At 39.2% G+C, this 60927-nt stretch overlaps 2 protein-coding genes across 2 annotated transcripts; both read left to right on the forward strand.

The window, feature by feature from the left end:
* The first annotated feature begins 3752 nt into the window (after nucleotides 1-3752).
* On the forward strand, nucleotides 3753-35345 carry LOC127452557 (myelin basic protein-like). Its single transcript, XM_051718094.1, has 4 exons — nucleotides 3753-3945; nucleotides 14103-14151; nucleotides 24200-24266; nucleotides 35047-35345. The coding sequence occupies exons 2-4, from the start codon at nucleotides 14107-14109 to the stop codon at nucleotides 35343-35345; spliced, it is 411 nt and encodes a 136-aa protein (XP_051574054.1). The 5' UTR covers nucleotides 3753-3945; nucleotides 14103-14106.
* A 39-nt stretch (nucleotides 35346-35384) lies between these two features.
* Nucleotides 35385-60540, forward strand: LOC127452558 (myelin basic protein-like). The gene is made up of 5 exons (XM_051718095.1): nucleotides 35385-35525; nucleotides 51180-51281; nucleotides 52343-52369; nucleotides 59497-59580; nucleotides 59664-60540. The coding sequence occupies exons 1-5, from the start codon at nucleotides 35409-35411 to the stop codon at nucleotides 59697-59699; spliced, it is 366 nt and encodes a 121-aa protein (XP_051574055.1). The 5' UTR covers nucleotides 35385-35408; the 3' UTR covers nucleotides 59700-60540.
* The last annotated feature ends 387 nt before the right edge of the window (nucleotides 60541-60927 follow it).

The raw sequence follows: 60927 nt of genomic DNA on the forward strand, positions 1-60927 counted from the left end.
GCCACAGGGGGCAGAACCACAGTTGATTCAGGGAGTTGAGTCTCAGGAGGTGGAGCCGAATGTGGAGCGGGCGGAACTGCTGGAGGTTCAGGGATTTGAGATTCAGGAGGAGGAGCCGGAGGTGGAGCGGGCGGAGCCGTAGGAGGAGCAGAGGTTTGAGATTCAGGAGGAGGAGCCGCAGGGGGTGAAGCAGTAGGCGGCTCAGGAGAAAGTGCTGCAGGAGGCAACGTGGGTGGAGCTGCAGCAGGCTCAGAGAAGTGAGTCTTTGGAGGCAGAGCCGCAGGGATTGGAGCAGTAAGTGGCTCAAGAGACATTGGAGGAGAAGTATCAGAAGAAGCAGGCGAAGTCGTGGAAGACTCAGAGGGCAGAGTCCTGGTGGTCAGGAGCGCTGGCTGTGACTGGGATACGGCCTCCATGGCCGTGGGCACTGGCAGTGACAGGGAAACGACCTCTGTGGTCGTAAACACGTGCAGTGACGGAAACAGCCTCCATGGTTGTAAACACGGGCAGTGACAGGGGAACGGCCTCCGTGGCCTTGGGCACCGGCAGTGACAGGGGAACGGCCTCCGTGGCCTTGGGCACCGGCAGTGACAGGGGAACGGCCTCTGTGGCCTTGGGCACCGGCAGTGACAGGGGAACGGCCTCCGTGGCCTTGGGCACCGGCAGTGACAGGGGAACGGCCTCCGTGGCCTTGGGCACCAGCAGTGACAGGGGAACGGCCTCCGTGGCCTTGGGCACTGGCAGTGACAGGGGAACGGCCTCCGTGGCCTTGGGCACCGGCAGTGACAGGGGAACGGCCTCCGTGGCCTTGGGCACCGGCAGTGACAGGGGAACGGCCTCCGTGGTTGTGAGCAAAGGCAGTGATAGGGGAACAACCTCCGTGGTCATGAGCACAGGCAGTGATAGGGGAACAGCCTCCGTGGTTGTGAGCACTGGCAGTGACTGGGGAGTAGGAGCCCTTCTTCTCGTCCTCCTCTTCCGGATGGCTGTGAGCACAGCTGTGGGAGACTCAGAAGGCGGAGCCATGGAAGGCTCGATGAAGGAGATCCCCAGGACCACCAAGGCTGGGGAGAAAGTGGTCTTCATTGAAGGGACCTTGGAGACCACTGGAACCATAGTAGCCCCCCCCTGAAAATTCCTCTAGGGCTGGAGCTGGCATGAAAGCGGACAAGGCTTCAGACGCTGGCTCTGGGACGGACGAGGCTTCAGAAACTGGCTTGTTGACCGTGGCAGGCGTGGGCGTTGGCTCGTTGACCGTGGCAGGCATGGGCATTGGCTCGTAAAAACCCCTCCAAGGGAACTGCAGCATCATAATACCACATTGGTAGCTCGAAGACCTCCCGAAAGTGGGTGATGAAGGCATCAAAGGATTGAGTTACTTTACCTCCTCGCCACCAGATCGCAGACCCCCACTTCAAGGCATCTCCGATCAAACGGGATATGATATAAGCGATCATCGCTCGCTCTGTGGGAAAACTGTGTGGAGAACTCTGGAACAGGAGAAGACATTGGAGGAATCCATATCACTCCTCGGCGGAACCGGAAAAGTAAATCGGAGTGGCCAGTGGATTGCGAGGAGGTTGAACCAGAGGGTCAGGTGAGGAGTTAACAGAGTAGGCCGCTGTAATTCTGGTAGCACTGACTGATGATGGAGAAGTGATAACAGGAACTCTCACTATGGGATCCAGTGCGTGTTGAATCTGAAGAACGACAACCCCAAAAGGCTGCATAACTTGCTAGTGAGCTTAGTGGGGTTGTTGCAGGTAATTGGATCCTGCTGGGTTCATTTTTGCAGGTCTAGTCTTCTGTCAGCAATGAACAAGGAGAGAGATTTTAGTGAACCTAAATGCAGTATTTAATGAAGAAGACAAATATACAAATAGAAATGACATAAAGCTTGATAAACAAATGAATTACTTAGCTTAGTGCTACAATGGACGAGACTAGACAATGAGTGAGGAAACACGAGGGAATATATTCAGGCATGGGAATTAACAACACGAGGAACAGCTGTCAACACTGATGGAGAACAGGTGAAACTAATGATGATGGTGCTTGCTGGGAATTGTAGTGTGGGGAACAACTACAACATAAAAGGTCCATGAAGGGTTAAACTAAGAGTCCATGAACAGTGGTGACACGAAGGGATATGACAGCTATATTTCATCATGTTCATTACAATCACAAAATTCTGGCTTGTTAATAATTCCAATAAAATCAAAATCCACAAAAGGAGGTAGATCCTTTTCATACTTGGCTCCTAAACTATGGAATAGTCTCCCTAACACCGTTTGGGATGCAGACACACTCACTCAGTTTAAGTCTAGACTAAAGACTCATCTATTTAGCCAGGCATTCACCTAATTTATCCTTCAACTCACAATTAGGCTGCTTTAGTTAGGTCTGCTGGAACCAGAAATATCTATCATGATCTATAACTCTGCATAAAATTGAATGGCATCTATGCTAATATAAATTTGTTTGTTTCCATGTCTCAACCTTAGGATTCATATCCCAAGGTTACCAGAGCCAGCCTGATCCAGCTCCGTTCCTGCATGGTGTCAGACTCAACTGCTCAGATAGAAGCGATCGTTGGTTCGGTTTCAAGAAACTCAACTCAGATTCAACTGCTATGTGTCACTGAAAGATGACAACAAACTACAGCTGGTGCCAGCCAGACATCACTTCTGTCTTTTGACTTCAGAAGATGAATTTATGCCAACTCCAACTGTAAGACATGGGATACTTCATATGCCACTGCCTGAACCTTGGATTTAGGATGGATCCCAACGAACCTCACCAAAATGATCTGCCGGTTGAACTGCGATGCACCTCATTAATCTCTGCCTGCATCACCTTTGTCTATTGATGGACTACACTCTTGAAATGGAATACATAGAATATAATTTAATTGCCAACGAAAGCCTTCATCAGCCAACTAACAAAGGAGAACGCATCAATGTGAACTTCTGCAGTTAATCCAGGATGGACTTCAAAGATTTAGTCATTAATCTTAAAGTTAAATAAAAAAATAAATACAAATAAAAATAAATAAATAAATAAAATAAAACACACACACACACACACACACACACACACACACACACAATGGACCTTAACACTTGCTTAATTTACAAATTTAAAACCATGACTTGACTGCACATAAATAACTAATATTGGCATTATGTTCATGCTGGTTAGCCAGAGGGGAACTGGCCCCCACAGTGAGTCTGGTTTCTCCCAAGCTTATTTTTTTCTCTATTAACCAACATTTTATTGATGTATGTGTTTCTTGCCACAGTCGCCTTCAGCTTGCTCACAGGGGTTCTAAATACAATTATTATTTAATTTCTATACACAGTTTACAATCATATTTAATCAAACTACACAATGATGAATCTAAGACTTTATAGATATTACAGTTTCATTTTCTGTTAATGCATGATTTTCTGTAAAGCTGTGTTGTGAAAAGCGCAATACAAATAAAAATGACGACGTGGTGGTTCTAGTGAAAATGTTGGCAGGAACCTATCATTTCGAAAATACTAATCCTGTGTAATTTTGTGGGAAAAAGCTGGTAAATAAAAACACGTTTGGTTATTAGGGCCATATTACAGCCATGATATTATACGTGAAATTAATTATAGTCGCTAAAATGTAAAAGTTATAAACAACAATATAACAACAACACGTGAAAACTGCATGATAACGCGCGCGTGCGTGTGTCTTTTCATAGCCCCACCCCACTGAAACACATTTCCACTACTTAAAAGCAGGAAGTACACGACTAGATCATCCATCTAAACCACATGCAGCAGAAACGGAAAAACAAAAGCAACAAAACTCTTCGCATTCATGCAGATGTCCACTGTCTGATGTACCACTGAACCGAGTCGTGAGACCGGACATCTACACTCCGCGCAGTGGATGTATTTGGGCAGACAGGTACAGTGTGTGTGTGTGTGTGTGTGTGTGTGAGAGAGAGAGAGAGAGAGACAGAGAGAGAGCTCGTCAAATCACGACATCTTATTATATGCTCCCTTTCGTTGCATTTGCTCAGCATGAGCTCTTTCTCTCTCTGCGCTTTGTCATTGCTAGCTGAGCTGATGGTGGACTGCATTTGTTTCAGTCATGACTGAACTGTTAAATGATAACCTGTCATGGTTTGGTTGAATATTGCGTACAGCTTGCAAGGTCTCCTCCAGATGTGATGGATGGACGCATTAAACGCATGTTAGCGATGGCCTACTGTTTCACAATAAGAGATTGTACAATTCTTTCAGTGCAGCGTCAGACAGGTAGGTCAGTGCGTTTTAACCTTCGTCAAATGATCGCGGGCTGTTTGTTTTTCCATGTCGCTGAAGGCCCCGATTTATGGCTGGAAATATTTTGACGACGTCACGGGCTCACTTGCATATACTACAGTAATTTGAGCGCGCGAGGAGATAACGGACAACCGTCTGGCCGTGGCGATGCGTTCGTGTTTTTAAAGTTTTGTTGGCTGTCATTTTTTAAAAAAAATAATAGTTCAGGGCTGAAAGGTGGACAACTTGCAGATAACTAACGAGAAGCAGCGTTTCTGAGATGAAGGGATTTGGAAAAATGTTCTTTCATCTAGTGCCTCCTGCTTTCCCACCCTTGAACAATCTGATCAGAACCTCAAAAATACATAGAAATATATATTAAGTTTTAGTTGGAAAACTAATGCTGGCCTTCTTGTCAAACAGAAACTATAAGGTTACGACCATTGGCGCCTGCAGGATTTCATCTGAGGGTACGCACAGAAATCTGCCTTGTACAACCTTATTCCTAGGGGGGTCTGGGGATGCTCCCCCGGGATAATTTTTTTTGCAAAAACAACAAAGCATTCAATTCTGTTGACTTTTGAGAAAGCATTTTTTTCTCTCGTGTATGAGTAGTGTTCATGTAACTATTGGCTAAAGCATTTCTTCAGTAACCATTCAGAACAGACTTTTTCTCATGCTAAAAATGCAAAACACACCACAACGAATAGAGTAGAACACAGGTGTCTCGAGACGCGTTTTTATCAGTTGAAGTTCTTTTTAACTTAAAGCGGCTTCTAAAAATGCAGTGCTCCCGTGGGAGATCCCAAAAACAGTGAAACGTGACGCAGTTGTCAATAGGCATCCATCTAGCGAATGTTTACGTGGAAAACGATTGAAAAACGGCATGAGCAGAAGCAAAAACACGTTCAGTTTGAACAGCCCCTTGGTCACATGACACAGCACTGGCTGAAGTTACCTCTCAAAAAGACAAACTTTTGTCTCAGTTGATTGTAGGTAAATTTCCACTGTATTCAGCACTGTTTGTTCTCTGTATTCGTAAATATCCCGATGCTGTTTTACTGTGCGAGAAACCACTCCAAATGATTCCATTTGGCCAATTCACTGAAATAAACCAACTCAAAATAATTATGCATTCTCAAATTGGTCATTGCTAGTTCTTTTAAACTATGACGGGACACACTTCATGATTGATGAAATATTCTGAGAGTAAATATTTCTCAGGTCAGTCATGGTACACACAGTGCGTATGGCCGTACAGCTGCAGGCGCCACTGGTTACGACTAGGGCTGCAACTAACGATTATTTTTGATAATCGATTAATCTTCGATTATTTCTATGATTAATCGGATAAAATTTTCATTTTATTTCCTGTATTTTATTAAAATATGATATGATAAAGGGCGTAAGGATTTGGTTTGATTTACATTACTGAATTAATGATTCTTTACTCTCACAAAACTTTGAACAAAGCCTGAATCATCAGAAGTTAAGTTTAAATTTATTATTACTTTCAGGACATATGAGAAACAGTTCCTTTACTTGTCAAATTTAACGAAAAGTACTCATCATTAAAGAGTAAAATGATCCATCCGGGATGGAGTGGGACAAAAAAAATCAGCCCAGCAGAGGGCAATAGTGACATGAGAATAGAAATATTAATAATTCTGCCCAGCTGAAAAATACATAATTATGTTAGATGCAGTATGCTTGTACGCTGTCACTGATTATATACATTTAAGTATTATAATATTATAGTTTTTTAAATAGTATTTTCACTGATTACATGCTTCTATTCTTTAAAAAAAAATTGTCTATGTTTATCCAGTAAAATAATGTTTGCCATTGTATACATTTACTAGTGAAATCAGACATTACATGATGTGGCATTATCAGGACCCTTAGCATTATTATACATTATATTCAGAATTACATACAGTTTAATATAGTACAATCATCTGTAAACACTGTGCAAATTCACTCGCGCTGAAAAGACACATCCCGGTGCTCACTGTATTGCATGCGGTTACATGAGCAAGAGAAAACACTTCAAAAAACCTGCACTCCTTGACTGCTGAGACTTCAGTCTGATATCCATGAAAGCTGCACAATTGATTACATTGAAACTGAAATTGTATATTATAAATTATAAAACATAGAAAATAGCAGTAAAATGTAAGTTATGCGCTGGAGAGAACAGCACATGCACTCTGTAAACGCAACTGACGCAGCAACCGGTCCACATTAAACTGTGTGATTATTATCATCTTCTTTGAAGTGTTTATAAAGTGCTCACGTGCGCTGGACAACTTGGGTCATGTTTCTTCCGCTACAACTTGTCTCCGTTGTTTTTCAAACGAGTTTCATAATGCAACTCATTTTTAACTGGGCTGTGAAGCGACGTCACTGACGGGCTTCTCCGTGCTTACTACAAATATCCAACTAATCGATAATGAAATTTGTCGTTGATGATTTCCATTATTGAAAATTATCGATTGTATCGATTAGTTGTTGCAGCCGTAATTACGACTGAAACCATGGTTCCTTGAAATGAGGGAATGAATGCTGTGTCATAGCTGACACTATGGGGTTATCCCCGCAGGCATAGCCAATCATTGAAACTCTTTAAAATCTCGCCAATTTTAATTTGCAGATAGTGCTTTGTGCTCCGCCTCCCTCGCGCACGTAAAGGGCGTATATAGAGATGGTAGCGAAGATTCAGTAGTGCGGCCAGCTTATGCAGCATTCATTCCTTCATTTCAGGGAACCATGGTTACAGTCATAACCTTATTGTTCCCTATCAGTTCAGTCATGAATGCTGCGTCATAGCTGACACTATGGGGAACGTATACCATCATGCTGTGTTACTGATTCACATGTGTAACGATACCTACTAGCCAATGGGGTTGCAAAAAGCAACAACAGAGTCTCCTCTTTGCATCACAGTAAGAAGGGAGAAGTAGAATGGATGGATATACATGGGGATGATGCTAACCGGATTGTGTAGTGCAGTCATCGCAAGATGAATTAAATCACTACCATATGTGAATAAGTATAAATAAGGGACGAGCCAAATGATTAGTGAAAACTTGTATAAGTGACCGCTAACTGTGGATTATTATGGGATGACCATGTCTAAATAAGCTGGTAGTAAGCAGCAGGATACATAGTTTAACTCTCCTTCACAGTAGGTACCTGGGAAGAGAGAGAGGAGACATCCAGGTTGTAAAACCTGGCGAAAGTGCTAGGGGAAGCCCAACCTGCAGCTAGGCAGATGTCTTCAAGGGAAACACCGTTAGACAATGCCCATGATGATGCCATGCCTCTAGTGGAGTGAGCTTTTACTCCAATAGGTCACTGTATGCCTTGCGAGTTGTATGCGAGTGCAATGGCATCCATTATACAATGTGAAAGCCTTTGTTTGGAGACAGCCAGCCCTTTAAAACGACCTGTGACACAGACAAAGAGCTGATCCGAAAGCCGCATTTGCCTCATGCGATCGATATATGCACGCAGTGCTCTTACTGGACACTGTGCGTGTAGCCTCTCTGCTTCATCCAAAGCGAACCGGGGGGGGTTAGCCTGAAGGGTACTAACTGCGCCCTGAAGGGAGTGGTCAAAACTTTCAGCACGTAGCCTTTCCTGGGTTTAGGAACGGCTTTTGTTAAGCCTGGTCCAAACTCTAAGCAGGAGTCATTGACTGACAGCGCTTGAAGGTCTCCGACACGTTTTACTGAAGCCAAAGCGAGGAACACCGCAGTCTTTAGTGAGAGTACGTGTAAACTCACTGAATACAATGGCTTGAACGGCGGGCATGTGAGTGCTTTAAACACAAGCACCAAGTCCCAAACTGACATGGTGTTGGGGTAGGCCGGTCTCAACCGCCTCATGCCACGTAATAATTTCACAGTCAAAGGGTGTCTGCCTATTGATAGACCGCCCATTGGGATATGTCTGTTTGCTATGGCAGCGACATACACCTTGAGCATAGAGCCATTTCAATGTGTATAAATGTCTTGTTGATGGGGCTCTGGCTTGTAATATGGTGTCGAGCACTGGTTGCGAGACCCCGTGCGCATCAGTCGGGCACCGTTCAGTGGCCACACATTAAGTTTCCACAATTCTGCATGTGGATGCCAAATCATGCCCCCTGCCTGCATGAGCAGGGCAGTGAAATCCTCCATGTGGGGGCATTCAAGAGCTCTATTAATACTGGGAACCATGGGCGGTTGGGCCATTCCAGTGCGACCAACAGTACCTCTTCCTCTCAAATTTGCACAATACTTGAAGTAAGTGGACGGGAGGGAATGCATACTTAAGTCCCGCTGGCCAACTGTGGGCTAGAATGTCCAGGCCCAGTGGGGCATGAGTCAGGACGTACCACAGGCGACAGTGTGTTGTCTCCGGTGATGCAAATATATCTATTTTGGCTTCTCCGAATCAATCCCCTTGAGCACTTGTCCAGGTGCCAAAGGCTGGGCGTCCGTCGCACAGGGCTCCCCAGCCCGTGTTCGAAGCATCCGTTGTGACCACTTTGGATCTGGACACTTGACCGAGTGCAATGGCCATTTCATAGAATGTGGGCATTTTCCAAATGGTTAAAGATGTAAGAGACGTATGTCGTCCTACAGGGCCTGGATGGGTGAGTGGGCCTGGATTTCCACGGCGGGGTCGAGGAGGGACACAGGTGGGCCGCTACCGCCTATTCAACCATGGGAATCAACGTATATCCACGTTCCTCAGCATGATCCAGCGTTGTGAAGGCTGCGGCTCCCAAGACGAGCGTTCGTGCCAAGTATGGCAAACGTCATGTCTTTTGTGAGCTCTTCGTGTGGCTCCGATAGAAGTGATCGTCTAGTTGAGAACACTTAGGCGCACTAGGAGTGGGCCAATCCAATTTGAGGTTCTCGACCACCCCAGCGAGCACCTGAAACAGTTCGGTTTCAAGAAACTCTCCTCGAGAAGTCCCAGTGAGCTCATCCAACGACTGTGTCCAGGGCTCTCCTTCCGACACCATATCTTCTTTATCCTTGGAGTGAGTACCGAACATAATGGAGCCCTGCATCCCATTATCAAGGCGCAGGGCTCCATTATGTTTGACATTCACTCGTCATCACGGGCATACTCCACAGGTGAAAACGCTTGCGGATGAGGTGAGGAGAAATGCGAGGCTTGATTCGGAGAAATTTCCTCAAACTCATCCAGCTCATCCCGCCCTCACATGTCTCCCTCGTGTGGTCCCTCGGGAGCCACAGAAGGAGCAGGGTGGGAGGGGAAGGGACCGAAGTCATCCCTCAGAAAGAGGGAGAGCTGAGGGCGCAGTGTTTTGATTCTCATACGCTCGCTGTGAGCGCAGTCTGACCCACCAGGCGCCGTCTCTGCGTGAACCTGACCCAGGCTGAGGACACGGCACTCGTGTCCGTCGGATAAGGGGATGTACTGTTCACACGGCAGAAAACATTTACGAAACGGCATCTTTAAAAATATGTTGTTAAGTAAACAGCTCTTTTAGATTGTGTTTGTGTGTGATTTGTATACTGTGCACAATCAGGCTGTAGCGCTTATGTTACATGCTTACAGAAAACTGTCCAATACAATCCAGTAAGTGAATAATCCAAAGGATACTTTCCGTTGAGGCCCTCGGGCCGTAGAATAATCCCTGTGATGCGGTGAAAGTGGCGAAGATGTCTTGTCCGCCCGCTGTCCACAGGAGGAAATATTCCAACACTGCTGTTCAACGGTGAAGGTTAGTATCCACTATGCCAGAGCACCACAGGGGGTAGAAAACTCCGATCCACCCGCTGTGAGAGATGCAAATCGTGATAGCAATTCTTAGTAGGACAAAATCCAATTTTCCATACGAGAGAGATTATTGGCACCCTGAAGGAGAAAATTCTGAAGAGCTAGCGCTGTGCACCACCTCCATATACGCTCGCTACGTGTGCGAGGGAGGCGGCACACAAAGCTCTGTCTGCCAATTAAAATTGGTGAGATTTTAAAGAGTTTCAGAGATTGGCTACTCCTGAGGGGATAACCCCATAGTGTGAGCTATGACGCAGCAGTCATGACTGAATTGATAGGGAACTGTGCGTTGCTTATAAAAAGGGTGGCAGCAACAAACTGAACTGAGACATAATGTTATCGAAAACACTAATCCTATATATATACACCGGTCAAGTAAATGTCCTGGTCATATTTAACCTCTAATCAATATGACAACAACAACAATGAAAACCTTAAGTTGAATTTACTCAATTTAATTGAGTAATGGCCTCTTCAAAACTTGTGTAATTAGGTTCACTTAATTTGCACTATTCTAATTGTTTTCATTGATGATTCTCATTACAGTAAAAGTCTTTTTTTTTTTATTATTTTTTATTTTTTTAGTAAAAACGATGCCGTTGTACAATCATTTTTCAAATTAAAATCAGTGAAAATGAATTAATGGATGCGTTCCATTCAGAAGTGATCATCCCTAAGCCTTATTCCCTTCCAAGACTTTACCATTCAATGTGAGAGCTTTGGAGTGCTGAAAATAGTGGGGCTCATTTGGAACTCACTTTTAGGGAAATTTTATTGGACATTTGTTTGGAATAAACTTACAGTATGGAAATAATTATTGTAATCTACAAGAAGTGTCCTCTGAAGGCATCATTTTGGCCGTTTGGAATGGAGGGGAAGCACCAAGGGAGTTAGACTGCATACTATACAATTTAAATAATAGCATTTTTTATTTCACATTGCAGTAGTAAGAAACACACATCATCATAACCAGATTTTTTCATGAAAATGTCACATTGTAAAAAATCTTAATGTCCTTGCAAAATAGTCCTGGTCCTAAAGAGTAAATTAGTTTCATAAGAATCACATATTTATTTTCATATTAATCACAAGTCTTGTAAGAATCGCTTATTACACTATTATTTTAACTAAAATGTATAATGTCAGGAGACTTTTTGAGACATTTGAGCGACGTGTTAAACAAATTGCGGAAATGGCTTTTTGAACCTATTCAGAATGTTTTTAAAAGAACACCAAAAATATAGCAGCGTGGTAGACTAAATAAATAAATAATGAATACTGCTGCCGAGCAGTTATTGAAAGGTAAATCATTAGGGGAGGAAACTTGTCATTTATTTGAGAAAAGTGTATTGGATTCCTCACTTCACTGTTGCTTAGTGATCAAATTAATAAATAAAGAAATCAATAATGTACCGATTTGTTTTGTAATGTTCTGTGAAAACTGCATTTTTTTGTTAAAAATCATGATGTTCACTTTTACAAGACTAGTGGGCTACTACATTTAAATCATTAACTTCTCATAAAACATATTTCCAGATGATAGATTTCCCTAAATAGCCTTTTCATAATAATGGAAGATTTTCAATAGACAGAATGTTGGACTGGCAACACATTGTCTGAAAGTTAGAGATCTCACTCCCAGCCCTGTCCCCAAACTGCATAAGACCTGTTGACTCCCAATATGGAGTCCTGAGATCTGGCCTTGTGCAAAATGGACTAGACTGTGGAGTGCTTGATTCACTAACCTGACTATTTTGAAAAACGATCATTTTTCCTTGTCTTTATTAACTTACTACAATGATTTAGTATTTAAAGATATAATATTTAAACCTAGAATTTATTTCACCAGGCAGACTACAGGAGGATGAGTCTGCCTTTTAGAAATCTATTTGATAAGGCACTTAAGGGATCATTTCTGTTGATGAATCTTGATTACAGCTGGGAAAAATCATTATGAAAATTACAAAAGAATAATGTGTAATAATAACATAAAAAGTGTGTGCATGTCCCAGAGGGCACTGTTGGTTCAATCATCTACAAGTGGAAGCTACATCAAACCACCCAGATGCTGTGCAGAGAGCTTGGAGGAATGAGCCTTGTGAGAGAAGCCACCGCTCATTGAAGGGCTTCAGAGTTGAGAAACGGAGAACAGAGTAACAGTGCTGCAGTCAACCATATCAAGAACATCTCTTACTCTCGCCTGTATGGGAGGGTGGCACAAAAGACACTGTTTTTTTATTTTTTATTAATATCTTCTTAAAACAACATCACCTCAGCACTGTGGAATTTGGTTAGGAGGAAATGGTACACGAAACTTTCAGTTCAAATACAGTGTACCAGTGTTTCCTGCACTGCTATTCAGCACACATTTACTTAAGATGTTACAGATCTATAAACCTGTTCACACGACATGATAATGGCGTTGTACTGCCTCTCTCTGTAAGCGAGCGATGTGTTAACACTATTTGTTTGTAATCAACAAAGCTGTCAGCATTGCAAGCGCACAACGTTGGGGCGATCTAGTATTGCCGGTGTCCTGAAAATATATGCTACCTGTCAGGATGTGCTACCAATGCTATATTGGCATAGTTTTAGGGTTGGGGTTAGGATTTGGGGTAGGGTTGGGGCTTAGTACAGCCTCACACAAGGGCGTAGATTTGGCTTGAACATTGGGGGGTTGCAGCGTGAAGCATTTACATGGTATAAATAATGGGGGCGGGGGGGGGTACATGCTTGTTTTGATTATTGAGGGGTTTTGCCCCCCCCCCCCATATTTACGCCCCTGGCCTCACACCATATCACACTACTGTATCTGATAGTTATGCTGGTAGCACTTCCTAATCGGTATTATCTGCCTGACAATATGCGCTACCTAGGTTTTTAACCCATTTCATGCTGTTGTAGTACATACTGACAGGTTCTCCCGTGCCTCCCGACATGTGCTACCCATGTTTTAACTTTACATATCAATGTTTTTACTGCTGGTAGCACATCCTGAGCAGGTAGCACAGATTGTCAGAGCACCGGCTTTCATATCATGGTGCTCCATCATAAAAATACAGCATAAAGAATGACAGAAATAGTACAATAAATAAATAAAAGCCTGTACAAGTATTGACTTGTACTCTTAAAGTGATAGTTCACTCAAAAATGAAAATTGTGTCATCACTTACCTTCGTGTTGTTGCAAACCTGTATGACTTTATTCCATTGAACTTAAAAGGAGATGTTAGGTAGAATGTTAGTTTCAGTCACCATTCACTTTTATTGTATGGGAAGTAAGATGCAGGTACAGTAAATGTTGACTGAGACGTACAGCTAACATCTCCTTTTGTGTTCTACGGAAGAGGCAAATTCGTGCAGACTTGAGGGTGAATAATGACATAAATTTCATTTTTGGGTGAACTGCCCTAACTACCTGTTAAAGTATTTGTTAAAGGTATCTGCCAAGAACATAAATGTAAGTCAACACATGATGGCATTTCGTATTGATGGGAAACACGTGACTGAAGAATAGGGCCATAATGTAGACTGTAAAGTTAAAAGAATCATTCTATATGAATAAAAATAGAGGTAAAACTTCAGATGTTTTAGTATTACAAATTGTATTCCCTCCAAAGTGCTTTTCCCAGCTGCAAGAGCTGAATTCTGTAGGAAACACTGCAGTGTACGTAATCTTAGTTTTTTTTATCTGACTGGGAATCCCTAATGTGTGCACATTGAGGAATTTAAATTAGCTGTTGGTCCTGTTGTAATTCATTTGCTGCATTTGATTTTGTACATTTTAAAAAGGCTGCCTGATTTTATGAACAGAATTTATGTTCGTGTGTGAGTGGATGTGCAGGAGCTAAAGGTTTTCAGACACCTTTATACAGTTAAATGTACGAAAATGCAGTTGTATACAGCAATGTTGACTACCACACACTTAACTATAATTATAAGCTATAAATGTTTGGTTATATAATTCTTTGCCTTATTTTTTTCCATTCTTTCTTAGGAACATGGGGCAGCACCTTGGAAAACGTGAGCTGCTGTCTGTTTCCAAGGTAGGCTATGTTTTACAATGTTTTTGTGAACTAACTTTTATTTATACCAAATTATTTAAATTATATACAAGTTGTTTTTTGTTTATATAAATTTATCTGGAGAGTCAGATTTGCTCAAAGATTAAGGGTGCCTTGCAGGAGGGCTCCAGACTGCGACTAAAGGGTTGCAATATTTAAAAAAATGTTCTTGTCAGTGCAGCTCAGTTTTATAAGAGGTCACACTGGTGTGACTAAAAAGTTGCCCGACTCACTTGAGGCGCTGTCGTTTTCTGTTGTGTATGAGACATATCAAACGACAAACACTCCAATAGCTCAACAAAATGGTTACGCAATTCACAGATCAATTCTCTCTCGAAAAATCTAGAGTTCTGGCAAACTAGCCATAAACTTGGTGCAGACTTGCCAGAAGTTTGCAGCTCTTCACCGGTAGTGGTGAACCTGCAGCAAACCTTTGGCAACAATGGACAATTTTCTGCAAGTTTGCCACAAAGCTCATTTGCATGTGAAAATGATCAGTGGTGAATTTGTGGCAAGTTTGTGGCAAATTTGGAATGAACTCTTGATTTTTGTAAGAGTTGTCAGCTTGGCTCTATGGACAGAGTAGCTCGAGTGCAGAGCAGGTCTGTTTACTAGCGGAAAGGTCTCGAACTCTCAACCATGCAGCACAGATCATTAAAAACAGCGCTGTGAGAAGTGTGGAGTGGGTCGTGGAATTTAGAATTTAATTATTTGTTGAAAACCCAAATGTGTCTGTGATTAAACTAAACTAGTTTAAAATCACATTAAAAGAGCCCCGCCATTAGAAACAGCAATTACAATGAAAACAGGAAAAAACTGCACCATTAACAGACATCATTTGTAAGGCATTTTCAAACCACACATCACAACCCTTACAAAAATGTACCGTTAATTTACTGTAGTTACACTTACTGTATCAATTAAGGTTTAAGGGCAGAAATGGTCCATTTTCCTGTAAAATCTGTTTTAATGCTTCTTGCATTATGTTGTTATTTAGCCTACATCTTGGGTTAAGTAAGAACACCCCATGAATGTGTCATTTCAACAAGTTAGAACAGATAACTGCAGACATTCTCAAAGTCAAAGTATTCACCATCCTGAATACAAAACGTGCTTTCTGACACTTGCATTTTGGTGAGAAATCATAAATGCTCCTCTGGATATTCATGCTGGTACATGCCCTGTAGAAAAGTATTTCAAAAATGCATCGAAGGACAACCATTTGCAGTCGAGGACACACTGTTAGGGGAATGTCCATGCAGGCAAGTGAGAAGCACCTACAAAAATGTGGAGAGTAGGAGCTGCCAACCTCAAACTGAAACCAAACGAGTGTTTCTGAAACAAAAGACAAGATTGGACTGCCAGAAGCTATGTGCCACCCTGCTGTTGATAATCATGGCCTACAGCGACTCCCTGAGATGGCATGTGCAAGTTTATTCTGTTCGAGTGAGTTAGCTTCTCCCCCTACATGAGCTGAAAAGTCAGGATGGAGCATGATGTTGGGAGAAATCCAGTTCACTCATTGAACTTAGTCATGCTGAGCTTCTTTCATCAACCTATCCTAAATTCCACATGATCACCAGTGCCTCAGTACCTAACACACAAAAACACCAGAAGTAAATACTCTGGTCCTGGCAGTCATCAAAAGGCAGGGACAGACACAATGTCAAGTGGGCAGCTCTGATTCATAATACAGGTGTAAACAAACGTTTTCTGATCTGATCACTGAAACCAGATTCAGAGTTGGACAGGGACACACGTAATATGTGATCAGTTTTAAACTTGGCTGTCTAGGTACAGCTTTAAAAGAAAAAACAACCGTCCAATTGAAGAATTTTTAAAGGGCCATTTCACAGAACACATTCGGTATGCCTTACACAGTGTTGGGTAGTAACAGATTACGTAATCAGATTATCTCTTGAAGCAAAGGGTTTTATTATTATTTTCTGCTGGGTACCTGGACACTCAGGAATCTCCGGTAATGAACAAGCAGACAGAGCTGCCAGAGAAGCACTATCTACTGAACCAGTAAAATGCCCTATACCTTCCACAGATCTGAAACCAACTCTGAATGTATATATCAAAAACAAATGGCAGTCAGAGTGGGATCAATGTTTAATCAACAAATTACGAGAAATAAATCATGTTGTTGGAACAAGATATGTGTTCCCTTTTAATAATCGCTGGGATCAAGTCATTTATACACTATCCCGGATAGGACATACAAGACTCGCACACCAATTTTTACTATCTGGAGAAAATTCACCAAAGTGCTCATCTTGTCAGAACCCACTATCCATTAAACATATTTTACTGAACTGTCATACCTCTACACATCTGAGGAACCTGTATTATTCAGTTGATTCTTTTGAAAAGGTTTTTAATCAAGTGAATCCAAATTTAGTTTTAAGGTTTTTAGGAAAAATGAATCTTAAACACCTAATTTAACTTATTTAACTATTTTAAATAACTAAACCTGGTTCCCGCCATGAATATAGCCATAGCAGCTGGCATGGCGTAAAAAATGAAAGAAAGAAACAAACAAACGTAATCAGATTACAAAAACAAGTACTTGTAATTGGATTACATTTTAAAAATTATGCATAGTCAGATTACAGTTGCTTGTTATGATTACACAATTAGATTTTCATTACATTACCAGTTAGCCAATGGCAATAACTAGTGCTTAATTTACAGATTATGCTCCTTATTTTAAAAGTGCGGTCTAAGCCAGAGCCTGAAATACGTGTGATAGACCTAGCCAGACAACCCTATATACATTGCAAACAGTGCAGTCCTGGTCCTCATTTGACCTCACACAAATGTTGGGCCTCATGTATTCAGATAGAAGACAAAGGCAGGCCTAACACAGTCGTAAAAACATAACTTAAGCCCCCACCTTCTAAGTCGTAAATCTTACTGATAAAAATCGCGCCAAAATCAAACAAAGGGAGTCCAAAACAGACTACAAATCCATGAAGCCTTGCTCACTAAAGGATCAAGCACTCAACTCCTATTGGATGAGGCACACAACAGAACGTCCCTCAAACATGACATCATCAGGACTTCAAATAATTCTGAAATGCTTCCAAAGTGGCTTCCAGCGACTTAGTTCACCGAATACGGACGTAGCTTTTTGCTGCTCTCCGGTGCAGCCTCGTGGCATAAGGAAGTAATGTCCGACTTGAAACTGTAGCCATACAATCTCCATCTCGCTGGACGAATTGAGATTACTTTGTGTTCAACCGAACACTCGTAACGGATCCGAAGGAGACCGCCGAGCAATTCGCATCTTCATCCGTTGGCCTACAGAAGTGAAGAGATAAAAGATTTCTCTTCCATCTTCAATCAAGTCGACATTTCTGAGTTCTCCGCCAGCCCGCTGAGAATCAACAGCCGTACCGCCCGCTGAGAATCAACAGCCGTACCGCCCTCTGAGAATCAACAGCCGTACCGGCCGCCGACAATCAACAGCCGTACCGCCCGCCGACAGCGCGAGGAAACGACCTCTCGTCATCACACGAGCCTCAAGGAACCGGGTCAAAGTTAAAGGACGGAGGAAAACACATTCTACCTGTGTCCTCATGCGATTCAAGTAAGAGGTTACGTCTGGGCAGAGATAGAATATTATAGTGTGTTATTCTTGTGTTTCAAGGATTTTGCTTGTACAGTTTACGGACCGCCATGTCCGCTCATTATTAATACTCAGGGTATTAATTATCACGAATTTGTTTTGCTGTATTGTGGTCCAACCAAATTGGACTGTTGTGCATTTTCGCCATCGCGGGTGAGACAGCCACTGAGTTCATCCATTAAAGAGTCAAATAACTAGGGACTTTTACGAGCCCCGCTCGTAAAACCGCGTCTCTGAGTGATGAACACGGCTGCTTTATCTCCAGCTATCGCGAAATCAACTCTCGGGCTGTCACTTAATCATCTCTCTCTCTCTCTCTCTCTCTCTCTCTCTCTCTCTCTCTCTCTCACTAACCACACTGTCACACACAAACCTTATGTGTTATAGGATTATTTTTATTTCCATATCTAATCATATCACTGTTTAGTTTGTAGTTGTAAGTCGGAAGTTTATTGACTGCATTGTATTAATTATTAATTGATATTACTGCATAAATAAACTTTGTTATATTACAAAGAGAAGTGTTTTGGTTTGTTTTGCATACGCCTGTGTCATGCTGACGGGATGTCAGTGCTCGGATTCAAGCCTTCATTCATTGTTTTTTTTTCCCGAAAATCGATATTCTTCGGATGTCGATTTTCCTAAGAAAACAATCCAATATTGAGACTGTTTTAATATTCGGTTATTAGTCCCTGATTTCAGGGTGGTGCCCCGTCAATGTTAATCCTTATTAATATTCTATTGATTTTTGATAATTGATAATTATCTTTGATTGAATTTGAATGATCAATAAGCTTGTGTTAACTTTAATGTTTCATCGACGTTAACAATTAACGATTATCTTTGATAACTGTTGATTTAAAGGATTAAAAAAAAGCTAACATTGATTCTCATCAATGTTCTATTGATTTTAATAATTAATAATTATCTTTGATAATTATTAATTATTGCTAATAACCAAACTTGCTCCTAAACGTAGCACACTACATTTACTGGAGTCCCATATGAGGTTTTAATGAGTTAGATACAATTAATTAATTTAAATATTGATTAATAACTACAGAAATAATTATTAATTATTTCTGATAGTAACACTGATCTAAACAACCAGTAAAGCCCTACACAAATATAACTGGACTTTCTAAAAGACACTTGGGAAAAATAACTAAGCAATGCAATCTTTGCCTTAAAAAAATTTGAAATAATGCTGCATGTTGCAAATAACAATTTCAGAGGTGCATCTGAGGTCACATGCAACTTTGTTCTTTTGTACCACTTTGGCACCATACAAATGCACTTTATTCCATGCTTCAGCACCTGTCGTAGGTTAGGGCCACACCTTTTCATGAATAATTATGAGGTACAAATCGTATGTCTCAACAACATATCCAAAGACATTCACTCATTATTGATTTCAAAGCCAAACAGAAAAACAATCCAATCCCTATTCATAAACAACAACAATTCTCTTACAATTCTCTTACATGCATGTTATTATTGTCTTCCATTTTGGCTAACATAGTGTTCATTTTTCCCTTTTGTTTGACCTTTTCAAGTACCTTTTATTTTACTCAGCGACTGACAAATAGCAAGTTGCTATTAAGTGTAATAAAAGGAGTGTAATTGGTACTTAATATGCTTGCAATAACACATGCAATTAGTAATGTTAAAGTAATCAATTTAGATGACCTAAAAGTGTATTCTAAAATATTACATTACTGATTACAATTTTAGTCATGTAATTTGTAATCAGTACTGGATTACATTTCAGATGTAACACTGGCCTTATAGTAAATCAGTGGTTCTCCGTTTGTTTGGACACACACCCCTTTAAAGCAAGAAAAAACATTTGCCCCTGATAAAACGAGAGGATGGCATTCATTTTCAGTGAGAGCACAGCAACTTCCGGCAACACATGCGACAGTGACTGTTGGCAACAAGATGTGGGCGTGGCGAGCGACAAGACAAAGTTGATAAAAGTCTAACTTTATGCAAATGATGAGCGGCATTCGTGAGAGTCTACCAATGAGAGTGAAGATAGTGGAGCTCACGTTACCCGTCTGCTGCGAGTGTGAGATACTGGAGTCAAGTGCAGGCAGAATGGAGAAGTTAAAAGTTTCTGTAAGCGACTTCAATGTTCTATATCATTTGTCTGTAACCACATATATGGAAATGGGCTAATAAAAATGATGTGTGGAAAACAGTGTTGGCATTCTGAATGAGTTTGATTCATACATTGATAGATTGTTCATCTTGTTCATGATATGATTCATTGAGCACTGCTGTAGGTTATTTATTCATTTACTTTTAAGACATCCATTAAAAAAAACCTATACAAAAACTCTAGAGATCAAGCAAACTAGCAGAAAACTTGCCACAAATTTGCCACTCATTATTTTCACATGCAAATAAGCTTGTGATTCGCCACAAATGTTTGCCAGAAATTTGCAGTTCTTCACTGGTAGTGCTGAACCTCCGGCAAACCTTTGGCATCAATGGACAATTTGCTGCAAGTTTGCTACAAAGCTCATTTGCATGTGAAAATTATCTGTGGTGAATTTGCGGCAAATTTGCGGTGAACTCTCAATTTTTGTAAGGGAAGTGATACTGCTGCAAGAGCAATGTTAATATAGAATAGTTAGAGCGCTGAAAGGATTGTGATTGTGACTCTCAAGCTTTAAAAGCTCTTAAACTATAAAAGTCACGCATATCACTTGTGCACTACATTTCATTTCTTCTGATGCCATGTGATAGTGTTATGTGAGGAGCAGACTGAAATTTAACCCATATACAGTTGTGCTCAAAAGTTTGCATACCCTTGGAGAATTGGTAATATATGTACCATTTTTAAAGAAAACATGAGTGAGCAGGCAAAACACATTTCTTTTATTTCTTATGGGATTTGTAGGGCTTTACTGGTTGTTTAGATCAGTGTTACTATCAGAAATAATAATTATTTCTGTAGTTATTAATCAATATTTAAATTAATTAATTGGATCTAACTCATTAAAACCTCATATGGGACTCCAGTAAATGTAGTGTGCTACGTTTAGGAGCAAGTTTGGTTATTAGCAATAATTAATAATTATCAAAGATAATTATTAATTATAAAAATCAATAGAACATTGATGAGAATCAATGTTAGCTTTTTTTAATCGTTTAAAATCAACAGTTATCAAAGATAATCGTTAATTGTTAACATGGATGAAACATTAAAATTAACACTAGCTTATTGATCATTCAAATTCAATCAAAGATAATTATCAATTATCAAAAATCAATGGAATATTAATGAGGATTAACATTGACGGGGCACCACCCTGGAATCAGGGACTAATAACCGAATATTAAAACAGTCTCAATATTAGATTGTTTTCTTAGGAAAATCGACATCCGAAGAATATCGATTTTCGAATAAAAAAACAATGAATGAAGGTTTGAATCCGAGCACTGACATCCCGTCAGCATGACACAGGCGTATGCAAAACAAACCAAAACACTTCTCTTTGTAATATAAACAAAGTTTATTTATGCAGTAATATCAATTAATAATTAATACAATGCAGTCAATAAACTTCCGACTTACAACTACAAACTAAACAGTGATATGATTAGATATGCAAATAAAAATAATCCTATAACACATAAGGTGTGTGTGTGTCAGTGTGGTTAGTGAGAGAGAGAGAGAGAGATTATTAAGTGACAGCCCGAAAGCTGATTTCGCGATAGCTGGAGATAAAGCAGCCGTGTTCATCACTCAGAGACGTGGTTTTACGAGCGGGGCTCATAAAAGTCCCTTGTTATTTGACTCTTTAATGGATGAACTCAGTTGCTGTCTCACCCGCGATGGCGAAATGCACAACAATCCAATTTGGTTGGACCACAATACAGCAAAACAAATTCGTGATAATTAATACCCTGAGTATTAATAATGAGCGGACATGGCGGTCCGTAAACTGTACAAGCAAAATCCTTGAAACACAAGAATAACACACTATAATATTCTATCTCTGCCCAGATGTGAACCTCTTACTTGTATCGCATGAGGACACAGGTAGAATGTGTTTTCCTCCGTCCTCTGACCCGGTTCCTTGAGGCTCGGGTGATGACGGGAGGCCGTTTCCTGTCGGCGGGCGGTACGGCTGTTGATTCTCGGCGGGCTGGCGGAGAACTCGGTAAGATTGAAGATGGAAGAGAAATCTTTAATCTCTTCACTTCTGTAGGCCAACGGATGAAGATGCGAATTGCTCGGCGGTCTCCTTCGGATCCGTTAGAGTGTTCGGTTGAACACAGAGTAATCTCAACTCGTCCAGCGAGATGGAGATTGTATGGCTACAGTTTCAAGTTGGACATTACTTCCTTATGCCACGAGGCTGCACCGGAGAGCAGCAAAAAGCTATGTCCGTATGGAATGTTTTTATGACTGTTAGGCCTGCCTTTGTCTTCTATCTGAATACATGAGGCCCAACAGATTCATATTCAACTGTAGGTTATAACAGAATGGCACAATCATAAAACAAAACATGGCAACAAAGAAAAAAATGAAATGACCCCTGTTCAAAAGTCTGCATACCCTTAGTTCTTAATACTGTGTATTGCCCCCTTTAGCATCAATGACAGCGTGCAGCCTTTTGTAATAGTTGTCTATGAGGCCCCAAATTCTTGCAGGTGGTATAGCTGCCCATTCGTCTTGGCAAAATGCCTCCAGGTCATGCAAAGTCTTTGGTCGTCTTGCATGAACCGCATGTTTGAGATCTCCCCAGAATGGCTCGATGATATTAAGGTCAGGAGACTGTGATGGCCACTCCAGAACCTTCACCTTTTTCTGCTGTAACCACTGGAGGGTCAACTTGGCCTTGTGCTTAGGGTCATTGGCATGCTGGAAAGTCCAAGAGCGTCCCATGCACAGCTTTCGTGCAGAAGAGTGCAAATTGTCTGCAAGTATTTTCTGATAACATGCTGCATTCACCTTGCCATCAATTTTCACAAGATTCCCCGTGCCTTTAGAGCTCACACACCCCCAAAACATCAGTGAGCCACCACCATGCTTCACAGTGAGGATGGTATTCTTTTCACTATAGGCCTTGTTGACCCCTCTCCAAACATAGCACTTATGGTTGTGACCATAAAACTCTATTTTGGTCTCGTCACTCCAAATTACAGTGTGCCAGAAGCTGTGAGGCATGTCAAGGTGTTGTCGGGCATATTGTAACCGGGCTTTTTTGTGGCATTGGCGCAGTAAAGGCTTCTTTCTGGCAACTCGACCATGCAGCTCATTTTTGTTCAAGTATCGTCGTATTGTGCTCCTTGAAACAACCACACCGTCTTTTTCCAGAGCAGCCTGTATTTCTCCTGAGGTTACCTGTGGGTTTTTCTTTGTATCCCGAACAATTCTTCTTGCAGTTGTGGCTGAAATCTTTCTTGGTCTACCTGACCTTGGCTTTGTATCAAGAGATCCCCGAATTTTCCACTTATTAAGAAGTGATTGAACAGTACTGACTGGCATTTTCAAGGTTTTGGATATCTTTTTATATCCTTTTACATCTATATAAAGTTCCATTACCTTGTTACGCAGGTCTTTTGACAGTTCTTTTCTGCTCCCCATGGCTCAGTATCTAGCCTGCTCAGTGCATCCACGTGAGCGTTAACAAACTCATTGACTATTTATACACGGACACTAATTGCGATTTAAAAAGCCACAGGTGTGGGAAATTAACCTTTAATGATTTCTGGGTGATTTCTGTTATCATTATGATTTAAAAAGGAACAAAACAACTATGTGATAATAAATGGCTTCATATTATCACTATCCTTAAATAAAAGACTTATTTATTTATTTATTTATTTATTTTTTGCATGATCAGTCCTATTTTCAAAATGAATGCCAAAATTTCACAATTTCTGCCAGGGTATGCAAACGTTTGAGCACAAATGTATTTAGCAAGGAGACCCTGCCCATTTGTGGGGGAAAGCAAAGCCCTGTTTCCATAGTTACTCAATCATTCCTTTGAAGACAACGGGGAGAAATAGCCGACAGATTTGGCTATTTTAACAACAAAAAATAGGACGAAAAGCTAATGTGTATTTATTTTTTTTTTGCTCTTCAGACAAAGCCAAAAAGCCCAGAACAGAAAGCAGAAAAAAAGAATGTTTGTTTACATATGCACAGCGCACCTGATGCCATATAAACGCCTCGAGCTGTCGACAAGTGACAGGCGAAAGTTTTCTGCCAATGTACATTTTTTAATTGTTAAAAGTAGCTATTAATTCACCATTTCTAAAAACAATGCATTGATTATTTCTTCCAATGCAATTAATTTTTTTTCTTCTTTTTAAATAATATTGTTTGGCTAGGAAATGTAAATCTCTTGCTCGTACTTTTTTCTTTTTTTTAAGGGGTCTTCAACAGTATCTGAACACAGCTTGGTGGACGCTCCTGCAGAGTCACAAGATGAGGTGTTTGGTAAGAACAATTTGCCTGTTATTTATTTATTTACTTGCTTAATTGATGCCTGTGCATTTACTGATCTGTGATTACTGGTTAACCCACCATCCTACAGGAACTATTTTGTATAACTTGATCTTTAGGTATTTAATATCAGTGGGCTCACTCCAGTCAAGATGAGCTCATTAAAGCATAAACTGCATTCTAATTAATGTACTGTCAAATTATGAACTTGATTTGATGAAGAACTTCTTGGCTGTTAATAAACTATGTTCTTTAGGTATGCAGATGAGTAGTATAAATACATTCCAAGACATAATTCATCTGGGAACGTGGTCATTGTCCCGTGACCTGAATGTATGGCGTAGTAACACCAACTGCAAAATAATCGAATTTGATCAACAATTATAATAATTTAACCACATGGAACAACTTTCTTGGTATATACAGCATTTGCAGGTGTAAAGAGCTGCTTCACAGTTCTCCATTGTTTTTTTTTGTTTTTTATTGTTTTTTTTTATTCAGCATTTTGAATCTGATGTGGCATTATGGGATATTAAAGTGTTGCATAAAGTGATGCACACCTCAGAATCTCAGCAGATGCAGTAGATCATCAATTATATTTCAGCTGGTGTTTTATGAATAGGATTCGGACATTCTACTCATATGAGATACTACTTTTGGCGTGCTGCAGTACTTCTCTACAGAAGTAGGCATATTCAGACATAGGGAAAGTCTTTGTTCACCAGGGGCCTCATATATAAAATTTAGCGTAGATTTCATCCTTAAAGTGTTCATACACACGAAAGATGTTAAATAAAATAAAAATCCTAAAACTAAATATTTTAAATATTTAATTTTACTTTTATTTTTTTTTATAAAATTATATTAATTACAACAAAACTTGTGTATCTTAATACAGATTGTCATATGAACAGCCAGTCAGTAACCACATCGGTTGAATCTCACAAGCATTACAAAACACAAGAACAGTTCTTATTTCATTTAGAGCTGGACATGACAAAAGTCATAACTTCTGTGTAAGTAACATTAATTCAGTAACTCCTCTGACTGATGTATACAGCTCTGAAAAAATTAAGAGACAACTGCGAAATTACCAGTTTCTCTGGATTTACTATTTATAGGTATGTGTTTGAGTAAAATGAACATTTTTGTTTTATTCTATAAAGTACTGACCGCATTTCTCCCAAATTCCAAATAAAAATAGTAATTTAGAGCATTTATTTGCAGAAAATGCCAACTGGTAAAAATAACAAAAAAGATGCAGTGTTTTCAGACCTTGAATAATGCAAAGAAAACAGTTCATTTTTAATCAACACAATACTAATGTTTTAACTTGGGAAGAGTTCAGAAATCAATATTTGGTGGAATAACCCTGATTTTCAATCACAGCTTTCATGCATCTTGGCATGCTCTCTACCAGTCTTTCACATTGCTGTTGGGTGACTTTATGCCACTCCTGGCACAAAAATTCAAGCAGCTCAGCTTTATTTGATGGCTTGTGGTCATCCATCTTCCTCTTGATCACATTCCAGAGGTTTTCAATGGGGTTCAGTTCTGGAGATTAGGCTGGCCATGACAGGGTCTTGAACCAGTGGTCCTCCATCCACACCTTGATTGACCTGGCTGTGTGACATGGAGCATTGTCCTGCTGGAAAATCCAATCCTCAGAGTTGGGGAATATTAATATTGTCAGAGCAGAAGGAAGCAAGTTTTCTTCCCGGATAACCTTTTACGTGGCTTGATTCATGTGTCCTTCACAAAAATGAATCTGCCCAATTTCTGCCTTGCTGAAGCACCCCCAGATCATCACCGATCCTCCACCTGGTCGTCTAATGGTTAGACGGAGACTGGAGAGGCCTTCAAGCCACAGTGTCTCGCACCCACTGTGAAATTTGGTGGAGGATCGGTGATGATCTGGGGGTGTTTCAGCAAGGCGCAGATGCTCAGCGTTTGCATCTGACCAAAGTATACTTTGGGTTTAAGAGTAATTCATTCAGGAATTGTTCTACACTGGTAGCACTGTATGTTGCGCATTGGAGATTTAAAAGACCCGGCTCATTTGGGAATTAGACTACAATAGTCGTGCTGTGTGTTTCGCGCCGTAGCAGCGCTGCTGATTCGTGCTGCAGGAAACTCAGAGTATTTTAATACAGTATTCCGTCTGCATCAGCGGGAAATTGCACACTGGGGAACCGTGAGTGGAACCAAAAGTCATGAAAATGATACAGTATTTACAAAAAAAAAAAAAAAACAGAACCGTTCTGAGCAACCAGGTTGGTCTTCAAACATCTGAGGTATCCTGAGCGCTCCGATACTTTGTAAGAGTTCTGTAGGCGTGTTGATCATTGTGTGTGATCCACACGTCCTGATTTCTCCTGAAATCTCCAAGTTACATTGTGCTGCACAGTGGCCTTCTAATCTTCTGCACTAATGACATCTGCTTTTGTGTAGGTTACTTCAATAGTCATGCGGTGAGACAGATGCATTTTTTAAAAGTGCAAATATTCAGTGTTGTCCCTCCGAGCTAAATAAAACTGCTTGATAAAAACAATAGTGCTGTTTAAAATAGTTTTACATGAAGTATAAAATGTCACACGCACAAGTCCAATTCCCAAAAGTATTTAATATCAACCCACGAGCTACCCACCAACAAAGCTAAAAATAAATCCTTTAAAAGCACATTTAGACTGTAATAGCATCAATGAAATCATTCCACAGAGACAGAGAGAGAGAGAGAGAGAGAGAGAGAGCACGCGTTTGAGTGTGAGGCAGAACAATGACGACAGTGACATACCAGCGTACTGAACAATATGAGCTTTTGAATATGAACGCTGCGGCCTGCAGCAGTCAGTCTCTCTCTGTACCCACTGGTGTTCGCTCCAACAACCTACCCTAATATACACTTCTTCTGACTGAACACACAACACATCTGCTTACTCACACATATACACACACAAACATGAAATCCTTTGTGCAAGTGAAGCTGCAGACACGCATAAACATACAGTTGGTACTGTATGTTCTATGATTGTAATCAGCACAAACACCTCATTTATTTGCACCACAATATTTCAAAGCTTTATATGGGAGCTATTATGCAATTCTTTGAGAGTGAGCAGAACGCAGTTGATGAAACACAAATTAGTGAATGGAATAAAATGATTAAAAATGCTATTTTCCCTGAATTTATCATTCATGACCAAAAGGTGATTATTTGTTTATTTTTTTATGATTGCTGGATTTACAAATGTACAGGCTTTAGTGAAGATTTAATTGCACGGCTCTGCCTTGTTTCAGACTTTTTTCGAATTGTAACCATGTTAGTGATGAACACGGTATCCTTATTGAGATGAGTATCCAATTTATAGTTCATAGTGATTTGCAAAAATAGCCCTATTCGGACGGGATTAATTTTATATGGAGACGTGGGGTGATGTAATAACTACCAGAGCTTCTCCGTGATTTTAGTCCCTGTTCCTACATCGCACCGGAGATTAAAGTGTCCTTTACCTACTCTAAAATGCCTGGTAAAAAATAACCCCTGATTATACTAATCCCTTCTGAATTTACATGTTGATAAAGAGCCAGTAAATCTGCTCTGTCCAGCCTGTGAGCCCTTTACTATAGTTATTTTTCAAGTGCCTGAAGTGGATGCTGGTCAATGAGAAGATGCCAGAAAATATAAGACGCATTTCACAACTACAGATAGCCCTGGCTGTTGCGTTTGAACTGATTCATGTTTTTCTCAAGCATTTTATGCTGTCGAATATTTATTTACCCATAAAAAATAAAAAGAAACTTTTTTTTGGGGGGGGGGGGGTTGGAAAATTAGAAAGCATGTAATTTTGTGATTTGAGCAGAGTGAATGGGGTAAATTGTGTTGATGTTTGTATGTTCTTGAGACACTGCATCCCTGTGTTTCGAAACATATTTTTGGAGGGACAAATAAAAGTACATAATGTGATTGCCCATTTTCATTTCAAGAGTGTTGCAAATGTCACCAGTTCTATTATATTTTGCCAGATATTCCAATCAGTTTCTTCTAATAATTCCAGATACAATAAATGCTCATATTTAATATTTTATTAATATTTAAAACTTTGCGATATCCGATTACATTGTCAACCCCCACTGCTCCCACTGCCGAGGGGGTATGTAATAATTTTGCTTTAGAAATTAAATTCATTTATTGAACCACAGAAATTGAAAAACCAAAGATATTTCTAAATTGAAATTGCACTTCAAAGACATTAAGGCATGATTTACAATGAAGCTGTTCAGGGGGGCATTTAAGATATTACAGTATGATTTTCTGTAAAGCCACTTCGAAACGATGTGTATTGTGAAAAGCGCTATATAAATAAAAATAACTTTACTCGACTGTCAATAATGGATGGAAAACCCCAGGTCTAATATTCCTGGGGTTTTCCATCCATTATCATTCGTCTCAGGCTGTTGTTCAGCTGGCGCATGCAGCCCCAGAATTACATGTCCTGGTTGCTGCCATCTTTGCTGATGGGGAAACATTTTTCTCAGAGGTGATGTCATCAATGCTGATGGCACCACATGAACACACACAGTCCCAAACTTCTGACGGGGACTATCATATGAAGCTAAAGGCAGCAAACGGAAAAAGTTCAATTTTAAGAACCCTCGAAAAAATCTAAACTTGAATGCTTATTTGCAATTTATATGTAATAATGATAGTGTAGTAATAATGTAGGCTGATGATGAACTCTGCCATGTGCTGCTGGAGATCAACATCAGTACATTAGAGAAGATGCTGGTTGTTTTTGTGAATCTTTTTATTGAACTATAGTTTGTTAGCTGTAATATGCATTTCCTTTAGTATGTAATTTTTCTAGTATAAAAAGACAAACAAAAGGATAAATCGAAACAAAACCTGGATCCAGAGGCCCTTTTTTCCGCTGCCAGACCAGCATGTACAGTATATGTAATTGGTAAATACGAGACTATGACTTGTGAAGAGCACTGAGTGAACGCTTGGCCTCAGCTGCATGAGGGGAGTAAGCCTTGTTGAAGGCTGGTGAATGTTCAATGAGGACAGTGAAACAGACAAGTGACTGTCTTCAGGGCCTGTGGGGGCCCACGGACCCTGATGAATGCCACCATACAGAGCGTTTCATGCAGGAGTGGGAGACCGAATGCCTGCAGCTCCTCTCAGAGACATGCTTCCCGTGCCTCAGTCCCACTGCTGCATACTGTGTGCCTCTGTTTGAGCTGGAGGGCTTAGCATTGTCTCAGAAATCTCATTCAACTGTTCAGTTAATTTGTGTAGTTTGCTTTAGGTTAGAGATATGAACAAATCCCAAATCCTAAGTATTAGGGTGTAACTTTACCTGCACCATCTAAGCTGATTTATATTAATGCGTTGAACCTGTGCCGTACACAGCTTGAGGCTGTCTACACTGGATGTGTAGAAGCAAACATTGTAAAAAGAGAGTGTGCACGGACAATCAGCTGTGAGTTATAGCGCCTAGCATGTCCAGTGCATCAGAAATAGAACGGAGTGTCCCTAAACTGTTGGCAGGACATGATTGCAACGTGATGGTCGCATTCAGTTAAAACAGAATTAATGATTACAAATGGGAGCGATTTTTGCTTTTGACGCAATGTGTTACGCTGCTGGCATGCAGTGAATAAAGAGTGTTAGGTAGTTTGCTGTTTTCGCATCTGTGCAGACCGCAACAGCTGTGGATGGTCTGCTATGTAACCAGGATGTCCTAGGATGATAAAAACACATCTGAGGTAGCCTCATATTTTGTCCAAGTTTGTCTCCAGATCATTGGATCGGCATAGTATCACATTAAGTTCGGGCAATTTTTTTTTTTTATCCCCTTTTCTCCCAATTTGGAATGCCCAATTCCCACTATTTAGTAGATCCCCGTGGTGGTGCGGTTACTCACCTCAATTCGGGTGGTGGAGGACAAGACTCAGTTGCCTCCACTTCCGAGACCGTCAATCCACGCATCTTATCACATGGCTCGTTGTGCATGACACCGCGGAGACTCCGCATGTGGAGGCTCATGCTACTCTCCGCGATCCACGCACAACTTACCACACACCCCATTGAGAGCGCGAACCACTAATCGCGACCACGAGGAGGTTACCCCATGTGACTCTACGCTCCCTAGCAACCGGGCCAATTTGGTTGCTTAGGAGACCTGGCTGGAGTCACTCAGCACACCCTGGATTTGAACTCATGACTCCAGGGGTGGTAATCAGTGTCAATACTCGCTGAGATACCCAGGCTCCCCAGTTTGGGCTAATTTTTAATCGGTAGCATCTGCTGCATTATATTCTGTTTATGTTGTATGAAGTTACAAGCAAAAATGTGACAAAAAGCCACACCTGTTTACAACATGATATACAGCTAACTCTGTATTTTCACAGCTTTTTCTCAGTATATATTTGGTCGATAGTGAAAGTTTTTTTGTCATATTCTCTTTGTAGAGACCTTTCAGGTAGTATTTTTTGACAGTATTGTATACATTAATGATATTTCATTTGTAATTTGACAAAAATATTTATTTATCATTATTTAAGACTGAAGGGCAAGCATACAGTTTATGTGTTTTTTTTCTCTCTCTGCATAGCAGGCAACATGTGCGACACAATAAATAATACGTTCCTAAACCTCAACAAATTCACATTCTTAGATGAACTCGGCGTAGATTTGGCATAGAAGTATAATTTGGTCTTAATGGACATGAGTGATATCATTAATCGTGCTACTTCTTTCAGGAGAGGTATGTTATTATTTTTCTTAGCAGTCAGACTTACAGTTTTCCCCTAGCAGAAGATAAAGCAGGTAAAAAAAATCCTATAAACTTGAGCCAAATCTAGAGACCAGAATATCATAAAGACTTGAAGACTTAAGACTTAAAGTAGTAGTTATGGGGCCCAGCTAAGTATTATTTGTTTTACTTGATCTCTAAATTAAAAATTCTTGTACCCTAAAAAGGAATGGTGATAAGGGTGTCAGTATAGTAGAGGTACCTGCCATAAAGACGTTTGGTGCGGTCGCACCTTACATGATGGAGTTCACATATTAGATGAGTGTCACTTTGCAAATTCCAGCCTGGGGAAGTTATTACAGTCACACTGTTTCCATTGTGCTTCTACAATAACTGTGTGGCTGGACAAAGAGTCTCTTGTCAGAGACACTAGAATGCAGATTCTCTTGTGTTGTGCAGTACAGTTATGGCTTTGTGCTGTTGCACTGCCTTCAAACCTGATGACCTCCTGAGGAAGCTCCACTCTGTAACTGATCTAACTTCAGAGATGTTAACAGGGTCCAGAATTCCAGTCACTGATGGGTAAATTGAGAAAATTTGCCAGCCAAATTATGACATAAACTAGGCGTCCTAGATAAACTTATGATGGTAAAGTTATCTCAACGTGCAGGTCAAGTATTCTTGAGTAGATGGTTTGAATGTTCATAGATAAAATCACATGCAGCACTTATATCAGCAATGGTCAGACTATCTACTAGAGGTCGACCTGTTTATCCGTTTTCCTGCTTAATTTGTGCCGATAGTTGCTTTTGGACCTCTGTTATTGGCAAAACCCAACAAAGATAGTTTGTTTATTTTTTTTCTTCTATCAGTGAACCGTGATAGTTTATAGAAAAGTAATCCCTGATACCTCGTGGGGATTTGATTTGTCTATATCCATCGTAATTGACAATATTCATCCATATTTTGTTATCTTGATTAGATAATAATCATCAAACTGTTCTAAATTGAAGTGACGACATGCAAAGTGGGATGCAAAGAAAATGCAAGTATATGAAAATGTTTACCTTTTAGTGTTCGTAATAGATTGTGATTGATTTAAAAAAAAAAAAAAAATATATATATATATATATATATATATATATATATATATATATATATATATATATATATATATATATATATATTATATTTCAGACTTCTTTATAGTTAAAAGTCCTACATTATGCACCAAATCTTCCCAGATTATTGGGGATTTGGTTGCACAAGAAACTGTATCTGGGATTTCATTTCTTTTGAACTCTTTTGCCTCTATATCTGGGCCGACCTGTCACAGTAAAAATTACGCTCCGCGTAGTTGCCAACGCGTTGGTTTGCATTTATAGTTCTTCATTGGTGTGTTTGCGTTGTTGTTTGAGTACACAGCCAAAATGCTAACTATATGTTTCACAAATTAACAAAATCAATGCAAGCAATTTAAAAGTATTAATAAATTATTATAGCATCAAAAATGAGTTCAAAGTATGTGAACATGTTGAAATGTAGGTACATATGATCTATTATAAATGTTGACTCCATTGCAGGCAGAAAATAAATGAGGAAATTACTGTAAGCTTGCTCTTGAGTCGCTTAAAGAATAATACATAAATATTTTGGCATACTTTTGAAGTTCCGTGCTGAAAAGAAAAATCGTCAAATTGATTAATTAACGCCTGAATAACACAATGTAAAGTAATTTAAAAAAACTTTACAATGCATGCAGGTAATATAACCAACTCTTACCAGGTGTTTTTTAATTTGCTGACAAATTAGAAATATTCCGTTTCCATAACTAAGAAATATGATTATGTATTGAACATCAAATATACAATCAAATCATCATTCCAAAGATCGCAAATAGAATGCAAAACTTGTTATTTCATTTACATATCAAATTAATATCAAGTAAAATCCGGGAGCAAAAAGCTTTGAGTTTATTAGCTGTAAACGGATATCTTTTGTCGCGTTTCATTTGGAACTTCATGAAACACAAACGGAATTAAAAAAAACAGCTGATGCTCCCAATTGAGAAAATTGCTTTAATGGTCACGAGTCCAAATAAAATTTGATATGATGCACAGATATTAAAATAATCTGGAATAAAATGCGACACTACCTCAGATATCCTTATCCTGGGGGGCGGTCTTTGGTTAAAGTGGACAAATCGCAGCTGTTGTGGTCCGCGTCGATGCGATAAGCAGTCACATTTTTGAAGAGTTGCACATCAGGCTATGGCGTAGGCTACGCCATAACTGCCGTATCTATGTGTAGCCTGTGCAGTAGGTTCGATGTAGAAGGTATAAATCGGTCTTAAGAATTTTTTTTTCACTTATTCAATATATTGATTCTAAAAACTGTCGGCTGATCAACTGGTTAACGGCTTTCTTCCAACACCTTAAGCATCATTCACACATGCAGCGGCTTAAAGTCAAGAAAAGTGTAACTTCATGCAAATGAGGAGTGACTTTTGACAGCGAGTACCAATAGAATTGAAGACGTGTCAGTGGAGCTTACATCATCCGTCTCCTGTAAGATAATGGCATTGAGTGCAGGCAAGATGAAGTTAAAGTTTCTGTGAGCAATTTCACAGTTCTGTGGCAGTTTTTTACACTTGGCCACTTCATGCATTTTTACTGATCGGATAGCTATTCGATTGTAAAAGCACATTCCATTTACACTTGACCATATCAATGTGTCTCCACCAAACGGATATAAATCCGATCTTCAATTCTCATGCAACTAAATATTCCGTGATTATGCTAATGCCGGGCAGTGAATTTAAAAGATGTGATTTATTATTTGATTCCAAGTGACTTTGCCCCCCATGCAAGCACATGTGTGCGCACTGTATTTTTGCCCTCAGGGCTTGTCGTAGATAAGATGCGTCACATGCGTCAGCTGCACTCATTGTCAGTGTTTAGTTTGTTTCATCAGCGATCTGCATCAAATAAATAAATAAAAGTCTCTCCTACAACGTGCATCCGTTTCTTACTTGGTTATTATTTATTGCATGACGTGAGCCCTATGCAAATAATTTATAACATCTGTTATTTTTCACATTTTCCCAATGCTGACGTAGCGCTGTTTAGGTGGAGTAAAGTTTACATTTGTGGCTTGAACAGCCAGATGCGTTTACACTTGACCGAGTTCTGTTTGGATTGCACCTCAAAACACCTCCGGAGGTGGTTGAGTTGATCGGATTTATATCCGTCTCGGATCCATCTTGGAGTGCATTTACACCAATCCGATCAGCAAAAACACATGAAGTGACCAAGTGTAAATGCCCCCTGTGATTTGTCTATAACCATGTACATGGATATAATAAAAATGATGCATGGAAAAGAAACTGTCGGCAGTCTTGATAGATCGTTTATCTTGTTAATAATATGATGCAATGAGCACTGCTGCAGTTCATGTAAAAAAAACACTCGCATGCAGAATGTTCCATTTTAGGGAAAAGAACACTAATTCCTTGTCAAATTGGAAATGGCCAGACGTGCAGTCAACCAATAACGTTTAAGCGACAGCAGTAGGAACGACCATTAGCGACTTCACAGTACAGGGACAAGCGATATCAAGCAATAAAGTCTCTGCTTGTGTGAATGAGGCATTAGTTATCGGTATCAGCAAAATCCAATATCGGTCGACCTCTAATATCAACGTTACAATTTGCTTTAAACCATGAATTCTGTTGCAGTTTCTTATAAAGTGAAATGCCAAAATTAATGAATTAGTTTTGGACCCTGTCTGTTTACATAATGGAAACTGAACCCACTCACCTCTAAATTTACAACTGACACTGAAGGTTTCTTGGTATGTTTTCATGTTTATTATGGGGATTTTGGATCATCCTTTCTCAAAGAGCATTGATAATGTATGCAGAGGTTTGTTTGCAGATCTTGTTGACAGCTGGGGGATGGTGGTGGTGACAATGATGTTACTGTAAGTGCAGAGATAACTCAAGCAATTGTGTGTAGGACTGGGCGAGGCGGACATGAACCAGAACAATGATTGCTCCAGCAAGTGTGCAGTGGTGACTGACTCCATGAATGCTGAAGTACATCACAGCAGCTGGAAGCAGCCGAGCCCGGACGACCCGAATGCCTTGGGGCCCCGCCCACACTTGGTCCGCCTCTTCTCTCGAGATGCTCCGGGTCGCGAGGACAACACCTTCAAAGACCGCCCCTCGGAGTCCGACGAGCTGCAGACCATCCAGGAGCACGGAGGAGCGGGCTCAGAGTGTGGCTCTGACTGTGCTGAGCAGGACCCCGAGTAGAATTTCTCCTCTCTTACTCTTCCCTCGCTCCGATTCCTCTTGAGAACAAAGAAAACACTCAGCATGGCATCCGCAAGCTCCTCGCAGTCCACATTCAGACTGGGCCGCAGCAAGAAGAACCCGACCGTTATGGATCAGATCGGAAAGTTCTTTGGAGGAGACAAGAAGAGGAAGGGAAAGGTGAGGATAAAGTGGGCTTCATTAGACAAAATCATTCAGACCTCTCCACATGAGTCTGTACTACTGCTTTATTGTGCTTTATTTCTGGAGTATTTGTTTGTGTGATTATGATATTTATATGTTCACGTTTGTCTTTTCAACAACGTTTATTAGAACTGATTTCCAGTAAAGTTATTGAAGATATAAAGCTGCATTTTTGTTTTTCAATGGATTTACTGTGGTACAGGGATTTGACATACAGATATTGTGTGAGAATTGTTTATAAACAAAATTACTTTTATAAAATGTATTAAGTATTTTAAATGCCTGTAAAATCTAGTATTTTTATCACTTTTTCACTGACAGTAAATTAGATTTTGAAATGTTGTACGGTACTTGATGTGTGTGGTACCATGTCTTAGCGAGGACGTTTATGTGGGAAGAGGGAATTTCACATATCTATAATATTCCCTTATTATCTATGATCAACTTTGTGTATCAGAATTTTATAGGGATTTCAGAATCCAAGATGTTATTTTTCTCAGTCTGTCTTTGTGGTACTGAGTTGTGGTGATGGCAGTGCCATTTTTTTTTTTTTAACTCCCCAAGAGTGATCAAAACTGTTAAAGAGAGAGACATGTTCAAATTTCTATGTCGTTTTTGACAGGAAACTATAGATTCCAGCCTTTCCAGCTTGTTTTTATAATGAAAGATTGGGTCCTCTGGGTTTTTCATGGTACATGTGGAGGCTGTGCCCAATCTACTTGGTTCCTAAACTGGAAATTTTCTTGGAAATTATCCTTATGGTTTGTCATCATTGTATGTATTTCTCTAATTATGCAATTTTCAGAGCCTTAACTTTTCAAGATAAAAAAGTAGAGATAAAGAGGCTTTTAGAAGATTTAGCCATTATGTGACAAAAATCAAAGTTGGGAAATTAGGAAATTGCATTTGAGTCACTCCTTGCATATGCATGTCAATGAAAAGATAGTATTTTTGGCTTGTGTGGAAATGTGAAATGAAATTGCCAAAAAGCTTCTCAATGAGGTATTTTTGTTTGTTCATATTTTTAAAGCGACATGTCATTGTTAAAAGGTAATGTTGCAGAACTACTGACCTGTGCACAGTGTCTGAAATTAAGATGTTTCAATATACATTTTGTGTGGACAAAAACTAAGCAGGTGAAGATGGTAAGATGAAATCAGAAGACTTTTATATGTGTTCTTTAATAATGTGGCAGAAATGGAGATATTTTGTCCTCTTTCCAGCACCAGCTGTATTATAGTTTGTGTTTGTCTCGGAGCTACATGCTGCTTCTTTCTCAAACATGCCTCAGGTTTTCCAGTCTCTCTCACATAACAATGTGAACTGTAAGTGTTAATGTCTCACTAGTATTTCCTATTGATTGTTGCCCTTTTGTAATACTTTGCAAAACAAGAGTTTGTGATAAACTATGTATCCTGTCAACCCTCAGTGTATCCCCTAACCTGATCCTTAGCTGAGCTTTTTTTTGTCTGCTTTATTAAAATCTATGTAAAAATATGAACCCTGGCTTTATTTTTTGTTTGTTTGTTTAGCTTTTTAGGATTTCTGTATGATCCTCAGAATAAGGCTTAGCACAAATTTAGCAAACATTTGTATGTTTTTGTGGTATGCTGTTGAAATTTACTGGTCACAATATAAATGCTAAGTTGTCAAGATAAAAAAAATATATATATATTTTTAATGTCTTACGAGTTTACGAATTACAACCCCAATTCTGAAAAAGTTGGCACAGGATCAAAAATGTTTATTACTGTGTAACATAATTTCTTTAAATAACACTTAATAGTTTTATTAAGAAACAAGTTTGTAAATTATAGCAAGCAGAATTTCCCCCCCTTGCTGCACAATTGTACGGGACCTTCGCTGCCGTATTTTGCGCTTCATAATGTGCCACACATTCTCAGTTGGAGATAGGTCAGGACTGCAGTCAGGCCAATCTAGCACCACAATTTCTGCTAACACAGAAATGCACTTGTAATCTGGGCAGTATGTGGTTTGGCATTGTCCTGCTGGAAAACCACTTCTGAATGCGTTTGAACTCCGGTCCATCAGATGTCACTGTCTTACAAACTGTAAAGTGTCTGTAATGGATATCATGACATGGGCTTGGGATTACTTTAGTAAACCTTTTGTTAGTCGATACCACTCACCACAAGTTAAGACTTTACTAGGCAAACAGAAGCCATACATCAACACTGTCCAGAAGCGCTGCAGACTTCTCTGGGCTCGGTCTCATCTGAGATGGAAAGTAGAACAGTGGAATTGTGTTTTGTGCTCTGGCGAGTCCACATTTCAAATAGTTTTTGGAAAAAACATCTGTCACTTAACACCGGCCAAAGAGGAAAAGGACCATCAAACCTGTTATGAGTGTCAGGTCAAAAAGCCAGTGTCTGTCATGGTATGGAGGTGTGACCGTGCCCATGGCATGGGTAACTTGCAAGTCTGTGAGGGCACCATTAATGCAGAAAGACATGTATAAATTTTGAAGCAACAAATACTGCCATCCAAAGAAATTGAAAACTGTGAAGACTGTGAATCAGAATCAAGGCACACAATTAGTACAGTCACTTGAAAAGAGAAAAGCATCTTTAAATGCCAATTACACACCTGATAACATTATTTTAAGTGAACAGAACTGCTTATAACATCTCAACACACTCACTATAAAGCTGTGAACTCATTATTTGCTATCTCCTTTACTAATATTTGAATCAATACAGAAATGAATTAATGTTCAGTTATCAGCTTTAATTTATCTTGGAGCAAATGTTGGTGTCCTCACTGATATATGTTTGGGAACGTTTGAGAATGAGGGCTGACACAGTTTAACCAATAACATGCTCTTATCCAGAATCATTTAAAGAATTGGTTTTTTTTTTTTTTTTAAAAAAAGAAGAAAGAAAACATCCTCTCCGCCAGTGGTGTAGTAGTGTCTGAAGAGGTGGGCATACTGTGAATTTATGAAAAATAAATAAATGCACCCACTCTTTAAAATTCATTTATTTACATTTATATACAGTACATATGTCAAATGTGTTAGAAATATATTTTTCCATTAAAAAAGACAATTATAGTCCCACATGAGCTTACAAAATGTATATCAGGGTAAGTTTCTTATTGGCATGGTGTAGAGCAGAGGTTTTCAATTGGTGGGGGGCGCCAGAGAGCCCCAGGGGAGGGGCAGCGCAGGGGAGGGGCAGGGGAGGGGCAGCGCAGGGGGAAAAACATAACGGTTGACGTCTGTACACATCTGTCATGCTAGCTTGAGTGTTGCAAAATTGATCGCTTTGTAGTGTCTACAATACAAAAGTCTACAGGAGAGGAGGCAGATTCCCTTCACCTCCACATTCTTATGTGAGTGCGGGTTTTCCGCTTTGACCATGCTTAAAAGCAAATACTGATCAATGCTGCAGGTGGAGGACGTTTTACGTTTATTCCTTTCTACCGTGCAGCCCCGCATCGATCACCTGTGCGCATCAAAAAGTCGGACTCATTGTTCCCACTGATGTAGGGGCGATGAAAACGAAGAGGCAAAATCGGCGATCGGATTTTTATTTTTTATTTTTTATTTTTTGCTTCGCTTAACGTAAGCCTATATGGAAGTGATTTTTACGCATTTGATACTGTGACAAAACAGCGCTGTCCATCTTGCTGATGTTGTTTGATGTCTGATGTTGATGTTGTAGCCTAAAATCTCCAATATAGCTCTTATTCAATTGAGATAACGTTAGTATCCTGTGGCTGTTAATGAACATGTTTCCAGTTTAGTTATTTGACCGTCGAGGGTTATCTGTTCAGTGATCAGAAAATACAGCTGTCCATCCTGCTGATTTTGTTGGCTCTTTGATTATAGTTTTGTTGAGAATACTCTGTTTTTTGACTGTGGAGGATTCTGTTTAGAAGACTAATTTTAACAGTTTCCCAATTGCTTGAATGTGGTAAAAATGTGTTGCAATGTATGTGTTCACAATATGTTTTAAAAAGAAAGACAAACGTGTTTGAAATGTTTTGAAAAAATATAACCTATTTCAAAATGAAACTGAATTTAAAATGGAATGTTGATAGCTTAATAAAAAAGTTTATCTTAATAAAAAAAATAAAAAAAATAATATTGATGAACATAGCCTAAAAGCAATACTAATAATAGTATTACTACTAATAGTAGTAGCCTAGTAGTACCAATAATAATAGCCTAATTAGTGGTTATTGTCAAATTCACCCAATTTGAAAACCCCTGGTGTAGAGTACACTGCTAAGAATCATGGTATGGAAACTTGATGTTAAATATGTATTTAAATTAATAGGTGTCATTAATGTTCCTTTTATTATGCTACTATGAAAATTGTTAATACTTTATTATTACTCTAATTAATAAACGTATACATATATAATACGCAATAAACTGTTAAGCATTGTATAATATCAGTGTAGTAATGTTCTTGTATTACCATATAACCTACATAAATTAATGGTTATTTGTTTCATTTGTGTATTATTGTGTGCTTTTCTGTGTATAGTGAAATTGTTTTCCTACTTAGAAATATACATTTAAATGATTTGATATCACGAGAAAAAGGCATCACCGACAGCAGTAAAAGGCAAAAAAAAAAAAAAAAAAAAAAAAAAAACATTTGATGGAATAATTACAGGACACAGTTTTCCAGCATCTTCGAAGAGTATCAAAAACTAGTACGGGTGCAATAACATGCAGATTAATTGCATAAGTAAAATTTAAATATAGGCTATATATTTATATTTATATATATTTACGTTTAGCAGGGAAATACATTTTCATGGTTACTCCAGGGATGCTTGTGCATCAGCATTAGATGCTAGAGATTATTGAAAAATATGATTGGTTAGCAAATATCCAATCGCGTCTGAAATGAATGTTCTGATTGGTGTATCAGCTTAGTCCGTCTGTCTGTCTTGCCCGTGCTATCAGTTGCGCTCCCGCCTCCCGCAGCTCCGTGCACATTTTAAAATAAAATCACAATTCACTCAACGGTGCTGCGGCATCGCGTTAAGCCCAAATTATACTTCGGTCAAACGCTGAGCTGAGTGCTCGAGCGCTGAAAGCGCGCAGTCCGATTTTTCTAATTGCGCGTCTTTGAACACGCAGAATGCGCATGCTCCTGGAATTATTTGCACTAATTAATGGGTGAAAAAGGTGGCAGGTGGCTCACATATGAGCCATTGTTGTCACGAAGGTGCACTAGAAGAAGATGTAATCGCGGGTAAACAACAGGATATGCAGGTAAAACGTCAACAGTGGATGTGTACGTCAAGAGCGCGTGTGTGATGAGATTTGGATATACCTGTAATTTTATTACTCAAGTCTGAAGGACTATAAAGACTTCTTCATGGGTTTAAACTCCTGAAGAAGAGAAATAGTAAGGTGTTTCATTCAGTCGTAGTGCGCATGCGCCAACCACCTGTATAGGGGCGCACCGTCAAATGCAGTATACTTTGACAGGCTCGTGTTCGCCTGTACACAGACCCTGAGTGTTCGTGTCAAAATAGAAGTATATTTGGGCTTTAGTAGATTGAAAAAATTCCGGGTCAAAAGCCTACTCGTTGTTCTGGTGGCCATACGCATCATCACTTATTTTAGGTGGGCATACGGCGTATGCCTGCGTATGCCCTAGACTACACTACTGCTCTCTCCGTACCTTGTGCCACTATTACAAGTGACCCATCAACAAAGTTTTTTTTTATCTTTACATTTTTTGGATAATTTCTATAAATTTACACTTAAAACTACTCAAACACACATTACTACTGTAGACTCTCGATGGAAAAAAGCAATAGCAAGCGTTTCTCAGAGAAATGGTGGATGACAACAGATGCTAAGATAAGATTGGTCAAAAATGCTTTTAAGGTGGAGCTTAGCGAAGGGTCAGTTGTGCAGCTGAAGATATACATAATGGATGAATGGAGGAACATTTTGCTTTAAACTTAAACTCTTTCTTCTGTCTTCAGCTCCCAAACACTTAATAAGTGTTATTAGAAGAAATACCTTCCAAACTAATTGAACATTGATCATTGTAGACACGCTCAGTATTGACAACATATCTGGATAAGCCACTTCAGGTAAACATTTGATGTTCTTTGAGAAAATGTGTTGATTTGTTTATTTTCAGTTTTTCACATATCTTATTTGTTCTGTTTTAGCTAGACTCAATATGTGCTAGTTATTTGATGTTACACAGTGGTAAACACTCAACTGCCCCAACTTCTGGAGCATGTTGAAATCGTGATTTGAAATGAGCGTATACTTAAAAACAAAATTGAAATTTACAATTAAAGCAAAACATCAAATAATGTGTTCTTGTAATGTTTTCAATATAGCACAGAGTGAATAGAATTTACAAATCACTCCTTTTTGTTTTATTAGCATTTTCCATACTATCCTAACTTTTGGGTTTGTAGGAAGTTTTCATTATACAATATGTTTAACAGTAACAACAATATTGTACAAAGAGGGAAAGCTTTGAAATGCATTAAGCACATGCTGATTGATACAAATATTTATGTCAATTTTCAGTTTAGGGTTAAAGTACAAAAGGTAATGTACACAAATAAGATTTTTATGTCAGTGGGCTATTCCATGAATGAGATGAGATTACATTTTCAGTCCTTATATAGTCTCTGATAGCTGATACTTATGCACATGGCCATGGAAAACCAAGAAATATCAAGGAATTTTAAAATTGTGTTTTTCAGGCCAGGAAAAGTAATGGAAATTTTATATTTTAATTTCTATAGTGAGTGAAAGTTAATCTCGGCTAGATATTGCTCGTGTAGAGTAAGTGGCCGTTCAGACCTCACATACTTTTGCACCAAAAAAGGTTAGCACAACAAATATTACAGAGCACAGGTGTCTCGGTTCTTTTTATCCTGACATGGCATCTTAAAAAAACACGGTGCCCTTTCGCAAATGGCTGAAAAAATAAATAAAAGTGAGATGTGGTGCAACAGTCAAAGACGTCCATGCATAGTGCATATTTACATTGAAAAACAGCGAAAATGCATGGAAAAAACACATTAGGTATTAACGGCCCCTAAACCTTGCTAGCAAGCTGTAGTAATGCTGACTTGTCAGACAATCATTCTTTTGGGTCAGTGATGGGTAAAACATCTCACAAACCAGTCTGAATGATTCATTAGCAAACTAGTCTGAATAGAAAGGATTTTTAAAATGGTGCATCCAGTCATTGGTATAACTACAGGGAGGGCAGTGTGGGCAACTGTTCTAGGGCCCAAGGTAAGAGGGGGCCCATGACAGCCGACCAAAAGTGACCTACAGGCGATGATAAGCACCCCTCCGGAATGCAAAAGCGACCACCCCATCCACAATATTGTCATAAAATTTTATTATTTAAATGTGGACCATGATTTTCGGTGGCTGGATGCTCCCTGGATGCCTGGAGCTAACAGAAATAACAGGGTTTAGATGGCCGAAAGAGCAAACACAAATGGGCACATGAACTGCAGCATTAAACGAGAAGGCTGTGTACGTCCAGTACTAAAAACAGTTGCACACATCTTCTCTCTGGAAGGTGAACAACATTTTTGCCAGCTAATAGTAAGTTTGATAGCTAGAGTTTAGCTGGCTAGTTAAGTAAGCTCTAAAAATAACTTTAGATATTCGCCCCTATTATTATATCAGTCATCATATTTATTTGAATAGCGCTTTTCAAAACACACTTTTTTCAAAGCAGCTTTACAAAAAATTATGCTGTGACATAAAGTCAAGCTGTAATGTCTTACAGTCTTCATTCTGCAGATTGATAAAAAACATGATTATAGATTATGCCAAAGGCGACTGTGGCAAGGACTGTGGCAGTTGTGAAGCTGCGCAAGTCATTTACATTTAGTAATATAGCAGACAATTTTATCCAAATCGACTTACAAATGAGGAACATAAACAATTTGTCACACAAAAGTCAACAATATCTCAGTAGCAGACTGCCAAGATGTCAGAGGAGCTGGAGTAGTACTGAAACAACCGCAGAAGAAAGAGACAGACAATGAAAGTTTTATAGACAGTCATCAACATCATGTCTGGATAAGTCACTTCATGTAAACGTTTGATGTTTTTTGAGAAACTTTTCAGTTTTTGCACTATTTTGTTTGTTCTGTTTTAGCTAGACTCTAAAAGTACATGCTAGTTATTTCATTTTGACAGTTCTGGGTTATAAAAATGCTGCTACCGGAAATGCTTCAGGACCAGACGTGCAGTAACGTTATAGTTTCTTTGTTATTGCTTGCGTCCTTGAAATGGTCAGCGGAATAAAATAATGATTTATCAGGTCTGCAGAGCACAATTACAAACAGGACAACCTCACAGACAAACTTACATTCTTAAGTAAAGTAAACTGACTGTGAAAGATCTATTATTCAGCACTCTGCCGAGATGTCCAATAGCAAGTTTGAAACGGGATAGTACAATATGGGGTTTGTTTGCAAGGGTGCGTTCCATTCAGAAGTGATCATCCCTAAGCCCTATTCCTTTTAAAGGTTTTACCCTCTGCTGCGAGAGCTTTGGTGGGCTGAAAAGAGTGGGGCTCAAAATTAACGGAATGTGGAACAAACTTTTCAAGTTATTTGCATTAGTAATTTAGTTCAAAGTGATCTTACAGCATGACTATCATAATTGTTCTCCAAACACTCTTCCCTCATCCAGGAATCATCCTGGATATTTATGTTCTAGAGTAAACATACTGAAAAATTATTAAGATGAAGTGGTATTAATAACAGCTTGTAGAAACTATTAAATGTAAAAAGACTGTTGACTGTATTAACACTTAAGTATACCTCAAGAATAGCTTACTGACAGTTGACTCCGCATACTAAATATACAAATGACATCACATTTAATTAGTTGATTCCAGCCATCCGTCTTATCTTTTTGATATCAAACGGTCTTGTGAGAGAACTGTTATTAATTAGGCAGATTAGACAGGTGTGTACTAATACATGGAGGTTTCAAACTGGGGTCTGGGGAACTCCAGGGGGACACAAGGGGGTGCTAAGGTGTCTGAAGAAAATTTCACAGAAGTGTAAAAAAAAAAAAAAAAAAAGGATGTAAAAACTGTTTGCCAAATTTGAAATTATTACTGTTTCATTCTGCTTTCTGAAGACTACAAAGTACATTTTAACTGAATGAAAATGTTCTCTTCAGGTTTATACACCAAACATTACTCTATGGCAGTGGCGATTTCTCCGAGTAGGCAAAGGAGGCAATGTCTCCTCAATAATTCGGGTGAGCAAAATAAACAACTGTACATAAATAAAACAAATAAAATGTTACAAAATGTGAACTCAAACAATGTGTGTAGCAGTCATATTCACTCTGTTAAACAGCGACACCCAGCGGATACATTTCAGTGGGAGGCAGCGTCTCTCAAGCCTCCCTTCAGCTCATTGCAATATCACTGCTCATAAAGAGTGTGGTGATTGTGACGTGGAAAATAGGCGAAAAGTCACGTGAGGGGAGACATTGGCTCAGATTAGCGCTGATTCGTTCAATACGCTGTCAATCAATCAATGCGATAGTGCCCCCCTCATGCTGTCATCCTCACAGCAGGTCACAGCAGATCACTAATGAAACTGATGGAAGTGCAGAAACTATTTACTCATAAAACAGCTAACTGACACAGACAACAACACTTTTGGTCATCCAAATAAAATAAAAAAAAGACTTGAAATCTGAAATGGTATGTGAGTGACACGTTTTTTAGTGAACATTCGCTCTTAAAGGTACAGATACGGGCCATCACGAAGCCTGTGTTGTTTACCAAGGAGTAGATGATGGATGTTCCAAAAATAAGATGACTAGAAAAACAATAGGCAAACTTGTTGCTGTATTCTTGTAGGTATTGTTTTTGAGGCAATGACAAATTAATAATTATAAACAATGCATATACACTTGATGAGTCTTTGATTTGACTTGATTTAATAAACTGTGTTAATATCAACTTACAAAAATAAGTATTTCATGCTTATTTAAGGTGTAAGTTAAAAGGTATTTCATATGGCTTCCTGTACAGAAATCTGATATATGGCAATTAACATAAATAATGTTAATTTTTTGGGGGGCTTATACATGTACATACCCTGTACAAATTTGATAATAATAAACTGATTTAAGGAAAATATATGTTACATATAGAAAAACGGCCATTATTTTGCTATTATGTTGTTTCATTTATTAGCAAAATATGTTACTTTTTATATTATGTATTTTTATGCAGGCCTACATTTTCATAACATATGTTGTGATAAATCAGACTTCAGATTTGTATGGGTTTAACCTGAAAGCTATTTAAATGTCAACTGGAACTGAAATAGGAATTTATATTGAATAAAAAAGCGAATGCTGAGATCATTTCAAAAGTCCAGCACATGCCACTGGTCTATGGGTATTGACTTACTGTATTACACAAAGTAAATATTTTTCAATATAATATTTGAATTATTTAGTTTGGCTTTAGGACAATGAAAATTTGTAACATTTATAAAATGACAAATATATACATGTCTTTATAAGGTAACACTTATATTTTCATTTACATATATACAAAAATGTAAAGCTGTCTTAATATTTTAGGAGGGGGGTCCCTCGCAAAGGAGATTATTATATTTGGGGGTTTACTGATAAACACAAACGATCATATTGACCCCAACAGGTGTGAGATCAGTGGAAACCACACATTACCTTTCTTATTCTCAGGGAGTTTTTCCTAGTGTCTGCTCATTTGCTCACTCAACTCATGAAGGTACATCTTGACACATGACATATTTTAAATGCATCATAGTGTTGAAGCCAGTGCAAAGAAAAGAAAAATAATCATCTTCAAATTGTTTGACACCACCCACACAAACAGCTGGGAAATCATAATAAAAAGCCTTAGTGAGGCAGTTATTTCATCTCAATACTGCCAGTAAGAGCATTAAAGGGGGAAGTTGTGTTGATGGATGGATGGAAAACCGGACATGGTGCCGTGAGATCCATGTAGGGATGCAATGGAAGAAAGATGCCGTAGGTTGTTCCTGGCAGGGTACTCTGCTTTACAGGCTCCTATGTTTAGGATTAGGGTGAGGGTGGGGGTGGGGTTAGGGTAACTGCTGTCTGACAGGAACAAACCGAGGCTCCTTTGAACAATCGGCATGCAGGGAAAAATCCATTCACAGGAAAGTTTCTTTGGAGCAGTCTTATCTATAGACATGAATGTACAGCTCATAAACTTTTGAGCTTCTGGAATATGACCATGGAATTTGCAGCAATTTATGAGGAAGTGATAAAGTAATGCAGAAGTTGTATAGAATGTGAGAAGTGAGATATTTCAGGTGTCAGGTGATGCTTTGTTTACTACTGGTCACACATTGTCTGGAGTTTCTAAGAACTGGCCTTTCATACCTCAAGCAGCTGGAAGGAGGAAGTTTCTCTATTTGGTAAATATCTGAAAGTTGCATATGATTTTAAAATAAAGCTATCAAAGATTTTGGATTACCAGGTCATTGCTAAAGGTGAGGCATAACTAATTTGTTTGCAATTATTTTCCATTACTTGAACAGACCATTTTCACAAACATAGGCGTAAACTATAGCAGGGTAACAGCACCACTGGCATATAAAAGTCAACGTTTCTTTCCAAAAGAGGAAAAATGAAGAGAAAGACGGATTATGGCAGTCATAATTACTGTAACTAATGAATCAATTATGAGAGAGAGAGAGAGAGAGAGATTATTTCAAGGTATTTACGCAACTAAATTGGAGCAAAAATACAGTACTGTGCAAAAGTTTAAGGCATGTTAGATGTTTCACAAAAACATTTAGTGTGTCAATAGTAAATATGAATTTTAGATTTCAAACATTCCTTTTGTAAATAGAATAGAAGTGGAAGGAGTCGTGCAACAGAAGGAATAAATCTCAACATCACTGAGTCAGTCTGGGATTACATGAAGAGACAGAAGCAACTGAAACAGCCGAAATACATAGAACTGTGTTCTGCAAGTTTTTCAAGAAGCTTGGAACATCCTATCTGCCAACAACCAAGAAAACGGTGTCCAGGTGTACCTTGGAGAATTGGGGCTGTTTTAAAGGCAAAGTGCTGTCTCACCAAATCGTTTGGATGGATTTTTCATGGATTTTTTTTTTTTTTAAACATCCTCACTACAACATTTCTCACAGCTGCCTAAAAATTTCACACACTACTGTACGTCTTCAAACGATCAGTGAGATGATGGGAATATTCCCAGCATTTAACCATTTCACATCATCACACAGCATGTGAATTGTTCAGGGTGTTGCCTCAGTAAAGATGTGATGCTGAGGGAGTTTCAGAAGTCTTCCTATGTGAAAAAGTGAAAGTGTGAAATAACAACATGTTAAGTAGCTCCACTGGAAAGTTTCAGATGGATAACCAAAGACCAAGACAGGAAATACAAGTGTTCGTAAAACACACAGAGGATGGCTCCATTAATTTTCCTTGCAAAGACACACTGACTTTACTGCTCATAGTCGTTTGCTCTTCTGTTGAGCACTTCTCTTGTATTGCATATGTTTTCCAACATCCAAGTTCAGGCATTTTTCATTGCATTGTATTGAACTGTCCTGGTGTCCAGTCCTTCATTGTATTTTGAAGATGCATTAATTTTACATTCTGTTATTATGATCTTAGAGGAATTTATTTATTTATTTTCCTCAAGGCATACATTTTGGTCTGTTTCTTACCCAGAACTATAGCATCGCTTCAGAAGAATTAGAATATACCACTCAAGGCATATGGATTACGTTTATGCTGTCTTTATGTGCTTTTTGGAGCTTGAAAGTTTAGGTTTAGACTCTTTTCACAGACTGTGATGACACGTTTCTGCTTTATTTAGCAGCGTAAATCTAGCAAAAAAATTATTTGCAATTTTTCAATTATTTTGTGTACATTTTTAACATATTTTGTATTATATTACCCTGGAATTAGTGTAAGATGAGGTTTGTAACACAGCTGTGAGAGAGTGACATTAAATTTGCCGTCTTTCTTCTGACTGTTGTAATCCATTGCTTTCAAATGTTTGTGCCAATGTAATAGTGCCATTTTTCTTTTGATGTTGGAGCAAATGGGTAAGCAAAAATGATATTTGGCATGGTCTCCCATTCTATCGAGGTTTACCCTGCAATAACTTACTTCTGCGTTCCAAAACCGAGTGTGAAAAGGGTCCAAAAAAGCAAATAAGACATCACACATTCTTCAAGATATCTTCTTTTGCGTTCCTCAGAAGAAAGAAAGTCATTTTGGTTGAGAATTTGGGATAGCAAAAGGGTGAGTAAATGAATTTTGAGGTTAACTGTTCCTTCAAAGGATGCTAGACACCAGTTTTCATACATATGAAAGTAACAGAAATAACAACGTTTAATGACAGAAACAGTTCTCTGTATACTGTATCGCATGTTCTGTTACTTCTCTTGTAAAGCAACTTTAGTCTTTTGAATGTTATGTAAGTAAAGCATGCAGTTTCTCTGTAAGTTACCATCGTCTCAATGTTAACTTTTGTGTTTGTATCTAGAAATGCTGCAGTCATTCTGCTGGCTATGAAATTATGAATCCTTGGCTGCCTTTGTGCCAAAGTATTCATATTTTTTTTTTTTTTCTGATTTTTTTCCCCTTTCCCACCCAATTTGGAATGCCCAATTCCCAGTGCGCTTTTAAGTCCTTGTGGTCGCGTAGTGATTTGCCTCAATCTGGGTGACGGAGGATGAATCCCAGTTGCCTCCGCGTCTGAGACCATCAACCCACGCATCTTATCACGTGGTTTGTTGAGCGCGTTGCCACGGAGACATAGCGCGTGTGGAGGCTTCATGCCATCCTCAGCGGCATCTGCGCTCAACTCACCACAAGCCCCACCGAGAACGAACCACATTATAGCGACCACGAAGAGGTTACCTCATGTGACTCTACCCTCCCTAGCAACTGGGCCAATTTGGTTGCTTAGGAGACCTGGCTGGAGTCACTCAGCACACCCTGGGTTTGGAACTAGTGAACTCCAGCTACCCAGGCCCCAGGCCCCCCTCCCCCGGCTGATCAAAGCAAACCTGAAGCTATTTTAGCAGTCTACTTGACATCTGAGTTCAGATTATTTGGATGGTGTGAATGTAGTTTAATGAAATGTGGTGCGTACCAGTAAACCACACCCGAGCCCACTTAAAAAGGTGGTCTGGGGTTCATGTGAACTCTACGCTACGGTATAATTTGTGTCTTTGAATGTTCCGGGTTGCAATTATTCTATAATAATGCATTTCTCATAGCTGTTGGTCTCCAGATAAATCGTCTACAGAGAGCAACTCACATTCTTCACATCTCTTGCACGGCATCCACATCAGAAAATGCAAGTGCCGCTCTGAGCATGTAAAGTTTTTGTGGTAAATAAAAGGGACAAATACTTCATTAACACTGTGGCTGTTTCCCAAATGACACTGTGCACTTGACCATCTGGTGTATGAATTTTTTGTATCATCTGAAATGTAACAAATATTTATTTATTTTATTTTTTACAACACAGAACATTCACCATTTTTCAGCTGACAGTAGTGATGCTTCAAACGTACACGATGTGTTGCCGCTAGCTTTAGCACGTTCCAACATTAGATCTCAAATGATAAAAAAAATTTGCTTGTTGCCACATTCACAATTAATTACAAATGTTTTGTCAGGCCAGCATCCCAGTCAGGTAACTCCACCATTTTGCTACGTAGGACAAGCCACTACCGTTTAGTGCATAAAATTTCCAACATTCCACACTCTCTGGCTGAAGAAGTATGATGTGTCATCTGGGTAAACGGCTGCCGCTATGGAATGGAACACATTTTGACTCCAGTAATACAATGTGAACAGAAACCTGTAAGGGCAAGATGAGGGGGAGGGATTGAAACCAATCAACCCAGGTGTGAAAACAACCTTAACGTATGAATCTCAAAGTTAAGTAACAAATTTCAGGTTAATGAAATTAGCTAAATGCTAACATTGGCAATATGTATGCAACAAAGAGGTCTGTGTATCAAAACTTTATTTGATCATTTGGTAGTATTTCTAATGCTAAAAACTAAGTATATAAAGCATCGAATTGGGATGCTTTATGGATAGTGTTGGGATTTGGGTGGTGTGCGATTGCTCTGACTGTATAATTTTTTATTTTACTTAGGTTTACTTTACATAAACCACAATAATGGTCTCCCTTACCAAAAATCTAGACTTCTGGCATAACTTGCCACAATTTGCTGCAAATTTGCCACTCGTTATTTTCACGTGGAAATGAGCTTGTGATACACTGCAAATGTTTGCCGGAAGTTTGCATTTCTTCATCTGTACTGGTGAACCAGCACCTAACCTTTGGCAACAATGGAAAATTTGCAGCAAGTTTGATGCAAACATTTGCAGTGTATCACAAGCTCATTTGCTTGTGAAAACGTTTAGTGGCAAATTTGCAATGAACTCCCGGTTTTTGCAAAGGCTGTTCTGCCCACCCAGTGAGTTTACAGTCCATTACTGTAAAAGTCTGGATTGAAGACTTTATTGTGGATTTACAGGATGTGCTGTGAATGTTTCATGATCAGATATGTTCTCTTCATCAGGCATCTTTCCGTGGTGCTCTGTCTGCCTCACCTCAGAGATCGAGTGCATCACCTCGACGCCGCGCTGATGAGAACGCTGTCGTGCATTTTTTCAGAAACATTGTACGTATCTCTCTCCTCTGTCTATATTTCTATTGAATCTGTTAAAAATGTAGTCTCTTAATACGATTTATTTGAGAATCAACATAGTTGTTTAACATTTAACTGATGTTGAAGGAATGTTCCGGGTTCAATACTTAAGTTACAAAAGTATAATATTTAAGTTCAAATGACAGCATTTGTTGCAAAATATTTGTTACCACAAAAAAAAATTCTACTCGGCCCTCATCCCTACTCTTTTCCAGGGGCGTTGTGAGGGGGAGGCTTAGGGGGCTTAAGCCCTTGATGTATTGTCCCAAGCCCCTGATCTTTTTTGAAGATTCACACGTTTCACTTTCCAAATAAAATAAGTTTTATGAATTTGTCTTTGTTCAACCAGTAGTCCATCTGTCCTTAATAAAAGCAATGGGCGCTGGCCGTGGTGTTTTACCGCTTGAGCTTTCATTCAAGTTCACTGCAGAAATGACCGTCAGCTGGGCTTTAACAGAGACTATTTAGCAGAGACGGGCCACTTCTATTAAAATGAATGTGAGAAATTGGAAATCACCTTTTAGATACAGACATTGCCTGTCAATCATTTAGAGAACATGCAAGCTTTACAAGCCGGGAAATTAATTTGTTTAGCATGAACTGAGGTAAAGAAGCTCAATTTATGATATCAGTATTGTCAGATTTTACTGCTGATTTGAAATACAGGTATGTGCGTTGATCGTAATCTTGACCAACCGCTATGGAGATTTGGGTCTTCCCCCATTCAAGTACAGGAGCTGCACTGGCATGCAGCTTGTTTACATAGAAAAATAGCTGCCCGGAAGCTCCTTTCTTTAAAAAAAAAAAAAAAAATGAGGGTTAGAGTCCATTCCTGGTCCATCATCAATATACTCTTTCTGTTCCATGGAAATAAGCAAGTCACATCACCTCCCTTCTTGGAATCTTTTTGCGAACATTGTGCAAAAGTTACTAGGACTACAGGGTTTACTACTGTTTCATTGACATGACATAGAGCTTAACTTGTGTTGAACCTGGAAACATTCTTTTACATTGTAGTTTTTTTTTCCAATCAGGTTTCACCTTCTACTCCCAAATCTAGGGTAAGCATTCGTCTCCTCAAGTTAACAGTTCTTTTCCTACAAGAAATTAACTAGCTAATGAAATTAATTAGCTAATAAAACTAGCTAATCTTTTGCTTCTAATCATCCATTCCCTTTTCCCTAAAAATCCCTCGATACAGTGAAACATAAAAAAAATTTGGAAAAAAAAAAAAAAACACATTATTGAGTCTCAGACAGGTAATATTGGATACAATAAGTGTCAGTGCAGTACAATAAGTAAAGCTGAGTCAGGAGTCAATAAAGTGGATAAGGACAGGGCATTTTTTCAGAAAATAAGCTAGAGTTCATGGAACTGAACTTGGTAGATAGCTTGGTTGCAATAGGAGACCTCTTCAAGTTCGCTGCTTGGCCATGAGCTCTGAGGTCCTTAAAGGAATAGTTCACCCAAAAATGAAGATTCTCTCATCATTTACTCATGCCATCCCAGATCTGTATGACTTTCATCTGCAGAACACAAAGGAAGATTTTTAGAAGAATATTTCAGCTCTGTAGGTCCATACAATGCAAGTGAATGGTGACTAGAACTTTGAAGCTCCACAAAGCACATAAAGGCAGCATAAAAGTAATCCATAAGACTCCAGTGGTTAAATCCATGTGTTAAGAAGTGATATGATGTGGATGAGAAACAGATCAATATTCAAAGGGATACTTCTTTTGTACTGTCAATATCCACTTTCACGTTCTTCTTTTATTTTTGGTGATTTGCATTTTTCATCATGTTGCCACCTACTGGGAAGGGAGGAGAATTTACAGTGAACTATCCTTTAAATGATGATATATGTTATATTTTCCTTATAATCCACCAAATCAACCAGGTGATCTACTATTAATTTTTACTTAGAGCTAGTGATGGGAAGTCTGATTCATTTATGCAACCTGGTTCTTTCAGACCAGAAAGTTGAAACAGTTTGTTTCAATGAGAGCCCTTCGGTGTTAGCATGATGCTTGGATCATCTGAATTTGAGATCATATTGATGCGCAAACAGGAGCAGGCATTTTGCTGCATTTTGACTGCTAGTGAAGGGATATCTGTATGTGGGCCAAAGATTGAGGTGATTACAAATTTCTTCCCACTGGTTGAACTGCTTGAAGCTGGCAGCGGAGCGATGCAGAGCGTGTGTTCCCTTAAAACAGTGCCGCTCTAGGTGCTACTTATAGCGGAACAGGTTCCAACCTTACACAGATGTTACATCAGAGGTGTTCCGGACCGTTTCACCCCAATTTAATCCCTGGTAAAGAGTGTATATCGCTTTCAAACAAGAACTGATAGAACTTTTTTACCCGAATACTTTTTGGGTGTAATTGCTCCCTACATTGCTAAAAGGTATGCAATGCAAAGGCGATAGGTCTTTCTTCACATGATGCCTGATAAGTGACACCACCACACCCACTCCACAAGGTGATGCATCGCATGCAAGCTGTACTGGCAAGACTGTGTTGAAATGAGTGAGGCCCTCAGTCTGAGACAGGGCTGTCATCTGTCTGAAAGACTCCTAACAATGCTTCATCCCATTCCACCATTTGGATTTGTTCAATAGTTTGTGCAATGGCTTAAGCATGTTTACTAGGCCTATGATAACCTTCACTTTTGAGGGTGCCTTGAACTTATCGATCACGTGGCCCAGTTACACTGAGGAGCGGAAAAACGGACACTTGTCCTTATGGCCCTTCAGCCCATTGTTCTAAAGTCCCTGCAGGGTTGCATCCACTTTACTTAAGTGTTCCTGCTCATCTCTCCGTGTAATGAGCAGATCATAAAGGTAACATTGCAAGGCAACAATCCACTGAGAATCTGATCCATCACTCTTTGGAACAATGCTTGGACTGAAGTAATTCCAAAGTCTCTAATACCGGTACATTTTATTGTGTGCTAATAAAAATGCCCAGGACCCAAATAAGGCATTTTGTCTTTACCTGGATCCCATACTTATTCAACATGTAATATATACTACATTTATCTGTAATTTTCTTGGTCTTTCACAACTAAAGCCATGCATCAGGTGTGTAACTGATGCTTTGTCTACAGTGCATCCGGAAAGTATTCACAGCGCTTCAGTTTTTCCACATTTTGTTATGTTACAGCCTTATTCCAAAATGGATTAAATTCATTATTTTCCTCAAAATTCTACAAACAATACCCCATAATGACAATGTGAAAGAAGTTTGTTTGAAATCTTTGCAAATTTATTAAAAATAAAAAAAGAGAAAAATCACATGTACAAAAGTATTCACAGCCTTTGCTCAATACTTTGTTGAAGCACCTTTGGCACCAAATACAGCCTCAAGTATTTTTGAGTATGATGCTACAAGCTTGGCACACCTATTTTTGGGCAGTTTTTCCCATTCTTCTTTGCAGGACCTCTCAAGCTCCATCAGGTTGGATGGGGAGTGTCGGTGCACAGCCATTTTCAGATCTCTCCAGAGATGTTCAATCGGGTTCAAGTCTGGGCTCTGGCTGGGCCACTCAAGGACATTCACAGAATTGTCCCATAGCCACTCCTTTGTTATCTTGGCTGTGTGCTTAGGGTCGCTGTCCTGTTGGAAGATGAACCTTCGCACCACTCTGAGGTCCAGAGCGCTCTGGAGCAGGTTTTCATCAAGGATGTCTCTGTACATTGCTGCATTCATCTTTCCCTCAATCCTGACTAGTCTCCCAGTTCCTGCCGCTGAAAAACATCCCCACAGCATGATGCTGCCACCACCATGCTTCACTGTAGGGATGGTATTGGACAGGTGATGAGCGGTGCCTGGTTTCCTCCAGGCATGACGCTTGCCATTCAGGCCAAAGAGTTCAATCTTTGTTTCTCATGGTCTGAGAGTCCTTCAGGTGCCTTTTGGCAAACTCCAGGTGGGCTGTCATGTGCCTTTTACTGAGGAGTGGCTTCTGTCTGGCCACTCTACCATACAGGCCTGATTGGTGGAGTGCTGCAGAGATGGTTGTTCTTCTGGAAGGTTCTCCTCTCTCCACAGAGAAACGCTGGAGCTCTGTCAGAGTGAGTAAATAATCAGAGAATTTTCATTTTTGGGTGAACTATGCCTTTAATTTCTGGCAAGTTTTATCACTATTCTTTATCATCAGTAACAATAAATTCACAAAAACTAAACTGCACAAGTCAAAATCCACAAGTAAAACTGAATTATGACTTATGCTTCCATGATTCTTTAACTGTCACATGACCCCAACTCAGAATGTTAGGTTCTAAGAAAATTCCAAGTTCACAACTGGTAATAATGTCTTTGTGGTGCCGTTCATTTGCACTTGTCTTAAAAAATAAACAAATATTTGCACTTATCTTGTAAATACAATCATTCTGACATGACTTGAATGCACCTGAAGGAACTAGTTATATATATACTGTATATATATATAAAATGTACACACCGATCAGCCACAACATTAAAACCACCTGCTTAATATTGTGTAGGTCCCCCTCGTGCCGCCAAAACAGAGATCTGAGATGATACACCAACAATCATGCCATGCTCCAAATCACTGAGATCACATTTTTTCCCAATTCTGATAGTTGATGTGAACATTAACTGAAGCTCCTGACCTGTATCTGCATGATTTTATGCACTGCACTGCTGCCACACGATTGGCTGATTAGATAATCGCATGGATGATTGTTGGTGCTAAATGGGCTGATTTGAGTATTTCTATAACTGCTGATCTCCTGGAATTCTCACACACAACAGTCTCTAGAACTTACTCAGAATGGTGCCAAAAACAAAAAACATCCAGTGAGCAGCAGTTTTGTGCACAGAAATGCCTTGTTGATGAAAGAGGTCAACAGAGAATGGCCAGACTGTCAGTTCAAACCAAAGTCTACGGTAACTCAGATAACCACTCTGTACAATTGTGGTGAGAAGAATAGTATCTTCGCGGGTTGGAGCTGTTTTGGTGGCACAAGGTGGACCTACACAATATTAGGCAGGTGGTTTTAATGTTGTGGCTGATCGGTGTATATAAACACTGGCGGCCAAATGTTTGGAATATGTACAGATTTAGCTGTTTCAGAAGGAAATTGGTGCTTTAATTCACCAAAGTGGCATTCAACTGATCACAAAGTATAATCAGGACATTACGGATGTAAAAAACAGCACCATCACTATTTGAAAAAAGTCATTTTTAATCAAATCTAGACAGCAGCCATCACTCTAACACCTTATCCTTGAGTAATCATGCTAAATTGCTAATTTGGTACTAGAAAATCACTTGCCATTATATCAAACACAGCTGAAAGCTATTTTGTTTGTTAAATGAAGCTTAACATTGTCTTTGTGTTTGTTTTTGAGTTGCCACAGTATGCAATAGACTGGCATGTCTTAAGGTCAAAATTAGGTCAAAAATGGCAAAAGAAAATAAACAGCTTTCTCTAGAAACTCGTCAGTCAATCATTGTTTTGAGGAATGAAGGCTATACAATGCTTGAAATTGCCAAAAAAACCCTGAAGATTTCATTCAAAGGTGTACACTACAGTCTTCAAAGGCAAAGGTTATACACTACCGGTGTCAAAAGTTTTGAAACACTTTCCTGAAATGTTTCTCATGATCTTAAAAATCTTTTGATCTGAAGGCGTATGCTTAAATGTTTGAAATTAGTTTTGTAGACAAAAATATAATTGTGCCACCATATTAATTTATTTCATTACAAAACGAAAATTTAGTTTTTGAAATGGATGACTTGGACCAAATAATAAAGAAAAGCAGCCAATAAGTGCCCAACATAGATGGGAACTCCTTCAATACTGTTTAAAAAGCATCCCAGGGTGATACCTCAAGAAGTTGGTTGAGAAAATGTCAAGAGTACATGTCTGCAAATTCTAGGCAAAGGGTGACTACTCTGAAGATGCTAAAATAGAACACAGTTTTGATTTATTTTGGATTTTGTTTAGTCACAACATAATTCCCATAGTTCCATTTATGTTATTCCATAGTTTTGATGACTTTACTATTATTCTAAAATGTAAAAAATAATAATAAATTATAATAAAGAATGAGTGACCCTAAACTTTTGACTGGTAGTGTATATAAACTCAGCCAAAAAAAAAAAAAAACATCCTCTCACGTTCAACTGCTTTTATTTTCAGCAAACTTAACATGTGTACATATTTGTATGAACATAAAAAGATTCAACAATTAAGACATAAGCTGAACAAGTTTCACAGACATGTGACTAACAGAAATGGAATAATGTGTCCCTGAATAAAGGGGGGGTCAAAATCAAAAGTAACAGTCAGTATCTGGTGTGGCCACCAGCTGCATTAAGTACTGCAGTGCATCTCTTCCTCATGGACTGCACCAGATTTGCCAGTTCTTGCTGTGAGATGTTACCCCACTCTTCCACCAAGTCACTTGCAATTTCCCAGACATTTCTGTGGGGAATGGCCCTAGCCCTCACCCTCCGATCAAACAGGTCCCAGATGTGCTCAATGGGATTGAGATCCAGGCTCTTTGCTGGCCATGGCCGAACACTGACATTCCAGTCTGGTCTAGAGAAGGTGGGTTTGTGCCCATAGGCGACGTTGTTGCCGGTGATGTCTGGTAAGGACCTGCCTTACAACAGGCCTAAAAGCCCTCAGTCCAGCCTCTCTCAGCCTATTGCGGACAGTCTGAGCACTGATCGAGGGATTGTGCGTTCCTGGTGTAACTCGGGTTGTTGTTGCCATCCTGTACCTGTCCCACAGGTGTGATATTCGGATGTACCGATACTGTGCAGGTGTTTTTACACGTAGTCTGCCACTGCAAGGACGATCAGCTGTCCTTCCTGTCTCCCTGTACCGCTGTCTTAGGCGTCTCACAGTACGGACATTGCAGTTTATTGCCCTGGCCACATCTGCAGTCCTCATGCCTCCATGCAGCATGCCTAAGGCACGTTCACGCAGATGAGCAGGGACCCTGGGCATCTTTCTTTTGGTGTTTTTCAGAGTCAGTAGAAAGGTCTCTTTAGTGTCCTAAGTTTTTATAACTGTGAACTTAATTGCCTTTTACTTTTACTTACTTTTACTTGAGTAGTATTTTAATTGATGACTTTTACTTTAAGGGATAGTTGACCCAAAAAAGAAAATTCTCTCATCATTTACTCACCCTCATGTCATCCCAGATGTGTATGACTTTCTTTCTTCTGCAGAACACAAATGAAGATTTTTAGAAGAATATTTCAGCTCTGTAGGTCCATACAATGCAAGTGAATGGTGACCAGACCTTTGAGGCTCCAAAAAGCACATAAAGGCAGCATAAAAAGACTCCTGTGGTTTAATCCATATCTTCAGAAGTGATCCAGTTGGTTTTGGGTGAGAACTGACTAAAATATAACTCCTTTTTCACTATAAATCTTGACAGCAGTCTCCTTGGCGATTATGATTTCAAGCTCGATTACACTTCCTATAGCGCCATCTAGTGCTCTGTGCATGCGTCAAGCACTAGGGAATGTAATCGAGCATGAAATCATGATCGCCAAGGAGACTGATGTCAAGATTTATTGTGAAAAAGGAGTTACATTTTGGTCTGTTCTCACCAAAAACCAACTGGATCACTTCTGAAGACAATGATTAAACCATTGGAGTCTTTTGGATTACTTTTATGCTGCCTTTATGTGCTTTTTGGAGCTTCAAAGTTCTGGTTACCATTCACTTGAACAGCTGAAATATTCTTCTAAAAATCTTTATTTGTGTTCTGCAGAACAAAGAAAGTCATACACATCTGGGATGGTATATATATATATGTGTGAGTAAATGAGGAGAGAAATTTTCATTTTTCATCTGAAGTAATACATTGGTGTGTTTTCTGTACTGCATATGGAACTTGAGTACTTTTTCCACCACTGCGCGTAGCACATAGAGTTGTTTGATTCCAGAATTTTTGCAAGAGCTAAACAAGCGGTATCCTAGTTCTGGAAATCTTTGCAGCAGAGTTTAGTTGCACAGAAGAGAAGAGTAAACTGAGCATATTTGCTTTTAGCCATTTCAGTTAAACAAATAAAATAATTGCACATATCATCATTATTCAATTCAACATGTTTCAAGATCACTGAAGACTGATAAAATGGTTCCTGTCCAATTACTGGAGTAGGATCAAATATGAGCATCTATGTCCTTTATTAACAGGGACAGCATAAGTCACAGAGCTCGGCTAAAGATCCAAAAGGACGTGGAGACAGTCAAGGCACCTTAACCAGGATCTTCAAAATGGTAACAGTTTTTTCTTTATGTATTAGTGATGAAAATGTCAAATCAACGACTTTCAGCTTGTGTTTACTGTCTGTCCCTTTTAGGGAGGAAGCCAGTCTGCCTCATCTACCAAGCGTTGATGTCCCAGTGCCGATTTAAAATCAGGAGGAAAGGGAGAGTGATGGATGGATTTGTTTTTTCTTAATTCTAATTCAGTAACAAAGACTTGAATAGGCTTTTGCATTGATTGATATGTGACAATACAATCTGTGTCCTGAGAATTTTTCCTGTTTAGTCTTGTCAGAGTTGTAATAATCTTTGATGGGTCGCTGTCTGAATGAATCTAACCTGACACTGGTAATGAGGCTGAGTCAGTTTGAGCTCCTCTCACGACTGGTTAGGTCAACAGCCATCTGTCTAGAAATGTTTCTGTCCTGTCTCTGTAGCGTTCAGTCTGTGCACAGCTTCAGTGTGGCCAGTATCTCTTGCAGTATTTTGTTTCTTAGACCCTAAATGTTTTTTTTCTCTACATGGCTTACACGCTTTATTTCTCTGTGAGCGCTATTCCAAAAACAGAATGATGGAAAAGATGTCAAGATTTACACTGCATATCCCATAATCCTTTGAACATGTCATGTGTGTCCTGGTATTTATTGACTGACTTCCATAACTGGATTTTTCAACATTATGGGAATTTGTTTCTGGAGATTTTGGCTTAATTTAGTAACAGACAAACCTCCAGACCAATTCTTATGTTAGACTGGCAGTGTGTTTTACAGATGAGGCCAGTAGTATACTGTATGTTTCAAGCTATGTTCTCATCATACATTTAAGCCCACATTTCCATTAGGAATCAAAAGCCATAAAACCACAAACAAAAAGGATAAATGTGTCTTATACAAAATAAAAAAATGTCATTTATGTTGATGTTACAGCAAAATCACTAATAGATTACAATGATTAAAAGTGCAAATGTTTGTATTTCTCTTTTTTTTTTTGTCTAACTGATTTTACACATTTCACTAAACTAAAGTCAACATTCTCAAAATAATTAACACAGCCATTGGAACAATACTCAATTTTCCTAAACAGATCATGTAGTTTTCTTGATTTCTCAAAACACAAACTTCTCCAATCAAAGGTTCATGCTTTTGCTAGCTATGAAAGGGGTCATCTATGAAAACCCAGTGCAAACAAACAAGATTTGAGGAAGAAGAGGAAGTGGACTTATAAGAGGTGGAATGGGCAAGGAAACAGGGAATAGGAGGTGAATAAGATATGATGACATGATGAAAGGGGAAGATTTTCTCAAAGGTGGGCTTGATGAATATGTATATTAGAGAAATTAAAGAAAACAGGTAAATGTCT

Source organism: Myxocyprinus asiaticus, chromosome 15, assembly GCF_019703515.2.
Source record: "Myxocyprinus asiaticus isolate MX2 ecotype Aquarium Trade chromosome 15, UBuf_Myxa_2, whole genome shotgun sequence".
NCBI lineage: Eukaryota > Metazoa > Chordata > Actinopteri > Cypriniformes > Catostomidae > Myxocyprinus > Myxocyprinus asiaticus.

Coding starts and splice junctions, on each gene's coding strand:
- LOC127452557 (XM_051718094.1), top strand. CDS start 14,107: ATGGGGCAGCACCTTGGAAAACGTGAGCTGCTGTCTGTTTCCAAG. Junction 14,152..24,199: donor AGCTGCTGTCTGTTTCCAAG/GTAGGCTATGTT, acceptor CTTTTTTTTAAG/GGGTCTTCAACAGTATCTGA. Junction 24,267..35,046: donor GTCACAAGATGAGGTGTTTG/GTAAGAACAATT, acceptor AATTGTGTGTAG/GACTGGGCGAGGCGGACATG.
- LOC127452558 (XM_051718095.1), top strand. CDS start 35,409: ATGGCATCCGCAAGCTCCTCGCAGTCCACATTCAGACTGGGCCGCAGC. Junction 35,526..51,179: donor ACAAGAAGAGGAAGGGAAAG/GTGAGGATAAAG, acceptor TCTCTTCATCAG/GCATCTTTCCGTGGTGCTCT. Junction 51,282..52,342: donor TGCATTTTTTCAGAAACATT/GTACGTATCTCT, acceptor TTTTCCAATCAG/GTTTCACCTTCTACTCCCAA.